Source organism: Ptychodera flava, unplaced genomic scaffold (assembly GCF_041260155.1).
Source record: "Ptychodera flava strain L36383 unplaced genomic scaffold, AS_Pfla_20210202 Scaffold_119__1_contigs__length_201995_pilon, whole genome shotgun sequence".
Lineage (NCBI taxonomy): Eukaryota > Metazoa > Hemichordata > Enteropneusta > Ptychoderidae > Ptychodera > Ptychodera flava.
In genome coordinates, this window is record NW_027248301.1 from 99295 (window position 1) to 171383 (window position 72089).

A 72089-nucleotide genomic window follows, 5' to 3' on the forward strand; every position below is an offset into this window, starting at 1 on the left:
CCGCCGTTGCTAACTTTTTTGACGACATTTTGTCAACAATACACGAAACATTGTACCTGCGTTGTCTTGACTAAGCATCTCTGTAACATTGTCTTAACCTGTTATTAAAGGTACAATCGCACGTTGCTTTTTACCGCCAAAATTACAGACTTGTTCCTTTTGACACATAATTGACACCCGCGTTGTCAAAAACCATTATCACCGCATGTTACTGTGTCAGGACGCGTTGTATTGTCGTTAGAAATCAATGTCTCAGGGGGAGGGAGGGGAGGTTTCCCCTCGAAATTTTCACATGGAATTGTTGTTTCCGTCGCCGTTGTTTTACAGCCCGCTATAGGGTCATTATTAAAATCCCGCGAAATCAGCACGCGGGCATTACGCGCCAATTTAAAGCTGCGTCCCTTTAAACCTGTTAGTCATGCTTTTGTCTGTGTTCGCTTTGAACTTGAAATTAACCGGACCATTGTTTCTTGTCAATAGATAGGTCGAATGACCTTGTGTAAAAGCATGCAATTAACTTTGATACTATTGTCCACTTCCTACATTTCTATACACAAGAGAATGCGGTCAAGTTTTTGTCTGACGATCGTACTATCTTTCATAAGCTGCAGCTGCAGGGCGAATGATGTCAACAAATTCAAGACTCTTTGTACACATGCCATGACCACTCATTATATGTGTATTTATACAGTATTGCCATGGAAACTAAGGGACGCGCTGAAATATCATTGTATTGACAACACGCACCGAATAACCGAACATTGCTGCTCAACCTCCCAGAGCTAACACTAATACTAGGAACACTGGGACAAAAATATCTCTCACAGCAATTCTTTTGCCTTTATGTGTTCCGTCAGGTTTCGCAAACTTGTTTGTCATTCCCGATACACGTATTTTGATTATGTGCGTTATACAATACTTCGTAAATATCACAACCAACTTTCCTTCCCTCATCCCACCATGTACCTTACAGCTTTCAGTACTTATCCAAATTAGATTTACGGTGGCGTTGCAATTACAACAGCGTATTTTGATCAGAATACTAGAAAGTTTCTGTGCAAAGTTTGACTCATATTTCATGAATTTGTTAACTCAAGATTGATATTAGTCAGTTTCACCTTTTAGCATGACAAGTAGTCGTAAGTGTGATGAAAAACAAGTGCACATTTATGCAAATCACTCGATTTCCTGGCTTATTTTTCCTTCCGTATTGAAAATGTCAAAATCATGTTACTCCACTCTTGCCTGGTCAAATTTTGTGAAATTCCGCGTTATGTTCTTTAAAAACTATAAACAAAGCGACACTTTTGTTTGGCAAGAACATTTTACATCGTTTTAGAATGAAAATAGATAATGCAAAAATTTTTCTGTATATACTCTAGTTTCAATGAGATATTTTATTAATTAGTGTAACTATTTTTACTTAAATTAATTTTTTACCTTAAAAATACCAATATTCTGAAATTTCTGCCCAAAAAAATATTCTGAAATTTCTGCCCAAAATACGTACCCCCTTCATCCTTCGAGTAAACTTTTGCTATCACTCTAAACTTGGCATTTTGTGCTGTCAGAAAACATTAGGGGATTTTCATGTCATCTTTGATAAGAAATATTACTGTGAAAAAAGTATGTCGGGCAAGTGCAACGTTGTCAACAGTTTTTTTATTTTATTTTATATTTTATTTATTTATAATATTCATCCACAGCGGACACGATACGTGTACCGACATAGGATAGGATGACTGAAACAGGTGCGAACCACCTATACAAAGCAGTCACCCTAATGAAATGAAATATGTACAAATGAAAAAAGCAAACAACAATAACATACAGGAGATAAAAAATGAAGAAAGTCTAAAACAAATCAAATAAAATCTACATAGGTCTACATCTGCTACACAGACAACGAGAAATCCACGTACAAGTGTTGTCTGGATCAAAACAGTTATAAAATTTATCCCAATACCATTTCATCAATGTTACTCTAAATGTACAAAGTGAAGCAGTGGTTCTAATTGTCGCCGGTAAATTGTTCCAGAGAATGACAATTCTATTAAAGAGAAGGTGTTGGAAGTGACAGTTTTACAATGGTTTCTATCCAGTGCATTTGTATCAGCACTAGAACGTGTATTAATTTAGATGAGTGAGTTTGACATACTTATGAACATTTAAAGAGTATTTCCCAGTGGTGCATTTATAAAAGAAAAATCAGATCAAGAATCTCCCTGCGAAATGACAACGGTAAAAGGTTTACAGCAACTAATCTTTGTTTATAATCAATGTCAGTGGGATAATTAAGAATATACCTTGTTGCTGCTCTTTGGATTTTTTCAATTTTTACTAAGTTGCGCTTAGACTGGGCTGCCCAAACGACACTTCCGTACTCCAGATGACTACGCATTAGTGAACATTAAAGAGCTTTAAGTGTTTTAGAGTCACATTTGTAGCCACAAGTGCGCTTGATCATGCCAAGCAATCTATGAGATTTCATGCAAATACGATCAATGTTTTTGTTGATGATGTCACAACATAGTCTGGTAACTCATCGTCATGGTTGATGATAAGCTGACTGAATAATTTCTGTCGCACTTGCCGTCTTAATCTCCCATCGTTCCACTTCTTGCTAAAAAATTAAAAATGCCTCGAAAATCAACATTCTTTTCCCATACAGTAGTTTATAACATTCAATGAGATCTTTACTTGAATGAAGATCATTTCAATTTTTGTTCAGTCTGTCCCCTTGAGCTAGGTATCTAATACTTGAAACTATTTTTGAAACCCGTTTTCAAGGCGATTAATGTCTTTGAAAAAAGCATGGATACCAAGCTTGTATAAAGTGTTCCACATCTGATATACAGTGTGTTTTGTCTAAACTCGATTTTAATGGATCGTAAAACTCCAGCTATGTTTGTTGCTGCTTCAATACACTGTAAAGTAGGTATCATGTCGTTGGATGTCCACACATCGACATCAGTGACCGAGGTCCATATGTTAGGTTAGTAAATCTACCAGCTTTTAATCTAACATTCGTATATCTCCTTCGTCGTTGACGTACGCTGGCATCATCGCCCGTTACATCATACCCTCTTTGCGCAGACTCTGTCTTGTAGGATTGAGACGTTACCAACACAACCCTCACATTGTAACCTTCCATATCGCTATTCACAGTAATTGCTTACGATTTCAAATCGGTTACATCAGCTCAAACAAAGAATATAGCCGATTGTCAGTGTCAATTTTTCTTCGACAGGGACAATCCTCGGATTACGATATTCCTTTTATCTGAGATTTCAAACGATAAATCCCCCTCAATGCTACAACGACCCTTTCATAACGAAGACCGTAGAAAAAAAAACCGAACAAAAATATTAAAACCTAATACTTTGCAGGATCACTTAGTAATCGGCCTGAACGTATTTATCGTGTTTATACGAATATACCAATAATGGCGAATTACAGCAACTTGATGGGGCTATAGTTACATATAATAATATAAACACAGTGTCATAAGCTGATTGGTCGTCAATAACACTGTGTACAATGGAAATGATGGGAATTTGGTGAAAGAAAGAGAAAAGTAAACACAAGCACGTCAAATAGATCTTACCTCAGGGCTAATTTAAAGGGACTTGCCCATTGTGGCGTTTGCTCATGTGCAACTTATTCCTTTCTTCCACAATATTTGATTGCAACACACATCAGATCAAAACCCATGAAAAATGTAGGGTGTTAAACGAAAACAATGAATTTTTTTATTTAATAGTCAGTATTTTCCCTACGAATTGGTCGTATAGGGATAGATCTCTCAACGCAGTGCCGTTGTACATCGTACATCGATACAACCGTTAGGACTTTATCTCCACGCGTACTAGAGCGAGCACAGCCTTCTACCAGACTGAGGTACAACGGGTCTATAAGTATAATGTCAGAGAAATCAAGGAATTTTTGTGCACTCAGTGACAAACGTTACAGAAAGGAAAATGTCCGAGGAGATCCCCACGCAGGCAGTACAGCAAGGATAATACACAGTATATGTAACTCACAATTGTCATTGTAAGCCATATCTGTGTTTGGAGATTTTAACATTGTTGAGCTGAGTCCCCCTTTCAGCTTCATGGTTGAACGGAACAATTATTATGGATCTTCTCACTGCAGACGATTATGACGTTTTCACGGCAGTGATTTTCTCAAGATTACCAAAGTATCCTTGAATTGGTCTTAGTGGTTTGATCTACAGCTTCGGCAGCAGTACCAGACTCATAAGCTTATGAGAGATTTTGTATTATAAACTTTGGTTTGTCAGTTTAGTATCAAGACCAGTGATTGGTTTCTTTGTTCGGAATCATCAAAACCATTAACCTAGTACTTAAAGTTCCCAATGTTCGGCTCTGCATAAGAGGGTATTTTATTCCTAATGTGAACATACTAAATGCTATTTTTAGTCTGATCCGTGTGTGGAAAAGAGAAGATTTCTCGTCATTGGTTTGTCCAATGAAGCAGACAAGGTTGCAGGCTATTTTGGTATCCCCGCAATAGAAGAAGACTGCTATATTGCAGTTCACTGTCATTTTGTTCTACTATGAAAAAGATCGGTTTTAACTGTGGCGGAATTTGTATTCATAAGAAATGAAATCATTTATGAAATATTCATAAGAAATCGTTCAGAAATGCTTCTGTATCGTCAATGTGCCCTACATCAGGTTGTACAATTATGAGAGCAGGACATTTTGCAGTGCGGTTTTTCGTAACTGTGACCAGCAAATTAGCAACTGTATTTGGAGTAGTGACACATTCCAAATCTGTGAACGGTTGTGGCTTTATGCCACGTCACCGTAGAGGAAAACGAGTTTGGTCGGGTTGACGCCGGTTGTTCTGTCGGAGAGAAAGTGTGTGACTGCGCATGCCTGATTTTGATTATTAAAGCTGATCGCAGCCACCCATCTCAAGACAAGCCGTTTAAGTCTTCTGAGACGGTTATCTGGAATAACAATGACTTTTGTGTTTGCTGAAAAGCCAATTTTGAATTTCAAAGAGAACCGAAAAAATATTATTCTTATTTTCAAAGGGGTGACTTGATAAGGTGTTATCCAGGCTTATACTCGGCCATTCTCGGTCATGCTGTCTTTGCCGCCTGTCCGGTATTACGATGACGCACGCTTCATAAATAATGACTGTTGGCGGTTCCTCATCGGGGTCGAAATAGTTGACATGTATACGTTTTGGCGATTAAACGCTCCATATCAGCCCTGGGAAATATAATTATCGTGGGTGGCCAAAAAGCGTTTATTTCTAAATGTTCAATTATTTACAGGTGTGACCGTAGCACAGGTGTCACTGTTACACAGTGCCGGGAGTGTGGAACTCTGTCCACCGGTATCTTTTTTGATGTCATCCCGTTAATTACTTTTCGTCTGTGGCGTCCATCCCGCCATTCAAATCTCATTATCTTCGGGTCGGTGACGTCGCCTGCGCCACGTTAACACCCCGAAAAAGCACGAACTGTTCATGTAAGGGCGCGTAGGGCTATTCTAGGCTCAAGAAAGGCGCCTGATTTTCTATGTTTGCAGTCAATTCATAGACGGAATGCCCGATTAAGTGACTTCAAAAACGCAAACGCTATCGTTTTGTTTCCATTAGAGACAGCACTACGATATTTTTTTCATGTTCAAGAAAATCTGTCGGCTGTCTGTTCGGCTCTTTTCGCTGCCAAGTTCCAAAAAGTAAAGCACGGTCCGTAACTAAAGTATTTGTCAATGCAAACGAATCTCAGACTTGTCAAGTTGTTCAAGAATATGAATTGAAACGCTGGCAAACAAAATATTCTCTCTATTATTTGAAAATTGTTGCTAAAAATATATCAACTTGATTGATATACCAACCTGCTTCATGGAACATGAAAATCACAAGGATTGTTATAGTCTGAGACAGGACATTTCAAATTTGAAAGGACATAATTTAGGGTCTCCAGGTATGACGTCATTGACCATGTGAAATCGTTTGGGTCACGTCAGCAAATGTGTGGGATGACTGAACTCATTATTTTACAATGACTGCAAATAGTTTTGGAAGTGCCTTTGCCAGGTTGACGTCTTTTACTCATTAATTTCTACTCCTTTGAGTTTTTCCGAATCCCGCCGTCTGCGAGCGACAGCTTATTCATGTGTAGACACGACTGCTATCACGCACTCTTTTGACCGTGACATGGTATTTCTTTCTTTCTTCCCGGACGCCGCAATTATCGGCGTCGCGGTCATTTTCACGTTCCCACACGTTCGTGCCCTGGTCCATGTGTTCAAAGTGACACCTAGGCAGCCATGCACCGTCACTGCAAAGACACACTGTCTCTTATTCCTTGAGCAAAGAAGCATAATTCACAACTTTATTTTTCTGCAATGTATAATGTGTGGTATCATGTAATGACATGAGACGTGTCAAAAAACACTAAACAAAACATTGAACTGCTTGAAATACCTGACTAAAAGACTATTTATGAACGATTTTCACGTTTTTACAAAAGGAATTGTTTGCTTGAATATCTATTGTTTTTTGAAGCATTGGAAATTTTGTGTTTTACTATTGAGATGTATTAAGATGTGAACGACCAAACCAAGGAGGTAGTCACACGTTGGCGAGAACTCGGCTCGCAAAAACCACCGTTTGATCGCCTCTTGTGTGCCTCTCTTTTCAAAACACGGTGTCACAGAGGGTGACAGTGAGAATACCGTAAAACCTCAATGAAATAAATGTTTGGAGATACGTCTGCCGTGGAAAACATATTTTCATATTATCCATGTTACTCTGTGTACCATTATAAATCGTAGGTGTATATTAGCTAGAGTATAGTTGTGGCAATATCTGGATTGAGAAACTGATATATTCCTCACTTCAAACAAAACGAACCTTACTCTAAATTATGGTATGTCTCTGAATCAGAGTTCAGGGATCACTCACGTCCGCCCCTTCATGGCTACCGGCTCGTTTCCCTTCCACACCCTTCGAAAGTATTGCGTTCGCCGCCATGGGAGGGCGCCAACCTTAAACGTTCGTGCTCGTTTTCTTTTTAAGATTCTGTTTGAGGGAGACAGAACAGACCTTTATTTGTACTTTATGTGTACTGTTGACACTCCCGTTACATAAGATTTTGACCGAAAGAAATTTTTCTGAAATATCAATATGTTTGGAGACTCTGAACGGCCATGCTGAGAGTATATGTACGTACCTTTTGCAATAAAATAGAATGTTGGTCTCATCAAGGACGTAATACGGAATACGTCTCTTACCTCCATGGTGTTATCATAGGCAGTTCAGAGCAACTGTCCATGGTCTTTTGGGTAGAGATTGTATTGTCAAATATTCATTTGTTCATAGCAATGCGGAAAGATGACACACAACTTGTCTGCTCAACACATCCTCACCCTCAATGAAAACAGCTGATCCCTGCAAGGCTCTGCAATTCTTGAAAAAACATCTTCGTATCCTTTCACACCCTCACAATCTCCGTAACAACATTTCATGTGACGTATAAAGTGAGGCCTGATTACCATGAGAACACGGAGCTAGAAAACGGATGTTTTGTCACGCACCGCCGGCCACTTGTTCCTGAATCTACTTTCATCTTTTCACATGGACATGTTGCGGGCGCTGTTACACCCGACCAGAAAATGTCGGCGCACCATCATGTCGCCCATGCTTCGTGTTAAAATTAAAAGTCAAATTTAAAAGTCAAAGTCAAGAGATAATTACGTCATTATATTACAGCGTTAATTCACAACGTATCAAAAAGGCAGTCGCATGCGTCGTCAGGATGTCAGTATTGTTTATAAAAATACTTTAATTTTGCAGTCGGAGTACAGATTTTCAATTTGCTCCGATGAGATGAAAACTATCATAGTGTAGTGCAATGGGCGAAGACCTTTAACTATATATATATATATATATATATATATATATATATATATATATATATATATATATATATATATATATATATCTGTTACTTAAATTTCATTCATCCTTCTAATAAGAGTTGCTAGTGGACTAATATGTGCTACATATGTGCTACACATACACCAGTTTACCATGAACAAAGTATATTGGACACGTTGGGATAAACTCTCAAACTTTTACAATTCTTTACTGATCTACCACCTGTGGGGGCTCATTTTAAAGCTCTTGGCTGAAAGATTCATTGACGAAAGCCCGAGAAAAAAGTATAAGTTTTTGACTTTCGAGGCGTTTACTACCTTGAAATAGGATCCTGAAATTGACAATTAGCAAGGTAATTCAAATATGATGAAATCTCAAACGTATGAAATTCAGATTACAATTTTTACAGCCTGTTCTAAGTGTCATCATCGTAGATCTTTAGAGCTAAACTTATGAAATCAAGACGAAGAGATTCATGACTACGTGGACTGGACCTAGCAATACTCATGCTTTAACTCCGTGTGTTGGAAAATAAGATATCTAAATAAACATTATACATCAAATACACATACACCGAGTATTATTTCATGGCAATTTTACAACAAAGTTAAAATAAAGAAATGTTGGACTATATTAGTCATATTTTTAAATTTGACCCATGCATGACAGTCTAGGGGAACATGGACGGCAAACAGGCTCTTAAATATCAAAGATATATTCAGCACAGCGTTATGTCGATTTAAAACATTTTAGAAGGAAGTGGAGGCATTTGAATAAATTACCAGTCTTGGATCACAAAGTTCAATGGGAGAGATTTAGAGATAAAATAGAATACAGCTTTAATCATGTAAGTATGATTACAATACAATGCTCAATATAGTACGTCGTTCGCAAATCTTCATGTCACAGAGGAACGTATTAATAAAATGTTCTCTTTTGTTGCACAGTCAATTTTCTCGAAGCACTTTCATTTCGTTCACTCCATCGTTGGCTGCACAGTGTATGTACTTGCTTTGAAAATACCACAGACACTAAAAATAGAGTCTATGAAAATTCCCACCGTACAACGTACACACACTTTACAATTTGTCGATAGTAAAAAAGTTATTACATTGAACAAAGAAGACTTGATGAACGACAAATCAAAATGTGTTTTGCCACTCGGCTAGCATTCCTTTAGAAGAAAATTTGCATTTTGAATGATAGAGTCATCGAAAAGTTAATGAAGTATCTTGGAAATATATTAGCAGCAAGTAATTGGAAGACGAAATTTGCATTTTGAATGATAGAGTCATCGCAAAGTTAATGAAGTATCTTGGAAATATATATGCAGCAAGTAATTGGAAGAAGAAATTTGCATTTTGAATGATAGAGTCGGTACAAAGTTTAATAGATGATGTCTATAAATGTGTCGAGTTATGTCATTAGTTGACAAGAATGCAACAATCACAGGAAAAAATTTGCAGGTTACAATGTTTGTGAAATAATGTGACATCTTGGTAGACCATGGGAAATCATGTTACACCTTGTTTATTCCCATTGTTTCCCATGATGTTGATATCATGTGTACATTCAATAGCAAATGAGAACCTTGGGAAACCATGGAAAATGTTGTGTGTTACTAGTTTTCCCAATGTTGCCCATCATATATATTGGGTCTATTTCCCAATGAATGGGTAAATGTTGTGTGGTGTTACAAAAGTAAAGTAACACATGATTTTCACAACATTTCACATGATTCATGATATTGTGGCCAGGTGTCATATACTTATTGGGTATTCTGTATTCTCTGAGTCTAGATACAGAATTTCTGGTATCTACTAAAATTTAAATCGTGAATTATTCATGTTGATGTCCCAAGTAAAGGCCTCCAAGTTGAACAGTTACTACCGGTCATTAATCAGCATTCAAGAAAAAAAAAATGAAAAGCCAGTGAAAAGTTAAATTAAAATTGAATTCAATTTTCAACATGAAAATATCCGACTCTACGAGGATAGACTATGTTAAGCCAAGAAATTTCATTACACTTCATTACTGACGTGAACAAAAGTACTGGTAAGGAAAAATAGACGAAATTTACAGCTGATCTGACAGAGTTGGAAAATGCCTTCTTTAAACTAATGGGAAAATTTCCTGTAGAATATCATAACAAATTCACAAAGTCTGTTGTTCTCTGTACAAATGATTCAGACACAACAAGAAATTTAGTACAAGGACTAGAATGCTCACTCATCAAGTGTTCATACAAACGAATAATTTCTGCCAATAGTGTTTCGTAATTTTCTGATATGTCACATCATTCAAATAATTCTATTTAAGATGTCAATGACATGATACATATAAGCCATGTTATAGTTAGCCTTTCTTTATTACTGAAACTAATTTAAAAGTTACAGTGAAAGTTTAAATGGACTTATGCAATGATAAAATCTTCAATTCTTAAAACACTGCTTTTTAAGCAATGATAATGATTTATTTCACCAGAGAAAAATGTGTCAACATTACTGCTGGGGACCAGAGAAGTAGTTCAAGCAGAACTAATCAAGTCCCTGGCCCTGAATTCATACAAATTATGATATCAAAGTAATATAGTTTGCCATCTTTTTCAAGAAGTACATTTAAAATTTCAACAGCGAGGTGACATCACATCAAAAATACCGCAATTATACGGTGTCGCTCAAATTTGATCAGAATTGGTACATACCAAAGATCAACAATAAGTGTTATTTCTATCTGTTCAGTGCAGGAAAATAATACGTTGATGTTATGACAATTTCTGCACAGTACAACCAGAAAAAACAACAAGAAATATCTAAACCAGAAATTTAAGAATGACAAAAGTAAATAAGGTCTGAAACTTTAGGTACTGAAGGTAAACTTTAGCAACATGCATAGCAGAGAATCTTTCAACCATGGATGTACAAAAATAGACATCCATGGTTTCAGCAGATCTGTTAATATGTCACAGTTCATAAACAATGACAGGAAATGACCAATTAGCTGTTTCAGTTACTGCTACCACTCCCAAACATAAAAGGTACCCTGCATACAAATAGGTTAAAGGTCAAAATCCTCTTATTCAGATGTGTGGGCTGATTCAATTCACTGCCACCACTCCTGAACATTTGCAGGATTTCCCTTTTTCTTACCTCATTTGCACATTTTTGACACTGACGTGTTCATTTGAACAAATTCACATCTCAACCCCTACATCTACCTGTACACCAAATACTGAGATGGTAGCTTTGGCGGTATGGGAGCCTTTGTGTGTGACGGACATACATCCGCACATACATACCTACAAGTATACAGACATACAGATAAGCTCTTTTTGGTATTTATATATAAAACCAAATCTGAGCTAAAAAACAAAAAATACAGAGATTCACTGTTCTGAGTTCAAAAGAAAATATTCAGTGAAGTTTTAAATACATTTCTTGATTTTACAGATTTTGTCGTCATTGGAATTTCGTTCCAATGCTTAGCAATGGAATAATATATATTATTTTGAGTTAATTTTAAATTTACCTTTGGAATAACAAAATTATCGCCAGTAGCTAAACGTGTTTCATATGTATGTGAAATTGATGAAGCATAACGATCTACTGAATGCCCATAATGACCAGTTTTCGAGTCAAAAGCAAATACACAGGTCTGAAACTTACAAAGTTTATAAACATTGAGAATGCCAAGTTGCTGAAACAATGGAGTACCGTGTGTAATGTGACTAGAAAAAAGTAAAGTTTTAATTTCAGGATCCCAAAAGTATATGAGGTCATGAAGCCTACTCCCATGCCATAGTTCACATTTGCGTTGATTATAACCTTCTCTAGGGAGCCACTCATCTTCAGCCTGCCAATGCGCCATATGCTTTCCACATTCCGTTTTGTTTACAAACAAGTTCTGTAAATCTATACCACAGACCTAGTAATCAAGACAATCATCCCTAGGTCTATTACACATAGAGCAAGTGTTCTCATCTTCCTTCAGACACATAGAATGGTTATTTCCAACACATACTTTATATAGCTTTGGAGGCTTGTATCCCAAGTATTTCTGAAAGTTTTCAATATCCCTTCATGTAGGGGGATCATGGTTTCCTTCTGTAAATGGCCACATAACTTTACATGATCAATGAATTCCTCTCTTGAAGAACCATACTTTAATTTCAACCTAAGCACTCATAGGATAAACTCATCTACTTTCTTATTCTGGAAAAATGGTTCCTTCCCATGCAACATAACAATATCATCATCATCATCATGTGCTTCCTTTTGATTATTATCAAATCTACCTTGTCTACAACCTCTTGCATTATTTTCAAGCTCACTGTCCACATCATTATTTTCACATTCATGAGTATAAATTTCACAAAGTTCACCACAGGACTCTGGTTGATCTTCATTATTGTCGGTGTCACTGGCTGTATCAGAACCAATACTTCCTTCTGCGTGTATTTCTTCATCAACTGCAAATGTATGTGTACCTGTAAAAACGAACACATGACATAAACATGTATGTTTCAATCTGTAAGGTAGAAGCACTTTCAAGGGAGAAAAAATCACACAAAAATTTCAGAAATACATGTATACTCAAAATGAACGAGAAACATATAGGCTGATAGAACTCAGCTTTTAAATGTTGCTAAAATATAATTATGAACAAATTAGCATTCTGCATACCAAATTTACCATAAATTTATATCACTCAGAGGATTCAAACCCACACTCATGGCAACACTCTGCCTAGCTAACGAACAGTGCTCAAAACCACTCAGCTGTGTGCCCAAACGATGTCATACAGACCGTGCTAGATGTTACATTCTGTGTGCGTACCACTAACACAGTATAAGAACTAGTCAGGTACACACACAAAGGTATATACAAAGTACATACAAGTAAACATAAATAGCAATCGAAAGCATTGGTTTTTACTGAGCTTCCAGAGAGACTCAGGGGCAAGTTAATGTCCATCTGCAGCACTGCCCATGTTGGGCTGTTTACATCATAATGACACACTCGCAAGCCATGTGGGCCGTCTTACTTTTCATTACATACATGTAATGTCAGTTTACTCGATCATGCAATATGATTGGTTCCAACAAGATTTTGTTGGAGAACAGGTTTTTAACAGCGTGCCTTCAGACATAGTAAGGGTCAGCGGTCACAGGAGTGCCAGTGCACAACTGAATCTTTCAGTCTAAGTAACAAATGCATTGTTAAGAAGTGATCAATCTATATGAACACGATTGGAACTAATTTGGGATAATTGGATCGTCATATTTTTCAAATTTCTCAAAGGTGTTAGGTGCCCTATAGCTGAATTTTGCGACATTACAAATAAATCATTAAAACAGGAGCGTAACTTAAAAAGAAAAGAAGATGAGCTTACATTTGAAGATTAAATCTACATTACTTCACCGTCCAATTATCCAAAATTAGTTCCAATCGTGCTTATGATAACTCCGTCACTGATAGCAGACTAACAAAAACTATATGAGGTATTCCTAAGGTACTTCCATACCAATTATCAATACAATCTTGCTAGTAGTTGTGGAGTGTTTGAGTTTCGATTAATATTTTTATATTTTTCCAGATCATTTGCTTATTTTTGGCAGGGGACATATGCAGTGTTTGCGGTAACTTTTTTTTCCTTGCATTCGGCATACGCATTGCTCTACTAAAATTACGTAATGGCTTTATTTGCATGTGTAATTTTCCTCCGCACTCGATAGAGAAAAAAAACTGACTACAAAATACGATGAGCAGTTCAATAAATTTACAATACCAATTCAGATTGTACAATGTACATGTAACATTATTTTAATGAAAACAGTTCAATGGACAACTAGAACAACTGGGCTGTGTTTCAAATATGCTGAAACGAAGCAGCGAAGGGTGTACATGCGACCATCATTCACATTGGGCAACCAAAAGGTCAGAGTTATTGCAGCTAATCCAGGCACTAGCAGTGTTCAAAATATATACATTTATATTTATACATCAAAACATAACTATGGATATTCAGTCTTGCACTACTCTTGGTAGCCTGCGTGTGGTTGTGGACGGGATTTTTTGGTAACCAGTGCATCATCATCACGGCTGACGACTTCATCGTGGCACTGATCCCCTTTTGTATGTTGTTGTATTGGCGACAACAGCACAATACGCCATGGATACCGACATTAGTTCAATTTCACTGCACTTCTCATTGTTCTCCATGTTGGATTGCCTGGTTATGTCTTTCAATTGACCCTCCGAATAATTTTTTTCGCGGACTAGATGAGCAAAGTTGAAAGAAAATAAGAGTTGTTGCTAAGACACCATGCTGCATGTGTGCTTTGATCAAATTTTGGGACAGCAAGACGGGATGATCGTGCAAGGTTGGCATTTAATTTGTTGCAACATTTCTGTCAATTACTCACTTTGTGTCATTAGTTTCAGAAACTATCGCTCGCCTGAAAATTAGCAACGTAGTTCATAAGCACAGCTGACATGATAACGTGCCTTTGATCTACAATACCAATTCTTCAGATTACACTCAGAGAATCCAAAACTTTCCACACAATATGAGTGATTGGAAGAAATGTTGCAACAAATTTCATGTCCATCGGGCACTCATTTTGTCTGGTTGTCGCCTAAGGTCAGTCGCGGTGAATGCTTTTGGAAACATTTTATAGTTATCCTTTGCGTATAGAAAACGCATAACAATGAAAACATGCGTATAGTGTCAATATCAATGCATAAGTATGCATTGTTTGGCATAAACACGAACACTGATATGTTTGGGAGCTAAAATTGAAATTCTATCAGGATGTGTCTACATGAAACTATTTTTCATACCTGAGTTAGTGACTAAACGTTTTCTGTGGGATCTTTCTATTCTAACGTCACAAAGATGTCCTTTACATAAGGGGCAGATACATGGTACACATCTCCATTTCCATTGATTACACTGTAAAAAATGACATAAATACACTCTTTAAACAGGTGCATCATTTAAAAAAATTTTACATCATTGGATATTTCTTTTCTGTCATGATTACATGCATTTCATTTCAACAAATTGCATTATTTGTCCATGAGTAATTTCTATAGACATCATAAATGTCTCCAAACTGACCCACGGCAAAGACCCTCAGCATGTGCAGTAGCTGCTACTTTCGCTCTGTGGTGTTAGTAACAAAGAGAAGTTGTAGACCGACTCCTGTCATACTCAATCAATAGTGATTTAATTTTCTTTTTAGGCTTGCATGAATTATGCTTACCTTGTTGATTTACAACATAAATAAGAAACACAGCCTACAAACATTCTGTGTTGAATCTTTGTATTTTTTTCTCTCATCTCAACTTCCACAATGCTAAATGACCCTTCTCCAATAACTGCTGCATTATCATACCCTTCCAATAAACTCTTGCATATAATTTTAACATTTTTAATATGCCTGATGACTTTGGTTGCTTTGAAGACTGACATTTCATATGTTCTTTTCTAATGTGTTCCTTTTATTTAAGTTGCATTTTCAAATTTTTATTTCCCTCATTTGTTCCACTGCTTTTTCCTCTCTTCATTTTCTCTTTGTGCTTTAACTGTCAGCTTACTCCTAAATTTCTTCCATCTTTGTTGACACATTTCCCGCGATCGCCATCTTTTTCTACCCTTCAAAAGATTATACACAGCACTGCATAAGCTACATGACTTACATACTGTATTACAGACATGCCTGCATGCACACATATATACACAAACATGTGTGCATAAAAACATACACACAAAATACTCACATACACACAAACATGTAAAACACACACACAACAAGACAAAAATGTTGGGTGGCAAAGGGTTTGAATTAGGATGATACATGCTTGTTTGACAACCAGAAATTACTTTTATTGTTTTGCTAAGTTATCCCTATATACCAAAATCAGACCTCTAGCTCTATTGGCTCGCTCAAAATTAGATATGCGCATAATTAATGAGGTACAATATGTGGCGTCATAAGGTGTCCCATCATACCATACATGAAGGCTGTAGCACTTGTGGTTACTGAGTTATGGACAAATATGTATATTTGAGGTCAAAGGTCACCGAGGTCACGTGACATTTTGTCAAAAAAATTGTATTGCTAAGTTATCCCTATATACCAAAAATCAGACCTCTACCTCTATTGGCTCGCTCAAAATTAGATATGTGCATAATTAATGAGGTACAATATGTGGCGTCACAAGCTGTCCCATCATACCATATATGAAGGGTGGTAGCACTTGTGGTTACTGAGTTATGGACAAATATGTATATTGAGATCAAAGGTCATCAAGGTCACATGACATTTGTCAAAATATCCGAGATATCTGCGTGAACGGATGGACTCACGGATGGACGAACAGACGGACATGACCCAATCTATAAGCTCACTGGACTTCATCCGTGGGGACTAAAAATTGTGTCACTGCATCCTTTTTGCAATATGAATACGATGAGAAACTAAATTTTTATTTTTTGTGGCCTTATACATGGGAGTCTATGGAGATCTGCCTTATACATGGGAGTCTATGGACGTGTAAACTAAAAATATGCAAATTTCACCACGATTTGCCCAAATTTGGGAAAGATCACTCCTATGCACTTCCATACCAAGTTTCAAATCAATCGGACTTGTGGTTTCAGAGCAGGAGATTTTTTGACCAAAAATGGGAGAAAATTACAAAAAAATTCATGAAAAATAGCAAATCCAAGATACTGACCCAAGATGCGCACAATCATTTCATGTCAGCCCAAAGTACTTACATGTTAATTTTCATGTAATCTGCTCAGTGGTTATTGAGTTTTTTCAATTTTGACTGTTTTTACATTTTTTCACTTAATTTGCATATTTTTGGCAATGACAACTTCATTTGAACAAAATCTCATCTACAGCCCATCATCCATGTACACACCAAATATCAAGATGAAATGTACAGCGGTTTTGGAGTTTTTGATGTTGACGGACAGACATACAGACATACAGACATACAGACACACAGACATACAGACATACAGACATACATACATACAGACATTTCCCTAGCCTATAAGAATAGCTTCCATTGCCATATATACATATGGCTATGGGAGCTAAAAATGACATATTGAATTGTAGATGGAGAAATAAAAAGACCAATATTCTTTAAAGGCTTTTCCGTTTGCCACTTTGTGACAGCTACAGTGTAACAGACTATTTGCCGCTCAAAGACAGCTATAATCTGATACTGCCTTCAAAAAATTTTGTGAATGAAAGTGTGAATTGTAGACAGAATAATGAAAAGACCCATATTCTTTAAAGGCTTTTCTGTTTGCCGCTTTGTGACAGCTACAGTGTAACAAACTATTTGCCGCTAAAAGACAGCTATAGTCTGATACTGCCTTCAAAAAATATTGTGAATGAAGTGTGAATTGTAGACAGAATAATGAAAAGACCAATATTCTTTAAAGGCTTTTCTGTTTGCCGCTTTGTGACAGCTACAGTGTAACAAACTATTTGCCGCTAAAAGACAGCTATAGTCTGATACTGCCTTCAAAAAATATTGTGAATGAAAGTGTGAATTGTAGACAGAAAAATGACAAGACCAATATTCTTTAAAGGCTTTTCTGTTTGCCGCTTTGTGACAGCTACAGTGTAACAAACTATTTGCCGCTAAAAGACAGCTATAGTCTGATACTGCCTTCAAAAAATATTGTGAATGAAGTGTGAATTGTAGACAGAATAATTAAAAGACCGAAATTTTGTAAAAGCTTTTCTGTTTGCCGCTTTGTGACAGCTACAGTGTAACAAACTATTTGCCGCTTAAAGACAGCTATAGTCTGATACTGCCTTCAAAAAATATTGTGAATGAAAGTGTGAATTGTGGAGAGAATAATGAAAAGACCCATATTCTTTAAAGGCTTTTCTGTTTGCCGCTTTGTGACAGCTACAGTGTAACAAACTATTTGCCGCTTAAAGACAGCTATAGTCTGATACTGCCTTCAAAAAATATTGTGAATGAAAGTGTGAATTGTGGAGAGAATAATGAAAAGACCAATATTCTTTAAAGGCTTTTCTGTTTGCCGCTTTGTGACAGCTACAGTGTAACAAACTATTTGCCGCTAAAAGACAGCTATAGTCTGATACTGCCTTCAAAAAATATTGTGAATGAAGTGTGAATTGTGGAGAGAATAATGAAAAGACCAATATTCTTTAAAGGCTTTTCTGTTTGCCGCTTTGTGACAGCTACAGTGTAACAAACTATTTGCCGCTAAAAGACAGCTATAGTCTGATACTGCCTTCAAAAAATATTGTGAATGAAAGTGTGAATTGTAGACAGAAACATGACAAGACCAATATTCTTTAAAGGCTTTTCTGTTTGCCGCTTTGTGACAGCTACAGTGTAACAAACTATTTGCCGCTAAAAGACAGCTATAGTCTGATACTGCCTTCAAAAAATATTGTGAATGAAAGTGTGAATTGTAGACAGAATAATGAAAAGACCAATATTCTTTAAAGGCTTTTCTGTTTGCCGCTTTGTGACAGCTACAGTGTAACAAACTATTTGCCGCTAAAAGACAGCTATAGTCTGATACTGCCTTCAAAAAATATTGTGAATGAAAGTGTGAATTGTGGAAAGAATAATGAAAAGACCAATATTCTTTAAAGGCTTTTCTGTTTGCCGCTTTGTGACAGCTACAGTGTAACAAACTATTTGCCGCTAAAAGACAGCTATAGTCTGATACTGCCTTCAAAAAATATTGTGAATGAAAGTGTGAATTGTAGACAGAAAAATGACAAGACCAATATTCTTTAAAGGCTTTTCTGTTTGCCGCTTTGTGACAGCTACAGTGTAACAAACTATTTGCCGCTAAAAGACAGCTATAGTCTGATACTGCCTTCAAAAAATTTTGTGAATGAAGTGTGTATTGTAGAGAGAATAATGAAAAGACCAATATTTTGTAAAGGCTTTTCTGTTTGCCGCTTTGTGACAGCTACAGTGTAACAAACTATTTGCCGCTAAAAGACAGCTATAGTCTGATACTGCCTTCAAAAATATTGTGAATGAAAGTGTGAATTGTGGAGAGAATAATGAAAAGACCAATATTCTTTAAAGGCTTTTCTGTTTGCCGCTTTGTGACAGCTACAGTGTAACAAACTATTTGCCGCTAAAAGACAGCTATAGTCTGATACTGCCTTCAAAAAATATCGTGAATGAAAGTGTGAATTGTAGACAGAAAAATGACAAGACCAATATTCTTTAAAGGCTTTTCTGTTTGCCGCTTTGTGACAGCTACAGTGTAACAAACTATTTGCCGCTAAAAGACAGCTATAGTCTGATACTGCCTTCAAAAAATATTGTGAATGAAAGTGTGAATTGTGGAGAGAATAATGAAAAGACCAATATTCTTTAAAGGCTTTTCTGTTTGCCGCTTTGTGACAGCTACAGTGTAACAAACTATTTGCCGCTAAAAGACAGCTATAGTCTGATACTGCCTTCAAAAAATATTGTGAATGAAAGTGTGAATTGTAGACAGAAAAATGACAAGACCAATATTCTTTAAAGGCTTTTCTGTTTGCCGCTTTGTGACAGCTACAGTGTAACAAACTATTTGCCGCTTAAAGACAGCTATAGTCTGATACTGCCTTCAAAAAATATTGTGAATGAAAGTGTGAATTGTAGAGAGAATAATGAAAAGACCAATATTCTGTAAAGGCTTTTCTGTTTGCCTCTCTCTGATAGATACAGTGTAACACACTTTTTTCTGCTGATGTTAGACACAGCAGTATAGTCTGATACTGCCTTCAAGAGTATATTGTTCAAGTTTGAATTGTAGACAGAGAAATAAAAACTCTACCTCTTACTTGAATTGTGGGTAGTGAGAAAGTGATTGAATTTTCAGATTTAATTTGCTGTTATTGCATTAGACATTTCTGTACCTTCCAAAATATATGTACAATGCAGAATATATGAACATTTGTACAACAACAGACAATAGAACATCATTATGTGACCTCTGGAGAATAAAGTACTAAAATGTTTGTTAAAAAGGGAAAGAACAATTTGGATCAATGCCTCATACATTCAGTCAAGAATGGCAGTGACCTTGGCACTTAGTGTTATCTTTCTATCAAGCGCGCATGTACTTACCAAACTATTACATAAGAAGGGACAGTGACCTTGCTGGAAGTAGAGAGAAGTGTGTGCAGCCTGTATCATGTATGTAAGTTTTTTGAAAATGGGATAGTATATCCGTTTTCACCCAATAAAAAACAACGGACGAATATCACTCCTGTTGTTCTGAAATAATCGGAAACGTGAAATGTTAGAGGAACTGATAATAGCACGATCTCACGCACACGATTCAGTATGCGAATGAACAAAGAAATGAGTTAACACGTAATGAGCTTACACCTATCCACTGTGTGTTGGCATTTCGACGACCAAGCTCGGCATGCTTGACTGAAACAATCATATTGTGGACGATATACATTTAAATCATTTCATTTACCTGCGCTTTTATTGCATCGGCAAGCTGTGAAGTACCTTCTTCTTTAGTCCAGGCGTTTGTAGCCGATCACATGGTTCCTGTGCTATCAGTGAAGCTTCCACGGGTTCATAGGTCATATCAGCTGGTCTCGCCCTTTGTTCAATATTTGATGACCAGTAATGTGGCCCTGTTTTGACCTTTTAACGTCATTTTTCATCATTAGGCTTTAAAAAACTTATTTACTATAAATATGTAGTCTAGAAAATCTATGTCTGACAGATGTCGTTTGATATTACACATATTCATAAAGTTATATCGTCGACGGAGGGTACGGTGAACAGCTGATAAAGGTCAGACGTGCAGTATGTAAGAAGATGAACAAACAGAGGTGCGACGCGCTTAATTTGAAATTATGTCTATCATACAGCTGAACTCTTGTTGTTTCCGGAGGTTCATTCACTCTCTAGACTTCTTCTCGACGTATATTCATTTCAATGGCACAACAATGATGTCTACATCAAGTGAAACCGCCGTCAAAATACTCGTAAGTGCGTATTTAGATGGACACAGCGTTTTTGTCAAGCCATTAACGATCAATGGCTCAACTACTGGCGAGTTTAGAAGTGCACTCTACCAAAATGGAGAGAGTTTTAGTATTTGACCCCGACTGGGACGATTTCGTTGACCCCGATGGTTGTGTCGATAGTGGACGGAAGTACCGAGTATTCTTCGTGTCGAAAGGTAATATTCATTTATCCAAAATTTTGCCTATTTTTATATCATGCTCACAGACAGCTATCTTTGTTTAAATGTTTACATTCACTGAAAACGCGGTAAATGTCTAATTAGGCAAAGCAGTGGCACATGGGTAATTAAATCACAGACAGTGGAAGGCTCAACCATGGAGGTAGTAGAGACTCCATGGCTCAACTACACTATGATTAAATTGCTGTTATCCGGTGATTACACCAAACATTGTGACGACAAGTATTGAATTAACTTGCATACTTACTAGTAGTTTAGTTACATGGACAAAGTATGGTACATGTCAGGGGAGGGGGGGGGGGGTACTTTGAATAATTTTCCATGGAGGTAACCTCATGATACAATGTGCTTATGTATTTTCTCCAAAACAGACCGACTGCTCCTCCAAATCGAACCCCCTAAATGGGTATTTTTACATATTTTACAGTTATGCTAGCACACTTGAAGTTTTGGGGATTAAAAGTCAGTGGAACCATGTTTAGGGATTTTCCATGAAAAAGTGACACAACATCCACATGGCACATACTCGTACACCTTCCTATCGGAACACACACCCCACACCATGCATGGCTATGATGCTGAATTTTGTTTGGTTTGAAGCTGCTGATATATTGGCAGATTTTAGCTCCAAACTTTGATATGTATTCTTGTACTGATAAGAAATGATAAACCACATTTTTTCTTTATTTCAGGAAAACCTCACAAAGAGCTGGATAAAAAAGCCAGGACCGATTCAACAGCAAGAGAAGCCCAGTTATATTGGAACAATTTCAACATAACTGTGGCTTCTCTTCTTCGGACAAGGTGGCATGAGGTTTGTCGAATAATGTAATTCATAAAACATTTTAGAGATGGGTACTTAAAAATCAAACCAAAAGAGAAAGAACAACAAAGAGGTGGTGTGGGTAAGAACTTCTTGTCCCTTCTCACAAATCAAGGTATGATTAAACTCACAAGTGAAAAACTTTTGATAATAGTGATTAGTACACTTTTGATGGAACAAATCCGCCCACATTTAATTTTTATACTAACATAGTGTATTGGTTGTATTTCTGTTTTAGCTCCAAGGATCACAAGGCCTAAAAGGATGTGCTGGAACATCTATTGGTGAAGCAAAAGTGAATCAAAATATCATTCAAGAAATCTGTAAAGAAGCAGAATCATTGCATAAAACATTCACCCTTGGAGACAAGGTTGTTTGTTTTGACAATATTACTGTGTTGAAATACATAAAAACACACATCAATGAATCAAAAAGGCCAGAATCAGGTAGAGTACATTCCTTATTCTTAAACATTCACCCATAATCCATTTTCTTTCTTGAAGTGTCACAAAAAGTCTAATTTTGGAGCAAAATTTTCCTACACATACCAGAACTAATCTGGTTTTCTCCACAATGATGTAAGTACAATAGGTTTTCATTAAATGTCAAATATCCGACAGTGACAGAATTAGTTTTAATAGATATGAAGGTGGTGTCATAGGTACTAATGACTGTTTTTTAAAGTACATTACATTGAGCTGTATCTTTGGTATTTTTCTTAGCATTGTTGTTCTGTGGTCACCTACAGTACTAGTTTACTCCCAATCCTTAAAAAATTGCCCGCGTTCTGATTTTCAAATAGCCTCATAATAATGGCAGTGGTATTTCTAACAAACAGAATCAAGTCCTTCATTAAAATTGACTTAGCATTGTTTGCATTTCATCACATGTCATAGAACATGAAATAAATATGCTGAAATTGAATCCAACAATGCTAAGAAAAATACCAAAGATACAGCTCAATGTAATGTACTTTAACCCTTTCACCCCCAGTTCCCTGTATACAGGTCCAACTTTACCATAGAAAACAATGGATTTGGGACAAACCATGGTGGTGAAAGGGTTAAAAAACAGTCATTAGTACCTATGACACCACCTTCATATCTATTAAAACCAATTCTGTCACTGTCAGATGTAAATAAGCAAAAGCATCTTTTCTTTCAGAGATTAAGTCATTAATTTCCATTTCATTGTATTGAATTGAACTTTAGGGCAGAAAATACCACTCATGCATGAAACAAGTGAAAAAGTAGACTGCACAAATAGGCATGGTAAGGAATCAGAATTCTCATTGTTAAATCATAGTCAAACGTTTTGTATATGAATGTTGTAAGCAAAACTCACAAGATTTATCAGTGAATTGAATATAATTTCCTCAGAGGCATTGTTGTCATTATTGTAAAACAAGTCATAATTCTGACCATATTAACATGCGTTATAGAAAAGGAAATTATCAGATCATTATAACCAAATCACAAACTGAAGAGATCACATTGAGTGATGTGTCATGATTCAGCAAACTTCAGTGCATTTCCAAATTATGTGGACATGGAACCCTATTCTCCTTTTATATCAACAGAAAAAAACAGAAGAAAGCTGAGAATTTCACTGTTAAAGAAAGCAAAGGTAGCCATTTTCAGGAATAGAATTCTGAGTTCATGTGCTCTTATCATGTGTGTCTCAAAGCATTTTAATGTGTTAATATATACTGACTTCAGTTGTGAAACATGATTATGAACAATGTGACTCAAAGACAAAATGCTAAAGGGTCAGTCACAATCAGGGTGCGCTAGAGTGTGTCACTTAGGTCAAATTTCAAGTTCATGATAACTGTCCAGTTAAATAATATGTTGAAAGGTAATGGTATGGGGCATATCTTCCTAAAATTTGGTGAAGCAAACGTCATTAGTTTTACCACAGTGCACGTTGTTTTATATGGTTGACACAGTGTCACGGACGCTACAGAAATGTTGTACATGAAACACAGATGTCATAATAAAATTTTAAACAATGATTTGTAATGCTTTCTTATGTTATTACAATATAAAAGATGCATATTGGCATTAAAATAAGCTATACTTAGTATGATTTACTTAATTTTTCCATGAATAAACACAACCTCAAGTTTAGTGAGAAATACAACAATATTGATCATATTTTTTAATAGGACTTTCAACTCCTCTATGTCCTTCCGCTGGTATGCTGTATTTAAAAGTTTTATTGTCATGAATTAACCATGCTATAGCAACAATATTAATACCATTCAGTGTAATTAAAATGAACTTCTTTCTAAATTATTTTCTGTTTAGTATGACATGTAATTTTGTCACGGACGCTACCAAAATCAAACTTGAAAGTTAGGTCAATTTGAAATATAAAAAGCAATCAACAATCTGGTATTTTCTTTCTCTTTTCTCCAAAACCTTTCTCTATCAAACATTTAAATTGTGAAAATTGTGTCAAAACATTGACAATTTCTTTAAATTGAACAAGAAAGCTATAGCAACTACTGCAAAAATCAGTTGGAGTATGTGAAAAATGTCTATACCACTATTACCAGTAATAAACTTTCAATACGTCAAAAAACACAGAAGTTAACATTGCTTGTGCCTTACTTAAAGTGTAAAACCAAGATAAAACTAGACACCTAGATCAGGCTAGATCAGGCTAGAGGGACAGGTTGTTAAACTTTGACCTGTGGTCCCACAATAAAATTTGCTACAATGTATTTGACACACCACCCCAGAAATCCAAATGGCTTGCAGCTGTTCTAACACCTGTCAGGATGGGGCACGCACACACACCTAGGTGAGGCTGGAGATCAGAGACGTAGTCTGCCAACCTTTGACCTCTGTTCTATAATATATCTGTACTCTCTGACGAGCATAAAGTTGGCGTCATACTCATCCTCATCCTCAGCCTCAGCGGTCACGCGAAAATGAGGATGAGGATGACGCTACAGTGTCAGCTCCACCGGCGTCAGATCTTATTATTCCCGAATGCATCTGATGGAATGATAAGTGTAAAAACGACTTTAAAAATATGCTCCAAGTTTCATATCACTGTAAATGTGGGATTTGCATTTCATAATATTTAGTTACCTCTCCTCTCAATATCCGTTTCTCACGTTGTAGTTATAAGGCAACATTCTTAGCCCTTAATTTCCTTAAAGTTCAAAGGTTTTATGTTTAATATATTGACTTTTCAGGCCCCAAGTCATAACGTTTATACAAGTTAATTGTTTTATATGTCCTTTGAATAATTAGGGCTTTCACATCACCTCTCATGGTGGCGATTTTTACACATTTCGGACCATGTATACCTTTTTTTGCACCAATTTTTGGAAAATCTTAACGCAAGAGTTAAGAGGATACCGACAAACACATCCGCGGATCCATGGACTGAAAATTACGAACATTTCCAAAAAACTAGTCCATATGAGATATTCTAACGTAAAATATTACCTGCGACCGTGCGAACCAGTTTTAGGATTCAAAAGAAAGTTGAGAAAGAATGGAGTTGTTATTTTCTTAAGTTATGGGCAAATTTTATCATTTATCCATCATCGGGTAGCGTAACCTCCGCAATCTTTGGATACGACGCTGAAGCTGATGCTGAGTAGCGTCATTTTAGCGTCAGCTAGAAAGGTCACCTGAGGATGAGGATGAGGATGACGCCAACTTTACGTTCGTACTCTCTGCCTTCATAATATGTGAAAGTGGTGGAGACAGAGTTGACACAAATGTCATTTCTTACCCCCTTGATTTTTTAAAATTCAAAATGTGATAAAAAACAATAAAATGTGATGGTTATTTCACATTTAGATTGGCTTATAATCTGAAAAACAATGTTTGCATTTTATAGCATCCGTGACATAATGAATTGAAATGGAATACACAATAATAAATGCATATACAGCACAGAACTCATTCCATTTGTTCTTTTCACTAGAATTCTAATAACATATTCAATATAATTACTGCATTCTTAAAAAACACCAATCTAAGTGTTACAGTTGAGGCTCAACATAACTTTTTGAGTGTTTTATTACTTTTTAAAAAATCGATTTTGTGCAAATTTACAATTTTATGCCTTGAAGACATTTGTAACCCAACTCCATGTATGTACACACAATACACACTAGTATTTATATTTTCAGTGGATAACTGCTTTAAAATGTTTTAAATAGTTATTAATTATGAGTATGTAGTAAACACCGTCACGGATGCTACATTTCCATATTTTAGGAATATTAATAGTTAATGCAAGGGACAGTAATTATATAATTTGTTTATTTAAGGTAGGCACCTATTGACACTTAGGCCTGTGACATCAGATCTTTTATAACTCCTGTTGTCCTTAAGATATGAGTGTGTCACGGACGCTACAAGAAATTCCGACCACAACGATCTCCATTTTCATTTATTCACAAAACAATACAATATGCAACTTTATTTATTTTGGTGTATAAAATGCTTGCCATGGATGTTGAGGTTGGAATTAAATTCAATATTACAATATTTTACCCATTTTTCTACATATAAACTAAAGGTATATGTACTTATGGTCATAAAACACAAAAAACATAACGATGTTACAGTTTTGGTAAAAATACCACAGTTTCTGTTCCGATGCACATAATCACATGAAATAACTTGTGAAAGAAAGATTAGGTATTCTGCAATAACATATGTAAGCTAAAAATTCCACAATTTTAACACTGTGTTCCAAAAAACATTTTGAAATTAAGTACATTTTGAAGTGAAACAGCATAACGCTACTTTTTACAGGTTTTTAAAGGCATTTTTGTGGATGTACAACCAAAACTGCACAATATATGCAATATTTCTTTATGTGCCCCAGTTAGATACAACTATTACTATTTATTAGAAACAAATAAGCAATGTAATATCAGTCTGAATAGCAGATATATGTCCATAACAAATGAAAATCATCTAGCGCACCCTGATTGTGACTGACCGTTTATATATATTTAGGTTTTACAGGGTAAGTCAATACATGTTTAATTAGTACACTAAAGTATTCTGAGGCACTATTACATCTAAAGAATTTCAAATCATGACCCTGGTTGAAAGGTTTTGTCGTATAATATTTTACTAAATCTGAGATGAAACAACCAAAATATAAAAAATCAACAAACAGATTTTAGGACTACAGATCGCTGTTGTAGGCTGCAAGTTAAAGTAAGTTGTATCTGCCAGTTTTGTGCCAGTGTCTGAAAATTCTGCCTGTCCAAGCTTTTATATGTACAGTGCTGTGAGCATATACTCATTACAGCGTCTGAATATTTTTCAGTGTACCTGTGTTTACTTCTATCATGAAAACTTTATGCATTTTTCAGAAATTCTGAGAATTGGGAAATTTTATTGAAAGTAACATTTGCAGTCTATTTACCAATGGATATTATGTGTTCTAAGTTATTTAGGTGATAATCTTTCCCAGATGAAACAGAGATATCAGATAGAGGTAGTATTGGTAGTAAAACACCTCTCAGTCCAATATCAGATGAGAGTGCCGATGACAATTGTGTAAGTAATAATCACTGTAAACCTTTGATTATAATTTTATAGAAGGAAATTAAAAGATATCAGCAGTAAATGGAACATCATAAATTTGCTGTTGTGTTCTGCCTGTTTCCCAAGAGGTTTTTACAATTCAGTGTAGAATTTTAAAGTAATGATCAATTTCAAAATAGGCAACACACATGTTGTCATTTGAATTTCAATTTTCACTGCAGTTCCTTTTTAAAATCTATTCCAAATACAGTGGATTCTTCCTGAATGTTGTGGCCAATTGTGCAACCATGTATTATTAATTATCATGACATATCTTACAGCTTTATTTACTGTTTGAACAAGTTCTTCCATATGTGTTTTCTGTTTAGGAACAAGAAAGTTATGAAACAAGAAGACTGAAAAACATTGAAAAAAACAGAAGGAGTTAGTGGAAAAATTTCAAGGAGAAGGAATAGACAACTATCAAGAGGAAGCTGTAAGTGGACAAGTTTCTATCTGTGTTTAAAGCGCAGTGGTCGTTGCGCTGCGCGTGCGTGATTTTTTTGTTGATAAACATAAATTTTTGTAAACATAAGTCTTCTCAACTTCAATAGGAGTGAGATGGGAGCAGTCCCCCACTTTGTTAAGGCCTTTGTAAGACTCAACATCATGCAATAGTAAAATATTAAGATCGGAAACGAACTTCAGTGGTGTATTTCTATCTATAAACTCGTGTAGAGCTACGAACATTGGGACACTACACTCAGCACATTATGTCGCTGAGTTTACTGCACGCAGACACAGTGAACAAAAAGCTTTGATCGCGCGCGATCACGCTGGTTGTACACAATGCTATGTACAGTACAGTGAAAATACATAACTAAAATGATCAACATTGCCTATGTAGACCAGCAACAAGCACAATGCCTAACACAAAAGTTACACTCAAGACCATGATCGGCAAGCCAGAGCAGGACACGGGAGATGTTGTTGGGAGACGGTCACCGCGTTGACGTATACACGGATATAGAGAATCCGGTCCCACAACGTACCGGCTTGCGACGACTTGGCCCACAACCAACTGTTGATCACCATGTCTTACTTCTCCTAGTATTACGTGGTAAAAAATACTAAAATGACAGGAAACAATAGACAAAACGAGCAGGTTTTCGCGGCATTTGGCAGGAAATTGCACGGCTACACCGTGCATAGACGTATCGAGAGATCCTGTGCCCCGGTCCTGTGCACGGTCATGGCAGTGATCCAACCGCTAGCTGGTGTAGGCCTAGCGGTGCTGGGCAAACTTCGTTTTGTACCTCCTGATTGCCGGGTAGGTCTGAATCCTCTTTCAAGTGAGATAACCACCACATAACAAGAAGACCTATGAAAGGTCCTTCGCTTGACTTGATACCTGTACTCGGAATTCTCGTTTGCACCCCCAAACGGGGTAAACATTGTAGTTGAGTTGGATTCTCCACAGCCGAGTGTAGCGCGCCATATACCCGGTTTGACACGGACGTTCATACAGACCACGGAACGGAACAGATGCAGAGATGCTTCTTGCTGCAGCGGGCATTGCTCTGCGAGCTGTAGATTTCTGTAGTTTGGGTTGTTGTCTTTGTACTCCTGTCGGGCCTCTTGAAATGAAAGCTCTCGTCCTTGCTAGCGATGTCGAAAACTAGAGCCCGGTCGTTGATAGTCTGTTGGCGTATACATGCGTACATGCGTACGTCCAGCTCTATGGCTCGAGCGATAACAGTAGCCGAGCCCCATTCAACTGATTCAAGAAAATCATGAGCAAATGTGATCTCAATCCAGCGTGCAATTATTGTTCAATATTCAGCAGATATTCAACTAAGATTAATTGACCTTTTATTGCGTGTTACATTTGGTTAGTGTACGCTTGTGACAGATCAGCCGCCATTTTAACAAGCGGCAATATCGCAAACATTACAATCAAGCCGTAACATGTGCGGCGTTCTTGGATTTGTTTACAACAGAGGGGGACCCCTCAGGAGGATGCGCAGCGCGACGACCACTGCGCTTTAACAATACTGATGACAGTGTAAATAGTAGTCTCGCATGCCAGACCTCGAAACCTGCGTGCGGCGCGAGCGGCAAAGCCGCGAGCAGCGAGTAACCGCAGGTTACGAGGTCTGGCTAGAACCGACGTGCTATATATACTGTCCAATAGAATGCTTCGAAAATCGGCTGGATGAAAGAGTACATCTGTTGTTTATTCATGAATGTAGGTGGAGCGTCTAAAAATAGCCTTTTGAATTTGACTGAATGATTGTGTCATTCATCCAGAAATGTTTCATTCAAACTCAAGTAAACTGCCTTCCGTTGACCTCAGACAGTACGGCTTCATGAAATCACGGTTACGCTATCCCCAGTAACCATGATGAAAAAAATCAGCAAAAATGATCTATGCCGTTGAAGAAAATAGTGATAGACAGCCTGAAACCGAAGCAGGAGGTAGCCATGACAGATTATCTGGAAGGAGACGACGTTTCCGTGAATTTGCCGACAAGATATGGCCAATCTCTAATTTTAAGATTGCTCCGGCCTTGCTTCAATGCTTGCGATTGCATTCAGTTTTGTTGATCGTCGACATCCTCTATGGAGTTTGCTTTTTCATTTTGCTCCGTTCAAACGAAGCTCAGATTTTGGCCCCATTCAACTGCCGATGAGCTGGTGGTAAATGGCCTCACAAATAAATTCTCGCCGTAGATTTTTGCTCGAGTATTTTTTTCGGCGCAGATAGGCCCTATGTGAAACGTGGTGGAATGGCCGTCTGTATGCGGTGGTCCAAAGTTATACATGTACTTATTAGCATAGGAAAGACGGCCCACTTTTGACGTCATCACATTCCTGAGCAGTTGGTTCTTGCCAGACCTCGTAACCTGCGGTTACTCGCTGCTCGCGGCTTCGCCGCTCGCGTCGCATGCAGGTTCGAGGTCTGGCATGCGAGACTATGTAAATCCTGCAGATAAAGACTACTGCATTTCTGTTATAATGAAGTTATTTTTCGCAATTTCAATACAATGGAAACAAAAACAAGCAACTTACATACCTTCTTTATCTTCATCGCACAGAATAACTTTTTTATCAAGACAAGAAAGACTAAGGTAATTTTGCCACTATTGATAATTAAGTAATAAAGCACACCCAGTGATGGTAAATTAAACCACGAGATTTTGACCAGTTCACGACATATATGCACCAGCAATAATGAGTGCATATATGAAGTGAACAGGTCAAAATCTCGTGGTATACTGTCGCTGGGTGTGATTTATTGCCATTATATCATAACAGCATATTGAAATTCTGGCATGAAACATCAAAAATTGATTTTTGCTCAAGCTGAGAGCTCATGCGTGTGCCAGCCGGGGTATATCGCCAATATACCTTTCGCATCTCGACCAATCAGATCGCTGTATTTATGCCATCAATATACTGGTATGATATAACTTACAATATACGGTATGTGTTAGCACAGAGAAGACATTGCAATAAATTAAAACAAAAGCAATCACAATGAAATTTCCAATTAAATTTCCACATCATTAGCTTGTTATATAATCACATTTCTTGATTTTTGATTATTTGTTGAGTCAGAGACAGGCTTAGAATGGTCATCTCTTTCCTTACTGTTTCCATACTGATTGCACATGCAGTGAACCACTCCAGTACTTGAAACATTTGAATAGGTTTTTCTTTTTGATGGAAGGTTATGAATTATACCGTAAATATCTTTTGTAAAATTGTTTCTCTTGCATTAATGTTTACATCTGACTGGTCCATTGAAAATGATAAATTTTGAGATTTTTACAGGCAATATTTAGAGTTGCTAGGTGGTATTGCCTCAAAGTTGTGTGTTTGAGCATGTTCAACACCAGGGAAAATAATTCAGGTGTTTTGCTGTTTACCAAAACATTTGCGTTGTTTGTTATTTACAGAGTACTGGTAATAACTTGACCAAAAAGAGAGCTAATAAAAAGGTAAGAGTATAGAACTTTCATGCTGGCTATGAAGTTTATTGGAAATTGATATTTATCACTTGGATTACGGGAAAAATATGTTAACAATTTAATTTCTAATGAGTTTTAATTTTCTATGAAACGGGAAGTTACAGGACCGTTGGTGCACGACAGGGGATTACTGATGACGAAGCCATTTGCATACACTGGATGGGAGCTTTTGAATTACCAGAGCATTGCTTTGACCGTATGAGAATTTTGAATAATCAAGATGGGCATTTTCATGACATGCAAAGAAGGGTCAAATGGTTGCACAGGGAACACATTTTGAAACATATGCATTCTCCAACAAAAAACAGAACATTTTTTTCAGTTTATTTTCCACGCAAGTTTAGTTGCCATATATTCACAGACATCATATTCAAGATTCAATGACAATGAATGCCTAAACCATGGCAAAATTGTGGGATTCTGGGACTCAACACGGCATACCTTTTCAGTAGTGAGGCTTTTTTACATTTTCATAGATTTACAATAATCCAGCTTTTATAAGGGAAGTTCCTCTTTAAGAACATGCATTTATGTTATTTCAATACTTAAATCACAGAAAGTCCAGAAGATGCAGGCAAGGAAGCGTCTTCAGGTAGGTGTTAACTTCAACACATACACGTGAGTTTTTGACCTGTAAATTGTTTATCTTCATCTGTGTATTAAATACCATCAGATTGCTTCCTGCAAAATCTTGAGTGTGTGCTGCATGTTCTGAGTAGGAAATGTCAATTTGCTCAAATAATATCCCATAGTAAAATACATCCCATTTAGTAAAATAAAACACAGAAAACAGAAATACAGTCTCACAAACCACTTATCTGAATACTACACTTTTTAGCTGACATTTAGTCTACCAATGGGAGCTAATAATATTAGTCTGCATCTGTCCTCTGTACGTTTGTATGTATGTATATTATGTATGTCCTTCCACTGCAAAAATATGAAAACCACTACACATTCACATTGATATTTGGTGTGCTGATGCATTCTGGACTAGAGATGGGATTTTCTTCAAATGAAGTTGTCATCACCAAAATATGCAAATGGGCTTAAAAAATTTAAAAATAATCAAAAATTAAAAACTCAAGAACCACAGGTCAGATTGCTTTGTAAATCGCTTTGCAAGTTTGTGAGGTGGACCTTTTTATAGTTATGTTCATTTGTGTTTTCTTCATTTCTTGGTCAAAAGTCGTCTTCTTTGAAGCCAAGTGTCCTATTGCTTTGAAATTTGATTTGGAGGTTCCTGGGGATGACCATAGTCAGTTTTTTTTGAATCATGATGAAAGTTACATGTATGTAGTTTTGGGACAATATTCCCCATTTTTGGTCAAAAAATTATTATCTTTGAAATCACTTGTCTGAATGCTTTAGAATGTGATTTGCATATTCCTAGGTTAAGTAACCTCAGTCCAATTTGAACAAATCATGGTGGTATTGGCATATTTGTATTTTGGGGTAATTTTTCGTATTTTTGGTCAAAGAATTGTCTTGGAAAGTGTTTATCTGATTGCCTTGAAATTCTATGTGTATGTTCTCAGGAATGACCTTGCCATTTCTCTTCATATTGTGGCAAAATTTTGCATATTTGTCTGTATTGAGTAATTGGTCCCATTTTTTTGTAAAAAGTTTTTTTCAAAGAAGTTTCAGGTTGTAGGTCATCACTCTTGCTTTTTCTGGTTTATAAATGAATGTACTAATTCAAAACAAATGTGAGCACAGTGTCCCTGACACTATGAAGATTCATCAAATATCATTATAGTCTCATATAGTATTCATAGTTTACATTGATATCTGCCTTTTGATATTTCACAAATATTTTTAAGAGTAAAATAATGAAGCAATAAAACACACCAGTTATCTAATTTTGAGCGAGCCAATAGAGGTAGAGGTCGATTTTTGGTATATAGGGATAACTTAGCAATACAATTTTTTTGACAAAATGTCACGTGACCTCGGTGACCTTTGACCTCAAATATACATCATTTGTCCATAACTCAGTAACCACAAGTGCTACAGCCTTCATGTATGGTATGATGGGACACCTTATGACGCCACATATTGTACCTCATTAATTATGCGCATATCTAATTTTGAGCGAGCCAATAGAGCTAGAGGTCTGATTTTTGGTATATAGGGATAACTTAGCAAAACAATTTTTTTGACAAAATGTCACTTGACCTCGGTGACCTTTGACCTCAAATATACATATTTGTCCATAACTCGGTAACCACAAGTGCTACACCCTTCATGTTTGGTATGATTGGACACCTTATGACGCCACATACTGTACCTCAATAATTTTGCGCATATCTCATTCTGAGCGAGCCAATAGAGCTGGATGTCTGATTTTTGTATATAGGGACAACTATAGGAGAGAAATTTTTGACCAAATGTCATGTGACCTCGATGATCTTTTACCTAAAATATATGTTTATGTCAATAAATAAGTAACCACAAGTGCTATGTCCTTTGTATTTAGTAGGATGGGAGACCTTATGACAACACACGCTTTACCTCATTAATTATGTACACATCTAATTCTGGGCAAGCGAATAGAGCTAGAGATCTGATTTTTTGGCATATAGGGATTTATTAGCAATATAATTTTTTTTCAAAATGTCATGTGACCTTGATGACCTTTGACCTTGATTATACATATATATGCATATTTCAGTAACCACAAGTTCTATACCCTCCAATTTTGATAGGATATTAGACCTTAAGATGTCACATCTTGTACCTCATAATGCGCATATGTATTTCTTGGCTGGCCAATACTGCTAGAGGTCTGATCTTTTTTCCCGATATAGAACCATAACTTAGACATGCCTCATGTGTTTCAAATTGGGAACAACGACATAGACCTATGTGCCCATAGATCTCAACATATACACTCCAGTGATACTTCTTAATGACCACATTTTCCTGCCCCATCAAGACTAATACTCCTATTACAAGTGGGGACTATGTCATTGTAAATGACTTGTTGAGTTAATGGTTGTGTCACAGTATTCGATATATCTAATTCTGTATTTTTTCATTTTATATTCTGAATAATTACATTAAACATATTTCACTGTCTCCAGTACATTTCATTTAAGTATTTTCACTTCATGCACTTTATCCCTTTCACACATGTTCAAATATCTGACCAGAGAACAAACACTAAATAGTCCAGGATGGGAGCTACAGTGTCATTGACGCTATTTTTATTAGATTGTATGTTTTTCAGTGGCAAAAGGTGCGATACAGTATAGACCCATTTGTGAGGAGACAGCTTCATATCTGTATCATTAGAAGAATAAATTTTAATAGCACTTTATGGTGTTTACTTTATCAGTATAACTGCAGGTAACAATAATGAAGAATACAGTTATAGGATTTTATCAACATGGATAGACAAGAAGCTGGTGCCAATACAGAGGTATGTATATCAGGGACTTGCCAAATAAAAGTAATTTCTGGTTGTCAAACAAGCATGTATCATCCTAATTCAAACCCTTTGCCACCCAACATTTTTGTCTTGTTGTGTGTGTGTTTTACATGTTTGTGTGTATGTGAGTATTTTGTGTGTATGTTTTTATGCACACATGTTTGTGTATATATGTGTGCATGCAGGCATGTCTGTAATACAGTATGTAAGTCATGTAGCTTATGCAGTGCTGTGTATAATCTTTTGAAGGGTAGAAAAAGATGGCGATCGCGGGAAATGTGTCAACAAAGATGGAAGAAATTTAGGAGTAAGCTGACAGTTAAAGCACAAAGAGAAAATGAAGAGAGGAAAAAGCAGTGGAACAAATGAGGGAAATAAAAAATTTGAAAATGCAACTTAAATAAAAGGAACACATTAGAAAAGAACATATGAAATGTCAGTCTTCAAAGCAACCAAAGTTAACAGGCATATGAAAAAATGTTAAAATTATATGCAAGAGTTTATTGGAAGGGTATGATAATGCAGCAGTTATTGGAGAAGGGTCATTTAGCATTGTGGAAGTTGAGATGAGAGAAAAAAAATACTAAGATTCAACACAGAATGTTTGTAGGCTGTGTTTCATATTTATGTTGTAAATCAACAAGGTAAGCATAATTCATGCAAGCCTAACAAGAAAATTAAATCACTATTGATTGAGTATGACAGGAGTCGGTCTACAACTTCTCTTTGTTACTAACACCACAGAGCTAAAGTAGCAGCTACTGCACATGCTAAGGGTCTTTGCCGTGGGACAGTTTTGGAGACATTTATGATGTCTATAGAAATTACTCATGGACAAATAATGCAATTTGTTGAAATGAAATGCATGTAATCATGACAGAAAAGAAATATCCAATGATGTAAAATTTTTTTAAATGATGCACCTGTTTAAAGAGTGTATTTATGTCATTTTTTACAGTGTAATCAATGGAAATGGAGATGTGTACCATGTATCTGCCCTTATGTTAAGGACATATTTGTGACGTTAGAATAGAAAGATCCCACAGAAAACGTTTAGCCACTAACTCAGGTATGAAAAATAGTTTCATGTAGACACATCCAGATATAATTTCAATTTTAGCTCCCATACAGTGGTTATGCAAAAAAATGCATATTTATGCATTGATATTGACACTATACGCATGTTTTCATTGTTACGCGTTTTCTATACGCAAAGGATAACAATAAAATGTTTCCAAAAGCATTCCCCGCGACTGACCTTAGGCGACAACCAGACAAAATGAGTGCCCGATGGACATGAAATTTGTTGCAACATTTCTTTCAATCACTCATATTGTGTGGAAAGTTTTGGATTCTCTGAGTGTAGTCTGAAAAATTGGCATTGTAGATCAAAGGCACGTTATCATGTCAGCTGTGCTTATGAACTACGTTGCTAATTTTCAGGCGAGCGATAGTTTCTGAAACTAATGACACAAAGTGAGTAATTGACAGAAATGTTGCAACAAATTAAATGCCAACCTTGCACGATCATCCCGTCTTGCTGTCCCAAAATTTGATCAAAGCACACATGCAGCATGGCGTCTTAGCAAACAACTCTTATTTTCTTTCAACTTTGCTCATCTAGTCCGCGAAAAAAAATGATTCGGAGGGTCAATTGAAAGACATAACCAGGCAATCCAACATAGAGAACAATGAGAAGTGCAGCGAAATTGAACTAATGTCGGTATCTGCTGTTGTCGCCAATACAACAACATACAAAAGGGGATCAGTGCAACGATGAAGTTGTCAGCCGTGATGATGATGCACTGGTTACCAAAAAATCCCGTCCACAACCACACGCAGGCTACCAAGAGTAGTGCAAGACTGAATATCCATAGTTATGTTTTGATGTATAAATATAAATGTATATATTTTGAACACTGCTAGTGCCTGGATTAGCTGCAATAACTCTGACCTTTTGGTTGCCCAATGTGAATGATGGTCGCATGTACACCCTTCGCTGCTTCGTTTCAGCATATTTGAAACACAGCCCAGTTGTTCTAGTTGTCCATTGAACTGTTTTCATTAAAATAATGTTACATGTACATTGTACAATCTGAATTGGTATTGTAAATTTATTGAACTGCTCATCGTATTTTGTAGTCAGTTTTTTTCTCAATCGAGTGCGGAGGAAAATAACGCATGCAAATAAAGCCATTACGTAATTTTAGTAGAGCAATGCGTATACCGAATGTGAGGAAAAAAAGTTACCGCAAACACTGCATATGTCCCCTGCCAAAAATAAGCAAATGATCTGGAAAAATATAAAAATAATCAAAACTCAAACACTCCACAACTACTACTAGCAAGATTGTATTGATAATTGGTATGCAAGTACCTTAGGAAGACCTCATATAGTTTTTGTTAGTCTGCTATCAGTGACGGAGTTATCATAAGCACGATTGGAACTAATTCTGGATAATTGGACGATGAAGTAATGTAGATTTAATCTTCAAATGTAAGCTCATCTTCTTTTCTTTTTAAGTTACGCTCCTGTTTTAATGATTTATTTGTAATGTCGCAAAATTCAGCTATAGGGCACCTAACACCTTTGAGAAATTTGAAAAATATGACGATCCAATTATCCCAAATTAGTTCCAATCGTGTTCATATAGATTGATCACTTCTTAACAATGCATTTGTTACTTAGACTGAAAGATTCAGTTGTGCACTGGCACTCCTGTGACCGCTGACCCTTACTATGTCTGAAGGCACGCTGTTAAAAACCTGTCTCCAACAAAATCTTGTTGGAACCAATCATATTGCATGATCGAGTAAACTGACATTACATGTATATAATGAAAAGTAAGACGGCCCACATGGCTTGCCGAGTGTGTCATTATGATGTAAACAGCCCAACATGGGCAGTTCTGCAGATGGACATTAACTTGTCCCTGAGTCTCTCTGGAAGCTCAGTAAAAACCAATGCTTTCGATTGCTATTTATGTTTACTTGTATGTACTTTGTATATACCTTTGTGTGTGTACCTGACTAGTTCTTATACTGTGTTAGTGGTACGCACACAGAATGTAACATCTAGCACGGTCTGTATGACATCGTTTGGGCACACAGCTTAGTGGTTTTGAGCACTGTTCGTTAGCTAGGCAGAGTGTTGCCATGAGTGTGGGTTTGAATCCTCTGAGTGATATAAATTTATGGTAAATTTGGTATGCAGAATGCTAATTTGTTCATAATTATATTTTAGCAACATTTAAAAGCTGAGTTCTATCAGCCTATATGTTTCTCGTTCATTTTGAGTATACATGTATTTCTGAAATTTTTGTGTGATTTTTTCTCCCTTGAAAGTGCTTCTACCTTACAGATTGAAACATACATGTTTATGTCATGTGTTCGTTTTTACAGGTACACATACATTTGCAGTTGATGAAGAAATACACGCAGAAGGAAGTATTGGTTCTGATACAGCCAGTGACACCGACAATAATGAAGATCAACCAGAGTCCTGTGGTGAACTTTGTGAAATTTATACTCATGAATGTGAAAATAATGATGTGGACAGTGAGCTTGAAAATAATGCAAGAGGTTGTAGACAAGGTAGATTTGATAATAATCAAAAGGAAGCACATGATGATGATGATGATATTGTTATGTTGCATGGGAAGGAACCATTTTTCCAGAATAAGAAAGTAGATGAGTTTATCCTATGAGTGCTTAGGTTGAAATTAAAGTATGGTTCTTCAAGAGAGGAATTCATTGATCATGTAAAAGTTATGTGGCCATTTACAGAAGGAAACCATGATCCCCCTACATGAAGGGATATTGAAAACTTTCAGAAATACTTGGGATACAAGCCTCCAAAGCTATATAAAGTATGTGTTGGAAATAATTATTCTATGTGTCTGAAGGAAGATGAGAACACTTGCTCTATGTGTAATAGACCCAGGGATGATTGTCTTGATTACTAGGTCTGTGGTATAGATTTACAGAACTTGTTTGTAAACAAAACGGAATGTGGAAAGCATATGGCGCATTGGCAGGCTGAAGATGAGTGGCTCCCTAGAGAAGGTTATAATCAACGCAAATGTGAACTATGGCATGGGAGTAGGCTTCATGACCTCATATACTTTTGGGATCCTGAAATTAAAACTTTACTTTTTTCTAGTCACATTACACACGGTGCTCCATTGTTTCAGCAACTTAGCATTCTCAGTGTTTATAAACTTTGTAAGTTTCAGACCTGTGTATTTGCTTTTGACTTAAAAACTGGTCATTATGGGCATTCAGTAGATCGTTATGCTTCATCAATTTCACATACATATGAAACACGTTTAGCTACTGGCTAATTTTGTTATTCCAATGGTAAATTTAAAATTAACTCAAAATAATATATATCATTCCATTGCTAAGCATTGGAACGAAATTTCAATGACGACAAATCTGTAAAATCAAGAAATGTATTTAAAACTTCACTTAAAATTTTCTTTTGAACTCAGAACAGTGAATCTCTGTATTTTTTGTTTTTTAGCTCAGATTTGGTTTTATATATAAATACCAAAAAGAGCTTATCTGTATGTCTGTATACTTGTAGGTATGTATGTGCGGATGTATGTCCGTCACACACAAAGGCTCCCATACCGCCACAGCTACCATCTCAGTATTTGGTGTACAGGTAGATGTAGGGGTTGAGATGTGAATTTGTTCAAATGAACACGTCAGTGTCAAAAATGTGCAAATGAGGTAAGAAAAAGGGAAATCCTGCAAATGTTCAGGAGTGGTGGCAGTGAATTGAATCAGCCCACACATCTGAATAAGAGGATTTTGACCTTTAACCTATTTGTATGCAGGGTACCTTTTATGTTTGGGAGTGGTAGCAGTAACTAAAACAGCTAATTGGTCATTTCCTGTCATTGTTTATGAACTGTGACATATTAACAGATCTGCTGAAACCATGGATGTCTATTTTGTACATCCATTGTTGAAAGATTCTCTGCTATGCATGTTGCTAAAGTTTACCTTCAGTACCTAAAGTTTCAGACCTTATTTACTTTTGTCATTCTTAAATTTCTGGTTTAAATATTTCTTGTTGTTTTTCTGGTTGTACTGTGCAGAAATTGTCATAACATCAACGTATGATTTTCCTGCACTGAACAGATAGAAATAACACTTATTGTTGATCTTTGGTATGTACCAATTCTGATCAAATTTGAGCGACACTTTATAATTGCGTATTTTTGATGTGATGTCACCTCGCTGTTGAAATTTCAAATGTACTTCTTGAAAAAAGATGGCAAACTATATTACTTTGATATCATAATTTGTATGAATTCAGGGCCAGGGACTTGATTAGTTCTGCTTGAACTACTTCTCTGGTCCCCAGCAGTAATGTTGACACATTTTTCTCTGGTGAAATAAATCATTATCACTTAAAAAGCAGTGTTTTAAGAATTGAAGATTTTATCCTTGCATAAGTCCATTAAACTTTCACTGTAACTTTTAAATTAGTTTCAGTAATAAAGAAAGGCTAACTATAACATGGCTTATATGTATCATGTCATTGACATCTTAAATAGAATATTTTGAATGATGTGACATATCAGAAAATTACGAAACACTATTGGCAGAAATTATTCGTTTGTATGAACACTTGATGAGTGAGCATTCTAGTCCTTGTACTAAATTTCTTGTTGTGTCTGAATAGTTTGTACAGAGAACAACATTACATTGTAAATTTGTTATGATATTCTACAGGAAATTTTCCCATTAGTTTAAAGAAGGCATTTTCCAACTCTATCAGATCAGCTGTAAATTTCGTCTATTTTTCCTTACCAGTACTTTTGTTCACATCAGTAATGAAGTGTAATGAAATTTCTTGGCTTAACATAGTCTATCCTCGTAGAGTCGGATATTTTCATGTTGAAAATTGAATTCAATTTTAATTAACTTTTCACTGGCTTTTCATTTTTTTTTCTTGAATGCTGATCAATGACCGGTTGTAACTGTTCAACTTGGAGACCTTTACTTGGGACATCAACATGAATAATTTCGCGATTTAAATTTGGTAGATAGCAGAAATTCTGTATCTTCTCAGAGAATACAGAATACCCAATTAGTATATGACACCTGGCCACAATATCATGAATCATGTGAAATGTTGTGAAAATCATGTGTTACTTTACTTTTGTAACACCACACAACATTTACCCATTCATTGGGAAATAGACCCAATATATATGATGGGCAACATTGGCAAAACTAGTAACACACAACATTTCCCATGGTTTCCCAAGTTTCTCATTTGCTATTGGATGTACACATGATATCAACATCATGGGAAACAATGGGTATAAACAAGGTGTGACATGATTTCCCATGGTCTACCAAGATGTCACATTGTTCCACACACATTGTAACCTGCAACTTTTTTCCTGTGGTTGATGACACTGAACTTCAGATTTGAAAGTGAAAGATAGTTAGCTATTACATAAATTACTCTACCGTGATGTCCGTACATTCTTCATCCAGAACACACAAGGTGCCATCACGTTCGGTGTTTGGCAGACGAACGAAAGACGTCCTTCGTGAGAAATTATGAAAATGATTCAAGCAAAGCGAAGGGTTCTCCGTAATTCTCGCGGCATCCGTAAAAAGTGTCAGATCACGCGTACGTCTTAAAGAAGTGCAAATATTTGATCCAATTTCGCTGACAGTGTTGAAATTACAAAATTAGATTTTAAGAGAAAGAATAAATTCATTTCATGGTCACCGAATTATAAAACAATTCGATGATAAGTATACAAAGAGACAGATAAATCTCAAGAAATGAACATATAATACAAGGGATTTGCTATACCGTATCTTTTGTTTTATTTGATTTTTGTATTCTCTCAACTAATATGATACAAAGGCCATACTGTAGGATTGTCCAAAGTCTGTGGGTATATATAAATATCAAAACAGTAAATTAAAGCAATGTACTCAGGTAGACCGTCGCGTAGATTGTGGGGCGAACGCGATTTGCCATTCGGTAAATCCCGAGACTAGCCCAGTGACTAAGGCCAGTCTAGTTATACTGCTGCCGACAGATCATAATCACAGGTTGGTTTGAAAATTTGTTTTTGTCGTTGTTACAACAAATGCCTGTGGTTCGATAGGTTCTTTGAAAATGCTTTGAAAGATGTGTTTGATGTGTTCTTAGACACAATCTGTGAGCACGCTGAAAATATCGACGCGAAAAATGAACACACACACTTCGCGCCTTGTCTACAGTAAACACATCGTTAAATTGAACAAAGCTAACCCGATGAACAACTTCACTCGAAGGTGTTTTTCAGCTAAGTCACAATTTGCATTTAGAATGATAGGGTCATCACAAAGTTAACGAGACACTGTCTAAAATATATTAGGTTCAGGCTTCGAGCAGGCACACTTTGCATATTGAATGATCGAGTCGTCTCGATGTTAAACTAACTTTATAAGTACGTCAGGTTATGTCATTAGTTGTTAATTATTTTCAGTCAGTGATTTCGAATTCGTCATTAATTATCTTCACGTCTTCAGCAAACTCGCACCTAAATTGAATATTTTGCAATCTATACTTTCACTCGATGCAAATGTACGAAAATTATTGCACGGATAAAACTAAAACAGTTGTATCTTTTCTGCTTTCATTTCGTACCGACCTATAAACACAGTAATAAACAGTGTTTCCGGGGAAAATATTGGAAACATTGACTGGTAACTCTTTGTTTGCGTTTAAGACCTCCGGCCCATTGTCTTGTATGAAAATTTGATGTTACAAAAATCACTGTTTAAAACACAAAGACAATTTCATGAATATAACAGAAGTAAGATAAAGCATAGTGCATTATACCTTTGAAACATGAATGCCAGTATTAGAGGTCAAAGGGCATAGCAGAATGACTCAGACACCGCAACAATATCAAGAGAGACTAAAATTCATTTGAATGTCAACAAAAGCGTTGCAAGCTGTACAGAATGATTTGTCTTAGCAGAGCTAATACTTCAGACTGACAGAGTGACATACAATATAAATTTTTAACAAATTAAAAGCAACAATAAAATTGACATCTTTAACAAGAAATTTAATATGTGGATGGCGGATTTATCTTGCGAAGACGCAGAGACAATTAGATAGACATGCAAAGACAACCATGCAGACGGACAGATTCACTGGCATAGAAATTGAAAGCGACAGCATTAAAATAGACATTGACAGTAATCTTGTGTGTCCAAAATAAAAAACAACGCACGTCGAAATGTTTCTGAGACATAACCAGACCTTCCCGTCTCTCTTCTACTGTAAACAAGTCACCTTTAATAATAAAAGAAGGACATTGCATGGATTGTCGCCTTTTACGTAAGCGTTTCGTAACAAGCATGATAATCTTAAATTCCAAGTCTTGACAAATTCATTTACAGTCCGTCCAGTCGACAATGATACCAAGCAATCTGTCTTTCACGTCTTTCTCTCATTACGCATGCCAGTGGCACTTGTTGGCTCAATAGGGTTTTAATCGGTCTCCGCTGGTGTCGAATTTACTTGAAACAGTCTCCATATAGGAAATGTTCGTAGAGCACATAACAAGGACTGTGACAATTCCACGCAACTAATTAGCAGGTAATTGCGAAACTGGTAAATTTACCCAACATGCCACAGCACATGCGCTGTTGATGGATTAGTGAAAGCTATCCACAATAACGTCGGTAAACTCAAACGAAATTAAAAAAAGAAGATGTTTTACAGCTTAAAAAGTAAGAGAAAGAGGATCGCAAAGTCGCTCTGATCTTCTTGTATATGATAATGATAAACTGAATGCCGAAAACAGCGATTCATTTTCTCGAGAAATAAAACACGATTTCCGCCAAAACCGAAAGAGAAAGATTTTGTCAGCGCCCGGGTCATTGAAGTTCAACCGTCTTGGCAAGTCAGACTGAGCTTCTCCTAGGCAGTAAATGGGTGTGAAAATATTTGGCGATACATTCCTACAGGTATATCTTTCACTTGGAAAAGGGTGATTCGGATTCCTGCATAAAACAAAGAGGTACTGGTAGTTTTTCGATTGCTGCTCAAGGAAAGTGTGCGGACGACGTCGGTGGACAGACATTTGGTTAAAGGAAGAGTCCCATCACGTGACTTCACGTAAGCGAAGGGAGTGTGGGTAGGATAATATACATACCAGGTTGTGATGATGGTATACTCGATCATAAATGATTTATTATAGGTGTGTATCAGTCTTTAGGTCGCGGTATGTAAGTCTTGATAACGTGACGAAAGTTGCAGTATGAAATTGTTGGCCCTTTCATGTCATGTTCCTGTCGCAGCTATTAGATCTAATGCAAAGAAAGCTCAACTGAATAGTTGTTATTGTCGGATGTAATATGTCTATGACAAACATATTAGTGTCACCAAAGCGGCGCTGTTCGTGCTACTTCCTGAGATAATATTTACTCTTCAGAACGTACATTATTTGCTTGTTCGTTGTACCTCCCGGTGTCAGTTTCCATGTCAATTTCCTCGAGACGAGTATTCATTGTGTACATTTCACACAGAACAATTTCATTTGATCTTTAAGTATTTGAGTCTCAGAGGAGACAGTGCTGCGAATGTTTTAAACAAATTAAAAAACAGAGATAAAGCATGTCATAGTTGGATCAATTTATGTGCAAATTCACATTAGGCCAGGAAGAAAAAATAAATTGTTCATCGGAATCGCCGCTTCTATTTTGGCATATTTGGAATTTTTTTTTTTCGATCGCGGCAAATTCTTACTTCCGCATTACAAATATTTTTAGTACTGCCGATGGTGGCGCCCTACACTGTGTCGGGTTTTCGCGGGCACGGGATTTTGAATGAGACTTCATTCGTGTTCGGACTTAGTTGTCCGCCAACACGTTGTTGTTACGTCTGAATTTGGCGAATCACGACGCAAAGTGGGTCGATTTGGCCAGAAATTTGCTCGTTTTGTAAAGGTTAGTACACGTCACATGAGTATTAATTTGATCGCCAACATTCGACGTGATGGCCAACAGTTAGTTCCAGAGACGCTGTTCAGTGCAGTGTTTGTCCTGATATTACGTTCGGCGATTTGTTCAACAAGATCGTGACAGCAGATGGACGGTGCATCCGATTGAATGAAAATTGCATCGAAAGTATAAAAATTTACGGCAATGACAAAACACATGGTTGCGTCGATGTTAAAGTACGATCTGAATGATGACTCACAGTCGCTTGGTGGGCTATAATTCAATCAATCAATCAATCTTTTATTACTCAACACACACTGACAGAGAGTGTGGTATGGTACATTTCAGATGAAAGAACAACATGTCCAAAACTTAACACTATTCTATCCATAGACGAGTGTACAGAAGCGAGAAACACCTCAAGTTGGGGTGTTTCTCGCTTCTGTACACTCGTCTATGGGTCGAATAGTCCCAGAGCTGAATAGCCCACCAAGTGACTTTGGATGACTATATAACTTCACTCCGATCACAATACAGTGTTGTTAGACCATTATGTAAAATGTGTATATATATATAGACAGTGGTAAAGAGGCCAAAACATGGGGTCAAAGTAAAATGAAAAAACTCAGATGCTAGGTCCCACCAGGACAATATTAAAGGACAATACTGAATTGTTGAATTTCAGTGATTTGCTGTACATTTCAGTTTTATTCTGAGAGGATGTTGAAATGCTCAGAATATGTTGTGCAAACACTAACTGTGAATGTAATGGCCTATGTTATTGTTGGGAAATATAGTAGGCCTATTGAATTCAGTTACCAGTATCAGTGTTTCTTGTCTGAGATATTTCTGGTAAAAAGGGAAACAATTATCTTGCCTTGTCTGCATCTCTGCAAAAATGACAGAGGATCGCGTTACCTTCGGCCTAAAAAAAATAAAAAAAAAAATTTTCGCTCGCCGCTCCTGGGACTTGGTCCAAAAAATCCGATGAACAAGATTTTTTTTTCTCTGGCCTTATTGTAACTTATTTTTTATTATCAACAAATAAAAGAAATAACTACCATTGGTATGTTTATTCAAATGTGGAAAAGCAATATCATTTCAATTCCATATTTTCCTCATTGGATTGACATTATGTTAACTTTCTTCGTCACACAGTACCTCCAAATTATCCTCTACTGCAAAATTATGGCAACGTAGAAAACCAGAGCAAACTTTGACCATGACCGTAAAGCTGACGACTTCAAATGCGCAGTTTCTCCTCACACGTATCCCATGTAAGCGTGTCCTTGAAACTCTCTTGAAAGCTCGACGTTGGTTCGTTTGCAACTCTGATCTGTGAACAACTTGCTGCTCATTCCGGGCTGGGGATGATAACCCGTCGTTTTGGTTAATTATTACAAGTGTGTGAAAGATGTAACATGGACATAAAATAAAGATAGTTCTACTCCTAGTTGGAAGTCGTGCACTTTCGTTGAGGAAAGATGCCAAACCCGGATTAGTCAGCTACAAGCGTACCGGTAATAGATCGATTCAATCCCCATTTCATGGACACGTATTTTACTGTGACAGGTAAAGGGATCTCATTTATGACAGCAAAACATGCGCCCTAATCGCAGATTTACTTTTATATAATCAAGACGATAGGCGTGTATGCGAGCGTTTTGGTGTGCGTCTACAGTTCTCGCATAGCGTACCTGAGTATACCTCAGTTCTGTACACCAATACGTGACGTAAGACACGAGGCTAAATATAGCATGGTCGTTACATAAACGCACAGTATCTCTTTTTTAAAGTCGAAGCTCTAAGGCTTTGATTGACCTTTACAAAGGCCGATAATTATATGTGCGTGTCTTTTTAGTTTTTTGAATTCTGGTGCACGAAACTTAAGTTTATATTACGCCAGAAAATCAACTTAGTATGTGGATAAAGTTCGCTGTGGAGGTACAATGCTGGGTTTGAATGAACAAGATTTGGCGCGAACTTTGAACTTTCACTTACACTTAAGTAACAACGACGTCTGTAAAGGCAATCCTTTTGAAACCCCGATGGTTATACAACTTCTTCAACGGAGCGATTTACACAATCAGAGCTGGTCAATTGGTCATAGACAGCGGTTATTACTAGACCCATGATGACGGTTTATTCCAAACATTTATTTGAATTTGGCAATTATTACTCTGTGGCACTACCATGATAATTACAGTGACTTGAAAAACGTTAAAATCTTTTTCAAATTCATCAACACATGGTAAGGGTAGATTGTGGTGTCATTTGTACAGTGACTGGCATAACTTCTTGTGTTTTTCTGAGATGTATAATATGAGTGTGGGAAAACGAGAAAGTGTAATCAGTTGGTGGCGGGAGGAACCAGTTACGGTAAAATACTACATTTGTCAGCCAGTAAAACCCTGTAGGCTAAGGGGCAGAGTTTCTACAGAACTGGGAATTAGTGAACATATTTGCATGTGATGGTATTTGACACAGTGTATTGGTTTTTGTCTTTGAAAGTGAAATGTTCAAAAGAAGACATTCCACACACATGCCTTGTTTATACGTGGTTTGTCATTGGCTTGTGGCTTATGATAAAAGGAGAGACCACAGCGATTGACTAATTTAACGACTCCGTCGCATGTTAATGATCCACCCCCGTGACTGCCCGTGTGCCGGCCGTTGTTACCATGCGAAGGCGCGTGCCATGGTCTAATATATACTTTGGGCAGTGAAAAAAAGACTTATTCAACCTGTCTAAATAGTACTAGTGTAATAAGTCATACAACAGTAGGCGCCTTCAAACCAACGCTTCAATGGTTTCCATTGAAAAGCACTCGACCGGAACCACTTTCACTTCCGACTTTGTATTCCCATGAATGACCAGCCACGATCCATTCCTAACTTTCCCACGGACCTTCGCGGAAATTTGAATTGTTCCGAAGAAAGGTAGAAGGAAAAGAAAAAAATAATCCACTCCCGTAAGCAGGTGCTGCTTTAAGGAATTTTAAGACGTTAGTGTGACTGGTCACGTGGTACTTGAATCAAACGTAACGAAGTATGTATAAACAAGTTGGCGGGAAGTTTGAAAAATAACGAACTTAAAGTGTTTGTGTGTTCTACATTCAATTATCTCAATGTGGTTACTTAAGAAACATTTCCTACCTGTAAATTCCTCCATTTTACGATTTCATTGGATCTCTCACGTCACAACCAACCAATATCGTCATTAATGTAAAGCATTTCACGTGGTCATTCTTACCACACAAAGTACTGAATCTTGAAAAAAGAAATTTTGGTCACTTCTGACCGAAGAAATCATCAACAAAAGAACAAACTAATAAATGTTATGATATAAATGTGTGTGTGTGAGAGAGAGAGAGAGAGAGAGAGAGAGAGAGAGAGAGACAGACAGACAGACAGACAGACAGACAGACAGACAGACAGACAGACAGACAGACGGACGGACGGGAGTACAAAAGCTGTTGCAGGGAATACATTTTACAAATGTCACGTTTTACGAAACGTTACGGAACGAAACGTTACCATCTCAAAAAAGACAGTTTCAAGTCCCTTTGATGTTTTCGAAACGTGATCGACATCCATAGAATCTGGACACAGTATATTTTTGTTTTCAGCTCGGAAATACAACTTTTTGCTGATCTCTGTACTCCAGTCAGTAAATCTGTTAAATAGCCATTTATTCTGTTACTAGATACCATTTCGGAGCAGAAACCGTGGAAAAAAGAGGAGAAAAAATAAGTTACAGAATCAGAGATCTCCAAATCAAACCAACAGCCTCTACTCAAACCCATCTTGTAGATAATCCATCGCTCTTAGCATTGTGTGTAGGTGGCGCTATTACAAATGACGTAATATATTACACATTCATAGACACAGTGGAGGGACTATGACAGAATATCTTTAGAACAACAAGTATTTCACGATTGTTAACGGCAAATGCCACCTGAGAGTGGCCAACCTTTGATGATTCCTGTCAACGCTGATTATGTCACCGTCTCACTTTCTTCAAATTTAAACTGTTCACGGCGTTCACGTTGGCCATCTCTTCTACCACTTTATGCACATTCCTATACCTTGATTCAGTGGCGTGTGTGAAGACCTCTAAGTGGTCCCTGACTTCAAAGTGGTCCCCGTAGTTGTAATTGAACTGAAATTTTACGCAGTCCAGGGATTTTTCCATTCCTATATTTGCATAAAGTTGTTAAACTTTGTAACATTGCCAATACTAATCTGTTATTTTGGTCCTTTTTGATATATGCGCTCACTTTTATTACTTTTTCAAAATTCCGATGCATTTTACATGCCAAACCAGCCCAAACTGCGCGTCCAATTTTTTCACCTGGTTAGGGTGTCTCATATTAGCATCATGGGAGATTCGATTGCGCTGCATACGGCACGGACGAGACCAGCGACCGCGACCCACCGATCACTGTACGGATATGCGGTCCATATGGCCTAGCAGTTTACTGAGTGAGTACCAGCTCAAACAGTCATTAATTTCAATCTTGTTGCTCAACGTTATATTTCATACTCGCATACAGGCGTTCTGTTTACTGGGTAGGTCTGCATGGCAGGGCTGTGTGTTACCGGCGTTATACGGCCTCCCACCACATGTGTTGGGAGGTCGTATAACGCCGCGCCGCTAACACACAGCCCTGCCATGGTCATGCAGAGCTATTTACTGGGTAGTTTGTTTTATGCTTCGTGCCGACCATGGTTCTGACGTTCTGTTCCGTAGACTTTTACGGAACAGAACATCGGAACGTAACATAAACTACACTTATACAAACTATCCAGTAAACAGAACGCCTGTGTGCGAGTGCTGATTGTCTTCGTCCAAAATCAAATTACACTGTGAACTTACACAGAAACATCGCACAATGAATGATGGCCCTGCGTACGATGCTGTGTGTTTCCGGCGTTATATAACGCAGAGCTAGAACCTAGAACTGCTGTACCTCTCTCGGGGGGAGGGGGGAGTACTTGTTCAGAGAAGTGGTAGGGGTGTGCGGCCGCAGGTATAAAACCCAGGGCCCATTTTAGACCTAAAATCTCGTTGTTTTAGGACCCCATTTTAGACCTTTATGACCTTTGACCCAGGTCAACAGTCATAGCGTCAACATTTTTAAAACGGAAAAAGCAAGTATTTGCCCCGGCAAAGCCTACAACTGTAAGCTTATACTGCGTTTAGAGCTATTTTGTTGCTGGACAAGCCATGATTCCGAAAAATCATGAGGAAATACTTACAAATTTTGTGAAAAAAAATGCCTTTCACTCTCACCAAATTTTGGTCCAACTTCTGCAAATTATCAGTCATCTGCAGTTACAGTCTGAGTGGTGTTTTTTTTTTTAATTACAATTCACAACAAACCTCGCTGTTTGTCTGTAAAGCAATACTACTTCATATGGCCATGGTCGACCTGAATAATACTAGGAGCAGTAGAGCCACTTTGTTTGGGTATTTTCTATTGGGCAAAAATCTGCCATATGTAGAGTTCTGACAAATCAGTGACAATGTTTTAAAACAAAGTCCATATTTACTTTAAGCCAGGGGGTCTCTGTAATGGTTCCCCTGCAACAGAAAAGATATCCATGCTTATTGAGTGCAGCTAGCTCAGAACCATGCTAGCGAGATGGGAATTAACAGACTGTTGAAATTTGTTCTTGTGTGGCACTCAAACTTCAACCCCATTTTAGACCATGGTTTACAATGGAATTGACCCCCTACCCCCCATTTTGGACCAAATTGCTGAAATACCCACCCCATTGGGCGGCGCATATACATATTAGCAAGTAATAGAAGTGACCCCCCCCCCCTTGACTGCTCATTGCCAACTTAGATTTTTTTACCTGTCCGTGTATTTTGGGGAAAGGGTTTTAATCACAGTTTGTCAGGAATTTATGATGATACTTGAAAGAATAGAAATATACTCCAACACCCGACCCTGGCCCACTAAGCCTCAAGGCTGTATCATGCATGCACAGGAAAGCAAATTTAGCACTTTGAGGCAGCCATATTGTCTAGTTTCCATGAGTTGAGTTCGTACTCTACATGCCTTGACATTGTTTTCATTGTAACTTAGGTCATTTCACATCATTGGTACAACGTACATTTCAGGACTTTGAATGACAAAGTTCTTTTACGTCAAGGACTGTGTCATCAGTCTTAACTGATGTCTAGCTGTAAATTCAAGCTGTCAATCTAAACTGAATACAATATGATTGTGCTCATGGAATTTTGTCCATACACTTTTGTAATATATTGTGGTTTCAGTCGGATTTGAACTCACAACGTATAGCACCAGTCACCTAGCGCAGAAGCCATAGATAAAACCGCTGAGCCAAATCCCCAATCTCAGCCTCATGTGTGTTCAGCACACAATTTGAGTCTTACGGTTACACCTATAGTGTACTCATTTATGTATTTTGTTATGTCTCCATTTCAATACTTACCGTAGTCATAATTTTACATATGTGCTTATAATGAACAGACCTGCTTTGAGTCAGTTTTTAGCTCGTATTTGGTGTGTATATAAATACCAAAAACAGATTATATTTAATTTGCATTCATTTTATCTTCTGATAATGATGACTGGATTGATTTGCTTACTGGTAATAAACTTTTCAATTTTAATCTCTCCAGATAACAGAGTTCTTGGAAATGATGTGGAAGAAGATCAGAGTTATCACTGCTTGCTGATTTGGACCATGCCTACACGTTTTAACAGGCTGAATAATAAACTGGTGACGTACTCAAAAATTGGCGACCAACAGAAAAGTAAAAAAAAAAAACAGTATTTCCCCGCACATACACACCATGATCATACCAGAAACAAGCATGATGCCATTTACTTAATGCACAACACACGAATGCCAACTATTTATTGTAATTTATTTTCCTGTCATATGATTATTAGTCCCCAAGGACACCATCCGGGGGGACTTATAGGTTTGGTCATGTCCGTGCGTTCGTCCGTCCGTGCGTGTGTCCATCCGTCCATTCACACAGATATCTCAGAGACGCCTGGAGCAATTTGGTTCAAACTTGGTACAAGAATAGTACCCTACCTCATACAGATGCACGTCAATTTGTTTCACAATGTGATCAAATTTGGCCGTGTTAGAGGACTTTTAATTACACCTCCATGTATAAGGCAGCTCTCCATAGACTCCCATGTATAGGGCCAAGAAAAATAAAAATTTAGTTTCTCATTGTATTCATATTGCAAAAAGGATGCAGTGACACAGTTTTAGTCCCCACAGATAAAGTCCAGGGGGCTTATAGATTGGGACATATCCGTCCGTGAGTCCATCTGTTCACCCATCCGTTCACGCAGATATCTCAGACACTTTGACAAAATGTCACCTGACCTTGGTGACCTTTGACGTCAAATATACATATTTGTCCATAACTCAGTAACCACAAGTGCTAAACCTTTCATATATGGTATGATAGGACACCTTATGACGCCACATATTGTACCTCATTAATTATGTGCATATCTAATTTTGAGCGAGCCAATAGAGCTAGAGGTCTGATTTTTGGTATATAGGGATAACTTAGCAATACAATTTTTTTTGACAAAATGTCATGTGACCTCGGTGACCTTTGACCTTGATTATACATATATATATGCACAACTCAGTAACCACAAGTTCTTTACGCTTCAATTTTGATAGGATAATAGACCTTAAGATGTCACATCTTGTACCTCATTTATTATGCACATATGTATTTCTTGGCTGGCCAATACAGCTAGAGGTCTGATCTTTTTTCCCGATTTAGAACCATAACTTAGACATGCCTCTTGTTTCAAATTGGGAACAATGACATAGACCTATGTGCCCATAGATCTGAACATATACATGTACACTCCAGTGATACTTCTTAATGACCACATTTCCCTGCCCCATCAAGACTAATACTCCTATTACAAGTGGGGACTATGTCATTGTCAATGACTTGTTTTTTGAAATTCTCGGAAAATCTAAAATCATGTTAAAAGTTTGAATTTAAATGCTACTTCTTAGGCTTATCGACAGTGTTGTACACTTTTTTGGTCTTTAATGTGTCTTACTTGAAGAAAACCCTGGAAAACTGAGGATAATTTGAGATTGGTTTACAACACATTTGCTGCTGTATGGGGCTTTAAGGTTTGGCTGGAACAAAATAGATTTGTCTACACCAAAACGCCTTGCCTGACAGCACTGATACTTGTTATACAGGTTCATAGGGATTATCAAATTGAGAAATATTCAAATGTTGATAAATACACAATTTTGCATTGTCAGGATATTTTTAGCTCACACTTGGTGTATATGTATATATACCAAAAAGAATTTTTATGGTAGGTGAGCGGCGTCTACTTTTGTATGTTAGTATGTGTGCATGCTATCTTCGTGCACATCGAAAACTCAAAAACCGCAGCACTACCATTGTAGTATTTGGTGTACTGGTGCACCTGGGGGTGGAGATGTGAATTTGTTCAAATGAAAGTGTCAATCTTCAAAATGATGATGAGGTAAAAAAAAAGAAATGTGGTAGAAAACAAAGAAAATCCAGCAAACGCTTAAACTCTGTAACGGCAGTCTAGATTTTGTTGAAACTCTGTATGCAGGATGATTATGGTGTTTTTCGTTAGTATTGTGGTGAAATTTTCATTTTTAGCTACTATACTATACTATACTATACTATACTATAGTCTTTTGAAGCTATTGGGATGGGTATCTGTCCGGCATCTGTTGTCAGTATGTATGTATGTCCCTTTTGTGAGGCGTCCAGTCACTCAAATATCTTGATAACCGCAGTATTTACTGATTTGCTATTTGTTGCGTAGATGAAAAATATGATTTGAGAATATATTTTTTTTAATTTTTAGCTCACATTTGGTATACCAATGTGAGGTTATCATATAAGCTGAATCAGTTCATTTGCATCCGATTTGCATGTCTGTATGTCTGTATATTTGTGGGTATGTGCAGATGTATGTCCGTCACACACAAAGGCTCCCATACCACCAAAGCTACCATCTCAGTATTTGGTGTACAGGTAGATGCAGGGATTGAGATGTGAATTTGTTCAAATGAACACATCAGTGTCAAAAATGTGCAAATGAGGTAAGAAAAAGTGAAATCCAGCAAATGTGCAGGAGGCATGCCAGTGAGAAACAGGCAAACTCCACTGATCTTGACTCATTTCCTGTCATTATTTATGAACTGTTACAGACCAGCTGCAACCATAGACAGTAGATGGGGGAAGACAGTTTATACTAAACTAAGAGGGGCTTGTTTCTGCTATGCATGTTGCTGAAGTTGACCTCCAGTACCAAAAGTTAGACCTTAATTACTTTTGTCATTCTTGTTTTTCTGGTTTAAATATTTCTTGTTGTTTTTCTGGTTGTACTGTGCAGAAATCATTGCCATAACATCAACGTATAATTTTCCTCCACTGAACAGATAGAACAACATTTATTGTTGATCATTGGTAACCCATACTGGTATATACCAATTCTGATCAAATTTGAGCGACACCGTATAATTGCGGTATTTTTTCTGAAACCACTCATCTGATTATTTGAAAGTTGGTATACAGTTCCTCAGGATGACCTCAGTCAAGGTTTACAAATGAATTGAAATTTTCATATTTGTAATTTTAGGGCAATTTTCCGAATTTTTGGTCAAAAAAATTTTTATTCAAAAACAACAAATCTGATAGCTTTGATATTTGGTATACAGGTTCCTCAGGTTGATGAAAATCAGTTTTATGAATATTGTGAAGATATCTTGAATTTTGTATTTTTGCTGAATTGTTTGGTTATTTTTCTCATTTTAAGTAAAATTTCTTCTTTTCAGAAACCGCTAGCCCAATTGCTCTCAAATTTGGATTGGATGTTTACAAGGGTGTTACCCTTCTAATTGTTGAACTTACGACAAAATTGGAAATATTACTGTTTGGGGCAATTTTGTCATTTTTGGTCAAAAATCTTAAAAAATATTTTCTTTTTAAAGCTCCTGGACAGACAACTTGTTCTCAAAATTACTTGTCTGATAGCTTTTTAATTTGGTACAAAAGTCCCGAGGGATGTTATTTGATAAATTTTCTGCTCAAAGTGTTGGGAAACCCCCAAATTTTTATATTTTAGGTAATTTTCTCAGTTTGTGACCTTAAATGACCTACACCAACCCAGGATATGTTGTGAGAGAGTTTCGAAGGCTGTGAACATTATTTTGTCATATTTAATATCAATTTGTAGTAAAATTTGATCCAGAAAACAAAGTTGAAGTAAATATTTTCATTGCGAACCAATTTTTTGCAACTTTTGCATGTTAAGACACACAAGAACTGATGAGAAATTAGGATCCAGGATAATTCCAGATGTTGTAATCCCCCCACAGTGGAAGACATTTCACTATCTGTAACTGATTTAAGTGTTGTTTACATTTGAATGATAGCACTCATAGCATTAATTAAAACATCCCCAAGGTTGTAAATACATTTCCTGTCAGCTGGTTTTATGTAAGGGGTGGAACATTTGATATTCAGGAGGGGTAGGGGCTAGAAGATTGATGAGGTAGCATTACTTTTTACCAGATCCCTTGTACATTTTTTCCACTCTTATTTTTTCCCACTCTTTATTTTTCCCCACTCTCCCACCTTTTCTTTTTGTCAAGCTTCTCTGGCTAATTTTTTGTTGACATTGCTTTCTGTATGTAGGATCTGCTTGTCCCGTTGCTATAGAAGATGATATTCCCAAAGACGACCTCCAGTACCTAAGTTGCAGACCTTATTTGCTTTTGTCATTCTTGTTTTTCTGGTTTAAATATTTCTTGAATTTACCAATTCAAACCAATGTGAGCACACTGTCCTTGACGGTATTTTTTGATATTGTTGAAAATATGCAAATTAGCGCCAAAAAAGGCGTTTTTGGTAAAAATCTTCTTCATAATCGCTGGTCAGACAGCTTTGTTATTTTGTATATAGGTCCCTTGGGATAACCCAACTTAGATTTGTTCAAATTGTAATGAAATATGCAAATCTGTACTTTTAAGGAATTTTTTTGTCATTTTTGGTCAAAACTTTATTTCATCAAAACCGCCCATCTGACAGCTTTGATATTTGGTATTGGTATACAGGTTCCTACAGATGAACTAAATATGATATCTTGAATATATGATGAAATCTGCAATTTTGTATTTTCGGGACAATTTTTCCAAATTGTCTCTCAAATTTCTTGTTGGATTGCTTTGAAACTTAATACTCTTGACTCTAGAGTTGTTTTCTATATGATTTCTTAAATTGTGGTGAAATTTTCATCTTTGTGTTTTGGTTTTTTTGCATTTTGGGTCAATATTTTGGTCAAAAATAATTTTCTTTGAAGTAAATGTTTTGATTGGTTTGAAATTTGTTTTTAATGTATCTAGAGGCAACCTCGGTTGAGTGTCTTCAAATTTTGGTGAATATTTTCATATAGGCATTTTTGCGCAACTTTTCCCATATTTGGTCAAAAATCATTTTCTCTGAAATCCCTCTTCCAATGGCTATGAAACTTTGTATGCATGTTGCCAAGGGTAAACATAGTTAAGTATACACACTGTGGCCTGCCTCATCAAATCAAATGAGAGCCAAGTGTCATTGATGCTATGTTTTCCATTATTGATCGAAAAATCTCTTTCTCTAAACACTACTCATCTCATACCACTGGCTGATTTGTTCTCAGGGATAATCTTACTGTGATGTTCAAATTATAATAATATTTTCAATTTTGTATTAGTGGTAATGCAGCTTTTTTGACATTTTTTGAAATGTGCTATCAAAGTATCTATCTTCATAAACATATGTGTCACAAAAAGCTATTCTCTACATAGCACAACAGGACTGTATTGGCCTTTAGGTATGTGCTTTTTTTTTGTGAAATTGATGCCCTTTATCTCATTTTTCCGGTTATTGAAAGTAGTTATTTTACTTTATAGAGAAAAACTGCTCTTGTGCTTTACTCTACTGTTAAAATTTATGTACAGTTAAATAAAGATTTTTTTGGCTAAATAATGCTCAACGTCCATTTGTATGTGTGTATGAGATTGAGTTTATAAGACAGAGTTACTTGTAGGATTATTCTACATTTCTACTGATTTATCACACATTTGGTATTGTATTGAAAAAATACATATGACACCAAAATGTCCGTAAAGGTGTCCATGGAAATTCCACTTGATTATATGCTCCATCTGCTATGTTCAGCTTCTTTTAAGGTAAATTAAAAAGAATTGTTGACTTGAAAAATGTAACATGCCAGCTGTGAAGTATCAGGTATAATAGGCCTATAGTACACTTCCTTGGATTTTTGTCAACTTTTAGTATTGAATAAAGAAAATCAGTTTGACTCCAAAAGTGTCCTTTTGACTTCAAAATGGTCCCCGAAAACTTAGGATGATTTTTACGGTCTCTCTGCTGTATTCCACATCGTTTAAGTTAAAGATAGAATGTGTTGACTTGAAAAATGTAACATGCGACCTGTGAGGTATCAGGTATTAATAAAACTATAGTACACTTCCTTTTTTGTCCAACTTTTAATATTGCATTAGGAAAATCAGTTTGGCTCCAAAAGTGTCCTTTTGACTTCAAAGTGGTCCCCGGGAAAATCGAATGATTGTACACTCTGTCTGCTTTATTCAACTTCTTTTGCGTAATTGAAGCAATGTTCTAACTTGAAAATTGTAACATGTGACCTATGAAGTATCAGTTATTAATAGGACTATAGTACACTTCCTTGGATTTTTGTAAACTTTTAGTATTGAATAAAGAAAATCAGTTTGACTCCAAAAGTGTCCTTTTGACTTCAAAGTGGTCCCCGAAAACTTGGGATGATTTTACGGTCTCTCTGCTGTATTCAACATCGTTTATGTTAAAGAAAGAATGTGTTGACTTGAAAAATGTAACATGCGACCTGTGAGGTATCAGTTATTAATAGGACTATAGTACACTTCCTTGGATTTTTGTCAACTTTTAGTATTGAATAAAGAAAATCAGTTTGACTCCAAAAGTGTCCTTTTGACTTCAAAGTGGTCCCCGGGAAAATCGAATGATTGTACACTCTGTCTGCTTTATTCAACTTCTTTTGCGTAATTGAAGCAATGTTCTAACTTGAAAATTGTAACATGTGACCTATGAAGTATCAGTTATTAATAGGACTATAGTACACTTCCTTGGATTTTTGTCAAACGTTTAATATTGCATAAGGAAAATCAGTTTGGCTCCAAAAGTGTCCTTTTGACTTCAAAGTGGTCCCCGGGAAAATCGAATGATTGTACGGTCTCTCTGCTTTATTCAACTTCTTTTGCGTAATTGAAGCAATGTTCTAACTTGAAAAATGGAACATGCGACCTATGAAGTATCAGGTATTAGTAGGACTATAGCACACTTCCTTGGATATTTGTCAACTTTTAGTATTGCATAAAGAAAATCAGTTTGACTCCAAAAGTGTCCTTTTGACTTCAAAGTGGTCCCCGGGAAAATCGAATGATTGTACACTCTGTCTGCTTTATTCAACTTCTTTTGCGTAATTGAAGCAATGTTCTAACTTGAAAATTGTAACATGTGACCTATGAAGTATCAGTTATTAATAGGACTATAGTACACTTCCTTGGATTTTTGTCAACTTTTAGTATTGAATAAAGAAAATCATTTTGACTCCAAAAGTGTCCTTTTGACTTCAAAGTGGTCCCCGAAAACTTGGGATGATTTTACGGTCTCTCTGCTGTATTCAACATCGTTTATGTTAAAGAAAGAATGTGTTGACTTGAAAATTGTAACATGCGACCTGTGAAGTATCAGGTATTAATAAAACTATAGTACACTTCTTTTTTTTGTCCAACTTTTAATATTGCATAAGGAAAATCAGTTTGGCTCCAAAAGTGTCCTTTTGACTTCAAAGTGGTCCCCGGGAAAATCGAATGATTGTACACTCTGTCTGCTTTATTCAACTTCTTTTGCGTAATTGAAGCAATGTTCTAACTTGAAAATTGTAACATGCGACCTATGAAGTATCAGTTATTAGTAGGACTATAGTACACTTCCTTGGATTTTTGTCAACTTTTAGTATTGAATAAAGAAAATCAGTTTGACTCCAAAAGTGTCCTTTTGACTTCAAAGTGGTCCCCGGGAAAATCGAATGATTGTACACTCTGTCTGCTTTATTCAACTTCTTTTGCGTAATTGAAGCAATGTTCTAACTTGAAAAATGGAACATGCGACCTATGAAGTATCAGTTATTAATAGGACTATAGTACACTTCCTTGGATTTTTGTCAACTTTTAGTATTGAATAAAGAAAATCAGTTTGACTCCAAAAGTGTCCTTTTGACTTCAAAGTGGTCCCCGAAAACTTGGGATGATTTTACGGTCTCTCTGCTGTATTCAACATCGTTTATGTTAAAGAAAGAATGTGTTGACTTGAAAAATGTAACATGCGACCTGTGAAGTATCAGGTATTAATAAAACTATAGTAAGCCTTACACTTCTTTGATTTTGTCCAACTTTTGGTATTGAATAAAGAAAATCAGTTTGACTCCAAAAGTGTCTTTTTGACCTCAAGGTGGTCCCCAAAGACTTGTGATGATTTTACGCTCTCTGTCCTGTATTCAATCGTTTATGTTAAAGAAAGAATGTTTTGATTTTACAATTGAACATGCGACCTGTTAAGTATCAGGTATAATAAGACAAGAGTACACTTCCTGTTTTTTCAAACTTTAGTAAAGAATAAAGAAATCGGTTTGACTTCAAAAGCGTCCTCTTGACTTCAAAGGTGTCCCATGAAAATTCGGATAATTTTACGCTCCGCCTGCTGTATTCAACTTCTTTTGGTAATGTATTACTTCAATCGCGTCACTTTCTATGATAGGTATTGGATATCTTTGTAAAAAAAATTAAGAAAAATATCCCCCTAAAATATTGGTCTCGAGCCCTATTCTGGTGTATTTTACATCTGTGCATTCGTAGCATAATGCTGAGGCCTATAGATTGCATTCGTGTCAAGGGATATCGCTTCAGAACCGCTGTTAATCTGTCCATAGACCTTTTCTGTAGTTTACTACGACACCAATCGGTTTTTTATTTACCTCGCAAAATAATGAAATAGCTTAGTCTTTGAATAAATGAACATGTACCTACTTTATCTCTGACTATCTATGACTCATCTCCTACTTCCGTTAATTATGTTGAATGTGGCAAAATCTATAATTTCAGCTTTTTTTAAGAGCCGTCGACTGTTTCTGCTCGGTTGTGAACTTTTGACAGACCCAAAGTATTCAATTACGCGAGAGGGCAAACGTTGCAGAATTCGTGGACGTCGGCTCACGGGAAAACGGTTGAAAATACATGTTTATATTATTGAGGTAGCTAGCAGAAGTAGACAATTGGTCGTGAACTGACCAGTTAAGTGTTATAGTACCGATCGAAGTAAACTACCAAAAATGTCTATGGGCTGGCTTGTGGCGATGAATTTTTGACCCGCAAGTGCGATTGATACGCCACAGCAATGCTGCAAATTGTATTTCATATCCGTTTATGTATTTACGAGGAGCGATTAGAATGACTTCCAAATATCGATATGACTTCAAATGAGTAAGTTTATAGATAAGTCATGATTGATGTAGACACTAGCCCTCCCCATTGTTAATTCTGTGCTCAGGCCTTATTTTGTACATTTTTCTCAACTCTAGGTATTAAATACTAAAATAGCAGCTGATATTACATCGGAAACGTCCGTGTGACAACAAAAGCGTCCATTATGCGGTAGGTGTCGTCAGACTTGAGTTTAACCCCCTATCTTACCGGACATTTAGGATGGGGACCACTTTGAAGTCGGGGACCACTTTGAGGTCTTCACAGCGTGATACCTCGATACCTCGATTTTTTCTCGTCCTTGTCTACACTATTTCATGGTTTCAACTGACCATCTAGCCAAGGACAGCGTAGAAAATGTTTTTTTAATTGATTATATACCATATTTCCTGTTGTACTGTTCCCACTACAACTTCAGGCGACACAAATACAGTGCAATGGTTTTTAACGATTGTAGCTGCAATTTGTACAACGATTGTCCAAGATATTCAACCTGTCCGAAACAAGTTACCCACATACTCTGTTACAATTCCCAAGCGGCAGAGTATCGGAATGTGGTGTCTTTGAAAGCGATCCTGATTAAATACGGTGACGTCGTGTCCTACTTTTGAGATCCACTGAGAACATAACGGATGAATAGGCTGTGTGCAGGTCCATTGTGATATGCTATACTGGAGTACGCAATCCCTTCAATAGCTCCTGTTATTTTGAATGGTTTAACCACATTGTTGAGAACAATGCGGACCCCACGCGGTTTCCGGTGGTCGGATGAAAAGCGGGGCACCGTCAAGAGTTCAACGATATACTGGTAAACGAAACAAAACTATAACGGTTCAACAGTGATGTGATCGATGCTATTAATTCGTCGCAATCTTGAGCGAAATCTCAACCAGGCCTATGTAATTCAAAAATGGCGAATTTTAATCGACTCACACATTCTCAGACTGTTCAATATGTTCCACTTCCGCACAAGGATAACGTCGACATTTTCCGCCGTCCAAAAACTTTGTATAATAACGATTATTCTACCTTTGGATAGTGCAGGGAGATTTGAAACAGCCTGCGGAGAAATTTTAAACAGTAGAGAGAAATTTTCAAAGGCACCAAGATTTTCAAACAGCGCGGAGATTTTTATACACAGTGCGGAGAGTTTTCAACAGCGCCGAGATTTTTACACACTGCCGCGAATTATTTTACACAGCGCGGAGATCTTTACACAGCACGGAGAGTTTTCAACAGCGCCGAGATTTTTACACACCGCCACGATTTATTTTACACAGCGGAGATTTTTTAAGAGCACCGAGATTTTACACAGCGCGGAGAATTTCCATGAGCGCAGAGATAAATTCACACAGCACGGAGATTTTTACGCTGCGCAGACAATTGTTGTTTTCGTCCATGGTAATCGAGTGACACGATGACATCGTACAAACGAGGCAATGCGACGGGCAACTCAAGTCACTTCTTGCACTGCATATACTATATGTCGGGTCATTTTTTTCAGATCCCCTGGCTCACTGGCAGAACACATCTGAATACGTCATATGACGTTGGTATGACGCGTTGTGACGTCTCATAAGCTTCCGCGTTGTCGGAGCAAAGTTAGTCACTTTAATGATGGGTTGGTTTATTGTAAACCACATTGTGGCACAGTCTACTTGAAGTAAAATGAGAGTCAAATAAAATACGATAGAACCTCATTCACACACGTTAACCGACATAGTGTACTCCAATTCACGTATGGTTTTCTCAACCCAGAAGTGCCTTTATTTAAATCGAAGGCAGCATGCAGCAGACCCTATTTAAAATTGGTTTACCCCAACCAAGTCCCCCCTTCACACGGACTTTCCCCCGACACGAATGCGTTCAGCTCAAAAACGAGCTTCAAGCAAAATGAGTTGAGCTTCAAAGGTAATCTAGGGAGTCCGATTCAAATAAGTCGCAGCGCAAAGCGAATGCATTTCAAGAGAGTTGCATGAGGTTCGAGCGAGTTGCATGCAGGTTCGCGAGTTGCATGTAGCTTCGTGAGTTGCATGCAAGTTCGTGAGTTGCATGCACGTTCGTTAGAGTTGCATGTAGCTTGGTGAGTTGCATGCACGTTCGTGAGAGTTGCATGTAGCTTGGTGAGTCGCATGCAGCTTCGTGAGAGTTGCATGTAGCTTGGTGAGTCGCATGCAGCTTCGTGAGAGTTGCATGTAGCTTGGCTCAAAATGCAAGTTCGTGAGTTGCATGTAGCTTCGTGAGTTGCATGTAGCCTCGTGAGTTGCATGCACGTTCGCGAGAGTTGCGTGTAGCTTTGTGAATCGCATGCAGTTTCGTGAGAGTTGCATGTACCTTCGTGAGAGTTGCATGTAGGTTGGCTCAAAATGTAAGGTGTTAATTTGGCATGGATTACACGCCATATTCCGACGATTATGGTTTTGGAATAACACGACTTTCAAAAAGAACATCCGCCCGGAATCGATGAACTGACGAAGCAGACACCCGAGATCTTCAACGTAACAGAAATCTTCCACTTTGTACAGATAAAAATTTTCCGATTTTGGAAACAGATAGGCCTATTACTGTTATAACACAAATTATACCGAGCGGTGATTGAATATCTACGTGAATTTAGGAGATGTGGATTATAATACATTTTCACTTTCCTGATACCCCCTAAGTATCTTACCTTACCTCCATGCCTTCAGGGAGAACGCCTCTGGTACGGTACGGGAAAGCAGTATTGTCTACAAATTTAGCAATGAATTCTGAAATTAATACGCGGTAGAAGGAAGAGGGGCGTATTTACAGATAGAGAGGTCATGACATTAAAACGAACCTTTCATTAAGATTTTTTATAACATTTTCAACGGTTCTGAGGAGGAATAACTTATCATATGAGGTGCTGATGACTGCAATTAAACTCGACACGACACTTGTGAAGACGGTGTGTGAAGACGGTGATAACGATGAGACGGCAATAAACCCTTCTAAATATGCCACTAATGGCCGATTTCGTACATAATATGTTATCCCATTAAACTGTTTAAAATGGGCAGGGCCAGAGAAATACCTTTTCACCTCCATTTTAACATTACATTTAGAAAGTAGGTGATAAACGAGCCGATTTATCAGTAGAATAACCATTGTCAGCAATGCTCTTTTTTATAACTTTGAATTTCTAGCAAAGACTGTGTATAAATACTTTTGAAGAAGTAAAGTAAATATCGTCAATTTCACAGACGCGGCTTCCCATGGGATAACCGCAGTTCATTCTTGTATCGTCTCGTATCGATTCTAGTCCCGAAATCGTCGATATGTCAAACTCGATACTAGACTGTAAATATCCGATATTTAAAATTGTGCAAAGTCGCGCCTTCATGGCACCATGGATGTAAATATCATCGACTATGGTTGCATTGAGTTCTGTCGCGCAAACCGCCCTGAAAGGCAAACGCCAGTTAGGTTATGGCTAAAACCCGGCATTCTGACTAATTTGAACTCTGCAATATATGTGCAAAACGATAGCACTACGTGGAAATTAAGATACTTTGATATAATGAATGTGTGGTGCAAAATAATCCTTTATTTGATTGCTTCTCGGAAATTTGAAATTCACGTTTTGGTATTCAACGAGCGTGTTAGCTTTCTTTGTAATCTATAAGTCTCTAGTGTATGTAGTTACGGACGGGCTATCATGCGAGACATCCCGCCTAGACAAGCTACTTGACACCTCATGTGCGATGCACCATCACAAAACTGTTGTGCCCTTTTCCCGATCATGTCTGGGTCGAAGCCAGCGGGGTGCAACACAAACTGTTGTCCCATACAGATTCATGCACCCTGACAAAGTAAACTAAAACCTGCATGGGGTGTGCCTTTATGGTTCCGACAATTCAACGATCGACTTGATAATATACAACACGCAGAGAACATACCGCGACATTGGCACTTTAGCCATTATGGGATAATATTGTCTAAGTTCTGAAGTTAGAGTCTAATATTAGAAAGGTTGGGGAGTGGATGATGCCCGATATGCTGTTTTATCGGAAATTATCGGATAAAATCGATAATAACATCTAAGTTAGAGTCTAATGTTAGAAGAGTTACGAAGTGGCCGATGGCCGACATGCTGTTTTACCGGGTTATATATGATAAACTTTTTAAAGTTAGAGTCTACCTTCTTAGTTAAAAATCTAATATTAGAAGTGGGTAAGTGGAAATGCCAAAAATACTCTTTTATCGGATAATATCGATATATTATTTATGTTAGAGCACTCTGGTCTCATGCTGCTGGAACTCTCTAACTTAGACATCTTCGACGATATTATCCGATAATAAAAAAGTCCTATGTCGCTCCTTCATACGACATAATATAATGCACAAGTGCATAGCATTATACAGACAAATGACATTATTCCCCCTTTCCTACCTATGTCACAAAGTTGGCATTACTGTTCCTACCAAGATTTTAAAAGCTGTTTATAGGGAGCTCATTGGCAAATCATAACCACTGTTCCTCTATAAGAGGGACCCTGTCATAACTCTACAAATATTTGGACATTGTGAAGATGTCATGATTTGATTGTTCAAACCTATGGACCTCGGCAAGTATACTTTCGACAGAAGTGTTGATTTGCATCACAGCTACCCCCTACCCATAGAGGGAATGTGTTTTGATACTATTCTAGCGTTGGCCCGTCGGTTTCAGGGCGTTTTTCAAGGAATAGGATTTTGCGTTACAATTGGTGATATTTCCGCTAGAGGGCGCCATCGCTTTGCGTTCAGAGATAGGCGCAACCCACCGTCGCGGGCAACTTCAGAAAATAGCGCCCTCGGTTATTTTTTGACGTTTCGTTCGTTTTTGTCAACTTTTCACATAGATGAATCCCATCGAATTACACATGTAGTTTCAGATATTTTTATTGAATGTGAAACAAAGTTAGATTTTCATGCTAGGATCATATATGAGATTACAAGCTTAGTATTTTATGAAATTTACACTACCGGACTATAATATAAATAATACGAATCTTCAGACTCAAATGTTTCATCAGAAAATTCCTGCTCTGCAAATGACGTTTATAATTTATCTTGTCATGGAAACCTATCGAAACTATGTTAGTCGCTTTTAATCAAAGTACTTCTTTTGAAATTGGGACTCGGATCCTGTCAATAATCTTGTGAATTACATCAAAGGTAATCCTGTTTACAACGGTAATTACGTGGAACGCCAGGGAACTTTTTGCAGCCCTTGTCAACATGTAAAGGGCCTAATCACATGGATATTTGCGTTCTGCAAGCATATTTTTCACAGCATGAACGCAGTAGCTAGAATCCAAGAGGTTTATGCACACACTTTGTAAGCACTGATTTCGTATGGAGGTACATGTGTAAAGAATTGGCCACTTTTCCTTCTTAGACTTCGAATTTTATAGTTTTAAATCGAAATTTGTATTACTCTGTTAAATGGTTGCAGTTCTGGGCGCTTGTCTGTGCGATTTGAACGCTTAAAATAATGCAAAATAGATCGTTTATGAATTGGTCTCCCGGCAACCTATATTCAAGCTATATTAATTTCAATTGTTGGTGTTGCAGCTGAAAGTGAAAGTGAAAACAAACCTAAAACACTCACAGTCACAAAGCCCGAACAACAGACGTACTAATTGTTTTTCGTTTCTGTAACCATTCTGCCACGACAATAAAAGTTCAATTATTGGCTTACTGTGACAGGGTGTGAATATTTTGTTCAGTAATACAGTCACTGTGCAGTTTAAGTTATTCAATCCAATTTTGTTTATGTTAAATCAACAAATCTAAGTTTTGCCTCATTAGCTTTGTGGTCACATTGCGATCGATGTCATCTCAGATAGCGGGCACTTAGCATAGACTCATCATAAGGACATGATTCGATGACTTCATAAATGAGAAAATTGAGACTACTAAGATTGAGAAGATTTCTCTGTTAAATGGTTGCAGTTCTGGGCGCTTGTCTGTGCGATTTGAACGTTTAATATAATGCAAAATAGATCGCTTATAAATTTGTCTCCCGGCAATGCAAGCTAAGGAGGCAAAAGCAATTTGAGACGCTATTCATATTTATTTCAATTGTTGGTGTTGCAGCTGAAAGTAAAAGTGAAAACAAACCTAAAACACATACACTCACAAAGCCAGAACAACAGACTAATTGTTTTCGTTTCTTTAACCATTCTGCCATGATAATAATAATAGTTTAATTATTGGCTTATTGTGACAGAGTATAAATATTTTGTTCAGTAATTCAGTGTATTTTAAATTATTAACTCCACTTTTGTTTGTGTCAAATCAACAAATCTCATTTTGCCTCTGTAGATTTGTGGTCACGTTTGAGTAATCGATGACATCTCCGACAGAGGGCGCTATGCATAGAATCATCATAAGGACATGATTCGGTGACTTCGTGAGAGGGGCGGAAAATTGAGACTACTCAGATTGACACGATCTTCCAAAGAGCAATGTTCAGAAATTGCTTTATTAAGGCCGGAGTATTCAATATTTTCACTTAAAGTGCAACATTTTAGTGATAAAAGTTCAACTTAAACAGTTTTGGTTCAAGGAATTTTATCCAGAAACAGAGGTCATAATGATCTGTCAATAGAAATTTGACCTAGGTTTGTAAAATCACGCAATGACAGAGATATTTGAAAAGAAAGAACTTTTGACAGTTTTCTGCTTTCTCCCCAGTCGTTTTTATCTACTTTGGCGCGAAAGAAACCTTTCAGAGATAGTACCTTGTCAAATGTCACGTCATTTTCGGAAGTCCGAGGACAAATGATTGCCTAACCGTTTCACCTGAGATACGAAGATTTCTTGAGAGAAAACGCGCAATACATTACACAGGGAGCAACCAAGCCCACGGAAATGTTGACTTATCGAGAAAAGCAGCCCCTCCGTCAGCGTTTTACTGGCCGTTGTTCTGAATGCCTTCTGTAGCCACGTTTCAAAGTAATGCAGATGTAAAGTGCTAGATTGCATACGTAGTTACATAGAATTTCATTTGATGTGAACTGATGATGAAATGTTGAAATGAGATTACATGCGGGATTAAAGTTTAAAAGTTTTCTTAAAACTGGTGTGTCTCAACGATGATGACGAAAAGCGATCATCCAACTCTTGTCAATGCTGAAGAATCGTTAAGGGACGAAATCTTACAAATGAGAGTGTCTAGCTACAAACTTAACAGTACAATGTATTTAAGACTCCTTAAGTCAGAATAAACTTCTTATGGGAGTAACTCTTGCAAATAGGAGCTTGGACCCTGACAATGATGTTGTAAGATTTGCCTTTATGCTAATTACGCGTCCAGAATTACTGGATCGTATCATTCACTCAGTTGGGCGTTTACAGGTTAGTGTTCGGATAGCTATCCACAGTCTTTATAGCGTTAATTATTTTTGTAATTTTTCTAATGCCTAATGTTGATAATTATCACTCTGTGAACGAAACACAGACAAAGGTACCTATGCAGACAGATGCACAGATAAATATCATCATAGTGACAAGCAAAGACAAAAAAGGCAATGACACACGTAAAAGGAAAAACAAGAATGACATGGGGTGCGTTCGATTATCTTCCTCGAGGCGCCCTTGGGCGGCTCGGGGCGACCCAGTTTCTATTCGATTATCGTGTGACGTCATTGTCGGGGTACCTCGGGGTAGATTTCACCGCCTCTGCTCGTCGAGTCGGGGAAGTGCGGGGCACTGCATAACAAATGTGGCGGACGACAAACAGACAACATTAGTACAGTTAATCAAAACAATCGGCGTGACATGTGAAGTTGTTGAAAATAAACAGGTAAAAATAGCTATTTTATGACGAAATCTTTGATTTCCGGGTTTATTGTTGTTGTCATCTGACATTTTGTTCCCCGGTAATCCAACGCAACCCATATTTTTAGTTAAATGTCAGAATTTAAGAATTACGAAGAGACAAAACTACAAAAAGTCGAACAAAAACAAACAAAGCTAGCTTCACACAGCGTGATTGTCAAATATAACGATTTTTGCAGACATTCATTCAATTTTCTATAATTTGTTAACCCAAGATTGATATATCAGTCCTATTTACTTGTTTGCATGAGAATCGGTTTTAAGACGGTTGAATAAAGATTCATATTTTTCTGCAAATGTATCAAGTCACCGGATTTCTAGACTTCTTTTTTAACACTTTTGAACGTTTAAAAATAGTTTTAATTTGATGAACGCCCACGGTGATGGGGCCTATTTATAGGCTCCCCATGCCTGTAAGCGAATGAAAATGTCACTTTTATGGACAAGATGAAACCGTCAAACGAGTTGACAGCATAAATGAAAAATAAATTTGCACTCACTTTGTTAGAAAACAAATTTCCAACAACAACACTGTCATCAAATTCGGTAGTAGCAAATATTGACAATGACAAAAGTGCAACACCAGATCTTATTTACTACATTACTTTTTATGTGAATACGCAATTTGGAATTCAAGAAATCCAGTTGTTCTTGATGGGAATAAGATCACCCTTCAATATTAGGAAAATACTATTTGTCTTTATGGAAGACATTATGATTTTTACTGTGCTTTTCAAAATTGAAGAGAAATTATAGATGCACCAACAACATATATCCCATAAATATTCTGATCTTTTTATTTTGAATAATTTATATACCGTCGAACAAGTTCTTGAAGAAACCGTGATATAAAATTATTAAAGATGAAAGCATAGAATTTCGCAAAGAGAGTTGTGAACATTGAATTCGAAACTGCTTAAATCATTTATTTATGGTAGGAACGTCCAATAATATCATACCACAAACACGGACATGCGCAAGCCCACAGAATTCATCACTCGCGAGTTAGCGCGGGAAAGAGATATTTCAAAAAAAACTATTAAATCTGAACCGAGATATCGATCCTCCGACTCAGTTGGATGATAATCAAAGTTGGCGCCAAAACAGACACATAAAGCCGCTCAAACCTCTATGAATTTTTAAGAGACTGCTTCTGTTTATGATATTTTCGCTTACATCATCTAGGACAAATTGTGTCAACGATCGACGCTTACGCGCTTGAACTGTCAATGAATCTACTCGTCTTTCGCGTAGGGGCGCTGAAATAGCTTTTCCGGTGCCAAAATGCATTTCAAATTTAGTTTAAAAAGTCGTAATGAATTTGAAAAACATGAGCAGGCAGAAATCATAAGGTCTGTGAGTAGAACAAATAATAACAAAGAAAAAGTTTTTTTTAAAGAACGCCAGTGAGTGTTTAGTTTGAGATGCAGATGATAATTGTTTCGCTTCAAATCTTACCATTTCTTCATTAGTCGCCTTCATGGCCGTAGAACGAGTACTGAGACCATTATTTCATGTACACACTGAGTCAAGTTACCGTAGACATATTGACTTTGTTTAACCTCAGCGCAGGCACTATGGCCAACGGCTTATTTGATAATGTTATGGTACATTTGCACTCAGTCCCTCGAGGTGAACTCTGGTTTGCGTATACTTTCGTTTACGATGTCAAAGGCCAGGAAACCACGACAGCCTTACATCCGGGACATTGTGTGACATACGTAGCAGCATACCCGAGGTAGGTGAACTATATCGTTGTTAAATTAACGTCTCGTATAGGCCATTCTTAATTTCTCAGTGTTTATCTGCCTTATGCTGCCGTGTTTTTTGATAAGGTTTTACATAGTTATGATAAGCAGCGAGTGCAATGCAAATTAACCTGCATGTCAGAAACTAACAGACTATGGGTTAGCGGAAACGTTGCTTTGATAATGGCGGTATAATTTTCCACTCCCGCAGTGTTGTCACGATCATGGATGGAGTTTTTGTCGCCGTGCCGTGATTTGTTCGATTCCGTACAATGAAGCGTGGAGCCGCTTCGTTGAGTTTAACACTTTACGATTTTAGAAGTATTACATGCACATAGTAATGCCAAAGTGCTGAGCACAGTCGTCCAAGTCGGCCAGGATTGTGTACCGACTACAGTGAACGACCTTCATGGTGACCTTTTGCGTACTATTAATAGAAGGAAATAACACAAGACTAGCTTTCGATTTCCGTGTTGATAGGCTAGCATAGCGAGATTGGCAACACGATTAGCAGCGCTCACAATACTCGTTGACGCAGTAGCGAAATCTACTTCCATGTTGCAAGCTAAAGTCTTGATTTAACCACTGTCAGCTCCGGTAGATGTGAAGAGTTTAACTTTTTATATTGTATGAAAGGTTAGAGTTATTTGAAAAGTTGAATCGAATGATATATTACTTTCAAAACAAAACAGACAAACGAAACTTTCGCAAGAGTGGATAATAAGTCAGGCATTGAAGATCAATAGCGCAACCTAGACAACATTTTAACTGACTTTAGGAAAACCAATTGGGCAACCAACAGATCATTGTTTTTGTCTATCTGTTCTTTAAAGATGAACAATGATGATTAAATTTGTCAGTGGTAAAATAGCCGGTTTGTCAACGGAACATTTTATGGCAGGAAGAGAACACATGATATCGCATGATCATGTAGTTCATCACCTGTAGGCGTAAAGTAGAGATATTTAGTAATGTAACATTCAGAACGAAGAGTCGGATAAATTCTGTAATGCTTTGTGTTGGATATCCTTACGCCATATACCCATCCACTGAGTCATAAACATATGAAGGAGGCATAAATCTGGTGGCAACTCTCTTATTATTTCAAGGAGTCTGTGGCTTTTCATATTTTTCCGTAAACCTTTTGCGGGGTATAATTTGCTTGGACGATTAATGCATAGACTGTACTGTCTTCGTTGGAAGGATTGATTTTTCTACCAAAATGGCGCAAATCTGAAGGGGGTTCCGAGGTAGGACCTACTCTCTCAAATATTTACAACTTGCCGCAAGCTTTGTAAAATGAGACTGTGATGTACTTGCTGCACTGGCATCAAAACTAACACCTGGCTTCTTTACAATATGTACCTAGAGATACAATTCATAAAGCAAATAGAACATTTCATAATTTCATTTGGAAACCAAGAGATGTTATTAAATATGAGAAGAGCAGTTAAAAGTATTTATTAAAGAAAGAATAGTACGGTCGTATGCAGAAAATACGTGTTCATCTTCAAAGTCATGATAATCTTCGATTAGCTGAGATGACAGCCCATAGACCATCAGGCAACATTTTAAAATCATTTACATGATTTCGCATGCAAGGTCATTTTCGTTGATCGGTTTACATTATATTGTCTAAGCTTTGGGATCTCTTTGTCTGGGTCAGCAAAGAGCCTACGCGATGCATGATAATGATAAAGTATGTTTACACATGTTTCCAGTGCCAGAGACCATGGAACCATTACATTACTGGGACACTCTACAACATACGCATTATGCTCGGTAAACACTGAGTATACTTTATGAAATATCATCAAGGTCAGGGAACTGACCGACTATGACTTAGAGCACAAAGGGAATTGTAATGATGTCAATTGTACAGTA

At 37.1% G+C, this 72089-nt stretch overlaps 1 protein-coding gene and 4 long non-coding RNA genes across 6 annotated transcripts in view; 4 read left to right on the forward strand and 1 right to left on the reverse strand.

Annotated features, from left to right (window-relative positions):
• Positions 1–9163: 9163 nt before the first annotated feature.
• On the reverse strand, positions 9164–20846 carry LOC139126687 (uncharacterized). The gene is made up of 4 exons (XR_011550690.1): positions 20440–20846; positions 20079–20228; positions 14769–14880; positions 9164–12412 (listed from the first exon to the last, which is right to left on the reverse strand). It is a non-coding gene; the product is annotated as an uncharacterized lncRNA (long non-coding RNA).
• On the forward strand, positions 20577–23345 carry LOC139126686 (uncharacterized). 2 transcript variants are annotated; one of them, XM_070692739.1, is made up of 4 exons: positions 20577–21159; positions 21876–21997; positions 22245–22301; positions 23218–23277. In XM_070692739.1, exons 1-4 carry the CDS (start codon positions 21015–21017, stop codon positions 23257–23259), a joined length of 366 nt encoding a protein of 121 aa, XP_070548840.1. In that variant the 5' UTR covers positions 20577–21014; the 3' UTR covers positions 23260–23277. The 2 variants fall into 2 exon arrangements, with proteins under 2 accessions (XP_070548840.1, XP_070548839.1); XM_070692738.1 differs by having other exon boundaries at positions 20620–21159; positions 22245–22452; positions 23218–23345.
• Positions 23346–23585: 240 nt separating this feature from the next.
• Positions 23586–32148, forward strand: LOC139126688 (uncharacterized). Its single transcript, XR_011550691.1, has 6 exons — positions 23586–23632; positions 27470–27555; positions 27912–28018; positions 30621–30653; positions 31485–31526; positions 32113–32148. It is a non-coding gene; the product is annotated as an uncharacterized lncRNA (long non-coding RNA).
• A 1802-nt stretch (positions 32149–33950) lies between these two features.
• On the forward strand, positions 33951–39323 carry LOC139126681 (uncharacterized). The gene is made up of 3 exons (XR_011550687.1): positions 33951–34980; positions 35948–36058; positions 38392–39323. It is a non-coding gene; the product is annotated as an uncharacterized lncRNA (long non-coding RNA).
• A 30800-nt stretch (positions 39324–70123) lies between these two features.
• The window catches only part of LOC139126683 (uncharacterized), a 13291-nt gene continuing 11325 nt past the window's right edge, over positions 70124–72089 (forward strand). Inside the window, exon 1 of the long non-coding RNA XR_011550689.1 lies at positions 70124–70195. This is a non-coding gene — a long non-coding RNA (uncharacterized lncRNA). The remainder of the gene's footprint in view (positions 70196–72089) is intronic.

Excerpts from the sequence above, each read along its gene's own strand:
- LOC139126686 (XM_070692738.1), top strand. The coding sequence starts at position 21,015 with ATGGCTCAACTACTGGCGAGTTTAGAAGTGCACTCTACCAAAATGGAG. Across the intron at positions 21,160-21,875 it reads AGTATTCTTCGTGTCGAAAG|GAAAACCTCACAAAGAGCTG; the intron begins GTAATATTCATT and ends TCTTTATTTCAG. Across the intron at positions 22,453-23,217 it reads ATCAAAAAGGCCAGAATCAG|GGCAGAAAATACCACTCATG; the intron begins GTAGAGTACATT and ends ATTGAACTTTAG.